Below are 72089 nucleotides of genomic sequence, written 5' to 3' on the forward strand. Positions count from 1 at the left end.
GCACAAACCCGCGTCCCCTGCATCGGCAGGTGGACTCTCAACCACTGCGCCACCAGGGAAGCCCCTGAGCTGTGTTTTTAAAATGCAGTGAAATTCAGTTATGCTTTTACTATTTCTATATGTAAAATATCTGAGGATGAGTTCTTTTAATCCCTTGAGTGTTAGAAACATTGAGAGAGCTGTAGTTTTTAACAGCTAAATGTCCTGGATTTTTGAGCAAAATCCATTGTCCCTGGGAGTATACTTGGTACTTTTGGTACTTAACCAGAGTATGTATCCTAAATTTGGGTTCATAAATTTGGCCCTTGAATTTGTGACCCCAATTTATGATGAAATGGCCAGGAAGGCAATTCTAGAATTCCAGTCTTTGTGAGATATTTAAAACCCTTGCAGTAACCTTTCCAGTTAGCAGGTATAACCATAGAGTAGAGAAGTGTGGCTTCACTAGGCTCAGACAGCTTGTGGTGAATGTGGTAAGGATTCTTAACATCAGCCTGCTCCCTTCCCACCTCCCCTCCCCTCCCCCTTTTTTGAAATTTTAGACTTTTTTTTTGTTTTGTTTTGGTTGATATGTCTCCACATCTTTTCCTTACAACTTTATTTTATTGAGAAGAAATTAACATAAAATTAGCCATTTTAAAGGGAATGTTCAGTGGCATTTGGTGCATTCACAGTGTTGTAAAACCACCAACCCTATCTAGTTCCAAAACTTTAATCATCCCAAAATGAAACCCTGTACCCATTGAGCAGCTACTCTCCATTTCCTCTTCCTCCTGGTCCCTGGCAACCACCAGTCTGCTTTCCATTTCTGTAGATTTACCTATTCTGGACATTTCATATAAGTGGAATCATATAACATGTGGCCTTTTGTGTTCGGTGACTTTCACTTAGTATAATTTTTTTTTTACATCTTTATTGGAGTATAATTGCTTTACAATGGTGTGTTAGTTTCTGCTTTATAACAAAGTGAATCAGTTATACATATGTTCCCATATCTCTTCCCTCTTACGTCTCCCTCCCTCCCACGCTCCCTATCCCACCCCTCCAGGCAGTCACAAAGCACCGAGCTGATCTCCCTGTGCTATGCGGCTACTTCCCACTAGCTATCTACCTTACGTTTGGTAGTGTATATATGTCCATGCCTCTCTCTTGCTTTGTCACAGCTTACCCTTCCCCCTCCCCATATCCTCAAGTCCATTCTCTAGTACGTCTGTGTCTTTATTCCTGTCTTACCCCTAGGTTCTTCATGACATTATTTTTCTTAAATTCCATATATATGTGTTAGCATACGGTATTTGTCTTTCTCTTTCTGACTTACTTCACTCTGTATGACAGACTCTAGGTCCATCCACCTCATTACAAATAGCTCAATTTCTTTTTATGGCTGAGTAATATTCCATTGTATATATGTGCCACATCTTCTTTATCCATTCATCCGATGATGGACACTTAGGTTGCTTCCATGTCCTGGCTATTGTAAATAGAGCTGCAATGAACATTTTGGTACATGACTCTTCTTGAATTATGGTTTTCTCAGGGTATATGTCCAGTAGTGGGATTGCTGGGTCATATGGTAGTTCTATTTGTAGTTTTTTAAGGAACCTACATACTGTTCTCCACAGTGGCTGTATCAATTTACATTCCCACCAACAGTGCAAGAGGGTTCCCTTTTCTCCACACCCTCTCCAGCATTTATTGTTTCTAGATTTTTTGATGATGGCCATTCTGACTGTTGTGAGATGATATCTCATTGTAGTTTTGATTTGCATTTCTCTAATGATTAATGAAGTTGAACATTGTTTCATGTGTTTGTTGGCAGTCTGTATATCTTCTTTGGAGAAATGTCTATTTAGGTCTTCTGCCCATTTTTGGATTGGGTTGTTTGTTTTTTTGATATTGAGCTGCAAGCTCATACATTCTTAATGTATTTTGGCCAGCAGGCTTTGAACAGCTATGGTAGGTGCCTTTCTTACCACTCTGCTGCTCACCTTTTGACCTTTAGTTCATTAGACAAAAGAGCATTTTAAAAAATGAGGACTGACTTTATTTGAAGCTACAAATGCAGCCATTGAAACAGACCCAAGCAGTGACATCAGGACATAGTAGCTGCCAGATAGCATGTGCACATTCTCTCTCTCCTTCATTCTCACCTCCCTCCCTCTCTTCCTCTTTCTCTGTTTTCTGCCTTTTTGAGGGAGGATGTTCAATTAGACTTCTTTCTAAAGTCATACGATAATACACTTGTTATCCATAGACTATCTCGAGAAGGATACTCTATCCATTGGTAATAGAAATTGCTTCTGGAGAGGAGAGCCAGGTAGCATTTGGGAAAGGAGAGGGAAGGAGCCTTACTTTGCACTGTACCTTTTGTAACTTTTGAATTCCAAACTGGATTGGTATTACTTTTTAACAAAAACAAAGCCATATGTAAGATCAGCGTTGGTCATTATTGTGAACCTTTACAAACTAACTTTAAAACTTATGCTGCTGCCTGTGATGAACTTCAGTATGTAAGGGCAGAAATGAGTGAGTAGGTGAAGGCAGCCAAATTTGGGTATATGTGATATTTGGGCAGAAGTGCCTGCCATTCTGTTTACTAAAGTTCAGTTAACATAACATTTATGGACTACAGGTGCAGCATAAGAGACATTTACTTGCCTTGAAATATTTCCCTTGGGCATTTTGTATAAATCTGAGTCCTTCCACTGGCCTAAATTCCTGGATAAAGCCTTGGTATGAGAATGACTAGTGAGTGATCTTCGTCATACGTTTCTGTCCCATGGAAGCAGTTTTTAGCCAAGCAGTGTTTGAGGCCAGCTGGCAGGTGAGGTTCCAATTTGCTATTTGTGATTCCTTGACTTTGGTGTTCTCAATGGGCCGTATCCTTTCTCTATCAGTTGAGTTTTGGCAAGTGCAGGGGCACAAATATGATTGGAAACCATGAGCTTCCCTCTGGCCACGTTGGTGGTTCGTGTCTCTTAAAGGGACCAAGAGGATGCCTAGAGGCTTCAAACCCCCCCCGCCCCCCGCCGAGGAGTCAGATCTCTACACTGCTTTAGGTGTTTGAGGATAGACTTTGGAAGTGAACTTCCAGGGAATCCCTCAATCTAATCAGAATTGGCTGGTGGCCCTGAGGCCATGTACCAATTAGACTTGCACTGTCCAATAAGGGAACCAATAGCCCCATGTGGCTATTTAAATTGAAATAAATCAAAATGAAAAACTGAGTTCCTCAATCATACTAGTGACAATAGCCACGTGGGGCTAGTGCCTCCTATATCAGACTGAGCAGATATAGACCATTTCTATCATCGTAGAACATCGTATCAGACAGTGCTAACTAAATCATTCAGGCATGGCAGCACTGTATGCAGCTATGTGACCTAAGGGGAAGGCCTTGGTGCTTTCCAGGCCTGTCTAATCCTACTGGTCCTTTGAGGATTGCCTCAATTCTAGTTCCTTCAGGAAACTTATCCTTACCACTCCAGCTCACAGCGATGACTCCCTTCTTTGAACCCCTACGGCACCTGAAATGTGTGATGACACGTTGTTTTATTGGTGTTACACTTTTGCTTCTAAGTTAGTCTCATCTTCCCAGCAAGGCTGCAGGGCCCTCAAGAGCAGAACTTAAACCCCACACTGCCTGTTAGATGCATCTATATGTGAGGCACAGCTTCTCTTTTCATCCCAAAATGCTTATCAAAAGCATTTATCAAGCCTTCCTTTTCTCCAGCTGCCTTTTTTTTTCTTTGCTCTTGTTTTCAGTATGTATAAAAATCAGCATGTAGGACACAACGTCATGCTTCAAAAACCATTTATTTTTTGAGGAAGGTCAACATGCTAATTGATATCAGGTGTAGCAGCGTCAGCTTGTGTCTTGGTGAGGGGGTTAGGGTGAGGAAGATTTGGGAACATTGGCATTAGATCTTGAAAACACTTTGGAGAGAGCTGATGATACCTTCCTCATCATTTCAGACCCCTGTTTGGAAGTACTGGGCTTATCAGAGTCTGTGAACAAACCAAAAGAGAAATGTGGTCAGCTATCAGCCTTTCCAATTGAGGCTGTCAGGCAAGGGGAGTGATAATTTTGGATTCAGAAAGAAGTATTTATATAATAGCTTTTGGTTTTTAAAGTGCTTTCACAAAGAGTATTTTTCTCCTTCTGACAACCCTGGGAAGGAAGCAGGAGAAATTCAGTGAGGTCAGATGCCTCATCTAAGGTCATGTGGGTAGAAAGTGGCCAGATTTGCCCTAGGGCCAAGGCTTTCTGATGTGCAGGCCAGCTCTTCACTCCCTGCACCCTGATGCTTCTTGAGCCAGCTCAGCAGTGCCTTGCCTCCCTCGTGCTAGCAGATAACTATCCAAAAAAGCCTGCTGAGCTAATTCCACATGAAAAGGTAACTTTCAACTCTCAACAGTACTGGTGTCCATTTCAAAATATCCAGGCAGAAGCAGCAGTGCATTTAAAAAGGCTATCGTTTCTCACTCACTTTGGGTAAATTTTCAGTTGACTAACCCCAAGTGATCTGTTTGTTGTGTGAGCTATAAAGGACTTATGTGGCCAATAAGAGTCTCCATTTAGACCAATTTTTCTGCACCACTTGTTTTATGCAACGGGCTCTTATTTAAAGTATATCATAGTTTATGTTAATGAAATGATTGTTGTATCTGTAAGGACAGAAATGAGCAGTTATCTATGTTGCGGATGCATCATGACAGGATGTCATGAAAAGACACAGGGCAATAAAGCACATACCTTCTTATTTCTAGTAAAAGACAAAGTTCTCCTATACCTCTTGCAGTTCCCTAGTTTTTATCTTCTCTAGCAGTATAACCTTAGGAACTTCAAGGATCTATGATTAAAACTAAGGTAGCAGATAGCAAATTTACCCCCAAATAAGGGGGAAAATAGTTCAGGTTTTCAGATTAATAATGCAGTACTGGAATGTGCTGGTAGTTTAAACAAAATAAGAACAATGAAGAAATTAATAAGGAAAAAGCCAAAATCTGCAGAGGGAAAGATAAAGGCTTGAATGGAGAGATCTCTGAAAAAGCAAGACAAAGACAGTTACAGGATTGAGATATGTACCGCAAAGCCACATTCTGAAAATGTTGAGGGGAAAAATGAAGCTTTGTTTTTGCAATTTGTGGGTCTTGTTAAAAATGCAGATGCCTGGACACGATTTCCCTGAGAATACTGACTGTGCAGGTCTGGAGAAGGGCCAGGATTCTGCAAATAAGCATCCTGGATGATGCTGGTGCAAGCAGTCTCTGAATGACACTTTGAGACACTGCCCCTAGTTTGCAGTCACTAATAGATTCTGCATATTGTTCAAGATGGGCACTGGCTAGAATAACAGCACACACAAAGTTCATCCCTAGGGGCACAATGAACCCTTTGGCTAACAAGTCATATTCCTTTCAAAGCAAAGCTGCTGAAAAGAGAAATCAAGTAGTAGGTGTGGCATTCTCAATGTATTGGAAGTAGGAGTTACATATGTCAAAATGGAGCAAGGTTGGTGAGACCAGCTCTCCTTCAAGACACCCTGATGCTGCTTAGATCAGCTTGTGGGCAGCACAGTGGTCACTCTGAAGAGACCTGGTTGGTACTGGTCACTGAAGAGAGAGACATGTCTGGGGTGTTTATGGCAAAAGTGGATGGGCCGTGATGCATGCCAAGTGCTATAGAATGACACTTCATACCATGAACTGATTTAGATTCCCAATAAAACCCTATCTGTAAAAAATACACCATAAGCTATAATGGGCATGTGTTGGTCCAGAAGTCCCCCCTTTTTTGTCGGTTTTCATAAACAGGCATCATTGTAATTTCTAATAAATTATCCTCTATGGGGCTTTTACTACTTTGAGCATCTTAGCACAAGGTGGCCATTTCTGCATTTCTTCCTCCAAAAGCCCTTATCAGAGCAAAAGTATGTTATTTGAATTTATAACTGCTTCCCAGTGAGTTCCTGTAATATGCCGAACGCAGGGGTTGGGAGGAGGTGTCCCTGTCAAACTAAAGGCACAGAAGAATGATTTTACTCTTTGATTGGACATGCTAGTTAGAAACCTAGATGGGATCTTTTCTACTTGCCACTGAACTCTGCAGGCTGTCCTTGGTCACTGCTCAATTCTGAGATGCAATTCTGAGATGTAGTTTATCACCTTCTATCAATGCGAAAGTGCCCTGGCCAGCCTATATTCTTCAAAAGATGGCACTTCATGTACAACATATTTATCATTTTATAATAAAGCTCTCAATTATGTCATTTTGAATACAGGAGTTTTGATCAGATCTTTATGATTTCTTTCCTTCTGCTAACTTTGGGTTTTTTTGTTCTTCTTTCTCTAATTGCTTTAGGTGTAAGGTTAGATTGTTTATTTGAGATGTTTCTTGTTTCTTGAGGTAGGATTGTAGTGCTATAAACTTCCCTCTTAGAACTGCTTTTGTTGCATCCCATAGGTTTTTGGGTCATCGTGTTTTCATTGTCATTTGTTTCTAGGTATTTTCTGATTTCGTCTTTGATTTCTTCAGTGATCTCTTGGTTATTTAGTAGTGTATTGTTTAGCTTCCATGTATTTGTATTTTTTACAGATTTTTTCCTGTAATTGATACCTAGTCTCACAGCGTTATGGTCGGAAAAGATGCTTGACACGGTTTCAAATTTCTTAAATTTACCAAGGGTTGATTTGTGACCCAAGATATGATCTATCCTGGAGAATGTTCCATGAGCACTTGAGAAGAAAGTGTATTCTGTTGTTTTTGGATAGAATGTCCTATAAATATCAATTAAGTCCATCTTGTTTAATGTATCATTTAAAGCTTGTGTTTCCTTATTTATTTTCATTTTGGATGATCTGTCCATTGGTGAAAGTGGGGTGTTAAAGTCCCCTACTATGATTGTGTTACTGTTGATTTCCCCTTTTATGGCTGTTAGCATTTGCCTTATGTATTGAGGTGCTCCTATGTTGGGTTCATAAATATTTCCAATTGTTATATCTTCTTCTTGGATTGATCCCTTGATCGTTATGTAGTGCCCTTCTTTGTCTCTTCTAATAGTCTTTATTTTAAAGTCTATTTTGTCTGATATGAGAATTGCTACTCCAGCTTTCTTTTGATTTCCACTTGCATGGAATATCTTTTTCCATCCCCTCACTTTCAGTCTGTATGTGTCCCTAGGTCTGAAGTAGGTCTCTTGTAGACAGCATATATATGGGTGTTGTTTTTGTATCCTTTCAGCCAGTCTATGTCTTTTGGTGGGAGCATTTAATCCATTCACGTTTAAGGTAATTATTGATATGTATGTTCCTCTTACTATTTTCTTAATTGTTTTGGATTTCTTATTGTAAGTCTTTTCCTTCTCTTGTGTTTCCTGCCTAGAGGAGTTCCTTTAGCATTTGTTGTAAAGCTGGTTTGGTGGTGCTGAATTCTCTTAGCTTTTGCTTGTCTGTAAAGGTTTTAATTTCTCCGTCGAATCTGAATGAGATCCTTGCTGGGAAGAGTAATCTTGCTTGTAGGTTTTTCCATTTTATCACTTTAAATACAAACATACACTGTTAAAGAGATGATTAAATCCTAGTAGCATGGGCTGTAGTCCACATATAGATGTGATAAACCCTTATTTCCTAGATATTTCCCACAGGAGCCTGGTAATTGTAAACTCATAATTATAGTCACACCACATACTTTCCACCAAAATTATTAATGAAATATTATTAGTGTTTCAGAAAAAGCAAACTAGTTGGCTCATGTTAACTAGTTATCTGACCCAGTACTCCCCCAATGTAGATCAACCTACCGGAAGGCTCAGTATTAACTTTAGGTTTGACAGGAAAATTCATCAATTCAATGAACAAAGTCTCTTTTTTAAATACTATCTAATTTGAATGAAAAAATAATCAATCCAACCTTCTGTTATTTTGGCAGTTGGATCTGAGGGATGCTCGTCATCACCACTAAAAGAAAAAGGTAAAAAACATTTCATTTTCTTTGTATTTTATACTTGTTAAAGGAATACTAGTTAAAGAACAACCTGTCAAAGTCATTATTCATATAGATGCAAACCTGGAATGGTATGTCTCTGAGTTCTCAAGTAAAAATGATAAAATGATTATTGTGAAATAATGAAAAATGATTGCTACATTGACTTTATTTGGTTTTATATGTTTGCCCTTTTCTTATGCAATGATACAAATAATTGAGATTTGCCTGCATTACTAATTATTTATGTTAAAACAATCGTGATGGGAGATAGGGCCAGTGGTAGGCCAGGAGCGATGTCCTAAAATGGCATCAGGTCAAAAAGAAAACTTAATTTCATAGTGCCAGGTGGAAAAGAATATAGTTAGAACAAGGTTGATTTTTCTCCTATGCCCTATTTCTCCCATGATACAAAGTGCTACTGTTCCCAGTTTGTGAATATTCTTATAAACACAAGAACGATTTTAGACACGTTTTGGCTATTCTAGAAAAAGTATTAATCAGACTTCAAGTCTGCAGTGTACTTTGTTCCGCCCTGTCCCTATAGGTACTGCATAGTCCAGCCTTTCTCTTGTAGTCTTCTCCAACCTGGATGGTCTTATCTAAATCTTATCCATCTTTTAAGGCCCAACTCAAACTCCACTGCTTTTGAGAATTCTTCCCTGAATGCTCCAACTTACACCGCCCCCTCCATTCTTGGGATTCTTCTGACAGTGCCACCCGGTTGAGCATTTAGGGACATATGGGAACTAAATATGAACTCCTTTAGGTGGGCCATTAGAGTGGGGACTATTGACTCAGGGCCTGTCTCCCAGGTTCAAGAACCTAACACATTAGTTAAAGACTTAATCTAACCATACTGTAGATCACTATACTAGAAAGTAGGTCCCAGGAGAAGTGGAGACCAGATAAATAGGAATGGGAGAGAAGATGGGAAGGGAAGGCCCAGGAAGTAACCACAGAGGGGAGTTAGGGGAAGGAGTGAGGGGAGGTTGAAGGGCTAAACACTGGCTTCCTCACAGGTTTACTTGAGTGGCCCATTCTTCGATCAGCATAATCTTCATTTCAGATTTCTATTTCCTTAGTCAACTAGTATTGCTTTAACTGACTGTACCGAGAAAATGAAGGCAGATCCTCTTCATTATATGAGGATGAACTCATAATTCTATGTATGAAGTAATGTGTCGGTTTGGTGCTAGATTTCATTTCTATTCCCTGGAAAAGTACAAGTCAGGTAAAACACAAAGGAGAGTTTACAACAAATCAAATAAAATATACTGTAACATATACTGCCAGCATTTCTGACCAAGCACACTTTGTTTGGTCCTGAAATTTCACATGGCTTCCCAGTAAATAAATAGATCCCAATAAATAGATTAGAGTCTGTGTTAAGGCTATTGACCTGATGAGCTCCTGAACTGGCCAGAATTGTATCCCTGTGTTTTATTTTCTCTGGTTCAGTGCAGCTTCTGGGTTAAGTGGGAATCACTGCAAATGGATAATCCAGGGAATTGTCTTACCAGGAAATTCTAAAGCATATGTAATCTCCATACACATGATAAGATACAATTTTGGGGGTAGGGCCAACCCAAGAGGTCAGTGAGGCCCAGACCATCACTAGAAGGATACAGAACCAGGGACAAGAGCTGTGTGTCAAAGTGATAGTGGAGTTTATGGGCTGATTACAGGAGGAACATTCAACATATTCAACTAACTTGCTATGTTTCAACAAGCCGGGTAAGTAATTTTTAAGAAAATAGTTGGTTAAGTAACTTGCCCAAAGGTCACATAGCTACTAAGTGGCAAAGTCAGAATTCAAACCCAGATAGGCTGAATTTGCATGAATCTTTTTACTCCCCTCCAAGCCCATCTTCTGGTCCTGCCCACTGGCATGGAGTTTGTATGCACAAAACTTCCAATGAATATTTATAGTTAAGAGTACAAAAAAAGAATGCAATCTATCATTTTAAATAATTAGCTTGTATTTCTCCTAACTGGTTTCCATTTTCTGTTTTTCTTGTCCTTCTAACTAGCCTAGGATTCTTTCCATGATCTGTTTTTCTTCAACTGAAGCTCCTGGCTTCATCTGTTAATCATTTCCCTTTTGTTGTAAATATCGTCAGAGGTGGGAGAGACTGCCTAGATCTAGTTTGTGCCCTTGTCTTCCTACCCAGTGTATATTACTTGTACTAAGTTTGTGAAACTCTCTACCCTTTCTATAGAAACCCAGTCACTGATACTTAAAGTTCTCACACTTACGCTCAGTTGTGTCTTTTTCTCCCAAGAGGAAGAGTTTGTGTCAGTCGAGAATTTTGAGGTAGTTACATCAACTTTAGAAACAGTTCTTATTTGTGTCTGTTTAGATTCTGTCTTTTGAGCTGGTGATGCTTCAGTAATTGTAGTTACACTGGACTTTGGCTGACAACATTTTCCTAGTGACAAAAATTTTTTCAGATTGCTTTTGCTCATCAGTGGCTTGGGAAAAGCCCCTGTGCTGGCAGTGGGCTTCACGTCTTCTTTTATTTGATTTTCAGGTGGGCCTTCTGGAAATTCTTCTTTTACAACCTCTTGTAAAACAACTTCATCTTCATCAGAAGTAAAGCTCTCTTCTGCTTTCTTTTGTAAAACTTCTTGATTAATATCATGAGTTATCAACCGAATGATAAGATCTTTTTTGCTTTGGACATCTTTTAAAAGCTCCACTTTGGTGATGTCAGGCTTTATTAAACTCTGAAATGAATTCCTACTAGCAGTCTGGAATTAAAGAGACAGTGAATATTAAAAACAATCGCCTCCGTCTTTTTTGCTGTGGTTCTATTGTAATAAGGCAACTTTCACATGGTATCTAGTTTCAATTTAGTAAAATTATTTATCTTCAAGTGCTTTTACTTATATATTAGTGATATATTTAAAAGAAGAAATAAATGAAGATCACAAGCAATATTTGCTCATTTCTATAATTTGTTTTGCATTCAAGATTATCACTCCAGTTCAAAGAAGAAACCCTAAGGTTCTTTCTCTTGCTTCAAATTTTACCTTTTACTCGCCAAGAGGTGCAAAATGCACAAATACTTTAATTACACTGTTTTCATCACTTGTCTTGAAAGTTTTTTAACAGATTTAGACATGATTAAATGTTTTTCTAAACTTCTTAGTAGGGAACTAATAGACGAACTAAATACAGAAATTTTCATGAAAAAAGACAAAGTATTGGCTGACTTGGATTTTTTAAAATGATGAGTAATAGCCAAAATTGTGAAGGACTTTGAATGTTCACTCCTCACCCCTCCACACCCTAATCCTTTGAATGTATTTTCTAAAGGAAGCTTCAAAGAGCAAATCTTCATTCTCCTCACCTCCCTAGTCAAGTGTCACTTTCCATTTTGCAATGTTAAAGACAGATCAAGGAAGAGACAGTTTTAATTAAACAAATGACTTCTCCCATTTCTGTAGCCTTTTGATGATGCCACAGAACTTTTAAGTTAATTTGAGTTATCAATCTTAGATCTCTTTGCAACACTGCAAACCAGATTTTCAGATAAATGCTGCCTTAAAGGAATATCTTTTGTGCAATACAAAATTAAAGAACTTCTGTAAGAAATGGAAACACAATCAATTTTGGTTATTTGTGCTGGTGGAAGGAAAGTGGTTCAAAAAATCAAAAATCATTCTATATGGCTTTGGAATGTAACACTGTATGAGCCTTTAATAGGCATGTGTCTGGTGTATTGGGAAGTTTTGGTACCTCCAAATAGCAAATGAAACCCTGCTTGTGGATTTCTGACTGAGCAATAGCCCGGGAGTTGTCTGGGTTCCCTAAACTGATCTGTTCTTTCTGCAACCCTCATCCTCATGCTGGGGATGGATGGCACTGCTATCCAGATAGCATCAAAACATGGCTGAAACTTGCTGCACCATCTACGTCTAGTTTCCTTAAGACAGCTTTTGCTTCCCTTAAGATTAGCAGGGGTAGTTGTTTTGGATTAGCTATTCTCTTCCAAGTTCCTCTAGGCTATAAAGAGATAGTTAAAGTACTGATAAAGGATGTAAGAGAAGAAAGCAGGTTGCCAAGAAGAAGAACTGATAGATATTTCTGCACATGGTTAAGAAGTAATGACTTGGGAGTAATGTTCTACAGTTTAGACAAACAGGTTTTGTGCCCACGGAGTTACTTACATATAAATGAAGACTACTAAGTAAATGCTAATATAACTTTGAGAACCCAGAGAGAAAAGGACATTTTAGAGCTAGAAAAGACCTTCATCTAGTCCAAGAAACTAAGGACCAAGGCGATTCCATCAGTGTCTATGAAAGTCTCAGTATTTGAGACAAAACAAGTATCCATCAATGTATTCACCAGCTCTTAGACTTAGTTCAGTGAGTTGGAAAATAATGGTAATGAAAACATACTCCTAGGCCTAGGCTTCAGGCAGGCTGGTCCCATAGAACTTTGCTCCGTTTGCAAAGTTTTTACCTAGGGGCTTTGGCGTTAAATGAGAATATTGGGCTGGATCGGTGTAACTCCATCTCCTGGCAACATCATCCCTAAGATCAGTAAACAGAACTAACTACTTTTTCAATAGATGAGTTGTACCAGGGACAGCATTTCTGCATTTCAGGTCCCCGTTATTGAAGTACATTTGGAGCCCAAATATGGGACTGCAGAGAAACTAGTTCATAAAAATAGCAGCATGAAGACAACTGGGTCTAGGACAAGGGTAGAAGAGGAAAGAAACCGAGTACATCCTGAGGATGTAAGAATATGGAGAACTGGGAAGGTGTTATGTAACAAAAGTGAAATAAGGAGAAACGAACTCTAAAGAGCTTGCAGTCTAATGTTTGTTGATGAATGTTGCTAAATAAAAACAATACTACTGTGGAACCTTAAATTAAGTTTGAGGATTTCAATCTCTAATAGAGGCTAGTTTAGCTGATATTCTAACTGGTCCTTCTAGATCCATATAGTACTATGATAATGTATATCCATTAAAAAGAACTGTGGTGATTGTAAAAACTGCATTTCCTCTGAGTTGCCAAATGAGGACTACAATTCCAATCAGTCTTGTTTGCTGTTAAGGGTATTTCTCTGTACTCCCGTTCTTCAGAAAATGGCAGTTCAGTTTGACTGGCTAATGGAAACTAGCCTGCCACCTTTACACTGAGCCACATTGCTGATGGGGTTAGTCCCAGGAAAGCAGAGGATTGTATTGGAGGAATCGGAGTCCTCGGTTCTACTGGGATGCACAAGAGAAAATTGACCATATTTTACAAATGCATTCCTGTAGACCTACCTGAGGAAGGAAATCACAGAAGGACAGCCAGGTCTCACTGACTGCTCATTTCTTTTCACTAGTGCCTTTTGCACTTACCTCTAACAGCTTTATGTTCAGTCGTCCCGCCTGATCCAAAGAGATGCATTTGTCTTTCTCTTTCTTGTATCAGGTGTATCAGTTGAGTAACTCTTCCCACTTATTGACCCTCTTCTCAGTGTTTCAATGCTGTGTCCAGTTCTAGCTAAACACTCCACCTGCAGCTTCTTAAGCAATTGAGTTTTTATAGAAATGACCCCTAAGTGTTCTGTACCAATGTCTGGATCAATATTGATGGGTTGTTTCCCACGGTGAAGAATTATCCTAACTGAAAGCTCCTCTTGCCTTAAACCTTGATGTAACCCTTTTTTGCTGTAGCTCAGGTTCCATTTTGACAGCATGCTCATGTGCCTTTTCAACAATTTGACCAATGTCCAAAGAGATTAGCATGTGAATCTTCTGGGCTAATTGTTTCTAATGGACAATTGGAAACTTTCCTGATTATTAAAGAAGCCACCTCTTTAGGAAAGATGTGGTTTGTACCTTTCATGTCATGATAAAGTTCTTCATGTGTTCCAGATTGTTGTAGTACATGATTATAAACAGAATCGGCCATCTAAGAAATAATTTCTATACTTTCTGGATTTAAAAATTTTTCTTCAGGATTAGCAGCTACAATACTAATGTTTTTTCTGGAAATTTCAGTTGTCACGGATTTTGTCAATTGAGATGCAATTTTATTTAACTCAGGCTTTGATAAGTTTTTAGCATCTTTGCTTGAGGCACTTGGCAACTTTACTAGTTTAGCCAAGAACAAGGCAAGTGTTTCCTCTAAAAACCTGGCATCTAATACAGCCTCTTTTTTGGATGAAGGTTTTTTCTTTGACTTAAGATCATCAGTAATCTTAACCATCTTTTCCATAATTTTGACAGCTTCCAGAGCTAACTCTGAACTTGATGTTTCTTCCTCTACTTGAGGATGAAATTCTGAATTGGAAATTTCCTTCACCATTAAAAATACTATTATATCAGAGAGGACATTGTTCTTACCTGTTAAATCTTTATATACTGAAATATGGGAGCCAGAGTGCTTTAAAACAGTGTTATAAACAGAATTAACTACTTTTTCAATAGTCGCACTGTCTGCTAAAGATACAGTGGATGATTCTTTGACTTGTGGTACTGCTGTAATCTGACTTTTAGAGATATATTCTTGGAATGAATTTAAGATTTTTGAGCTTATTTTTTTGCATTTCAGCATTTAGAGAATTGTTTTGTTCCTTATCCGCTTTTGGAAACTTAAATAGAAGCTTTGACAAAAAATTTATAGCAATTTCTTCTATTATGTTAAAAGGCAGTTTGTAAGCCTGTGATGGCTGAGGCTGGGGAATTTCAGTGGTTTGGATAACATCTTTAAGGATATTTTCAACAACACTGTCAACTTCTTTACAGTGGCGTTAGTTCTCCAGAAAAATAGTTCTGTAGGTGATTTCTGGTCACTTCTTGTACAACTAAATTAACTATGCCTTCTGAAAGGATTTTGCAACCACTGCTGACACACTTTTGTATGCTCTCTTGAGATCCAAATTGTTGCAAAAGATTATTATAAATAGTCTTAACCACTAATTGAATAATTTCATCATCATTAGGATGTAAAGATTCTACATAATGTATAATCATATCTTCATTTTTGGAGATCTCTGTTATAACTATACTTGCTAATTTCATTTGAAGGAAGTCCAATTCTGTGTACAAATTATCCTCAGATATTTCTGTTTTAGCATTGGCTACTGTTGAGAAAATTTTTGAAAGAAGAGAAGAAATTATCCTTTCTAAAAATTCATAAAGCAGCATTATGGTATATAGCGATGATGTCTAACATTCTTTGCAGGCTGTCTGGGCCACCTTATGGACATTTTTCATAACCTCCTTAGATTCTAGAGGCAAACATACTGAATCTGGAGTCTCATCATAAAGTAGCAAGTTTAGCTGATACTGAAAAGTTTCTTCTATTACTGCATTAGCTAGCCTTCTTGCTAATTTTTCAACATTACTCTTTATGTCCTCGCAAATAGAGTCTTGAGATCTATATTCCTGCAAAATATTGCATATAGAGGAGTGAACAATCTTATTGACCAAAATTTTATTGATTGATGGTATTTTAGCTATAAAAGATGCCTGATCTGAAGAAGGTATTTTAGTTGCAGGTGCCGTGTTATGCATGGGTGGTATATTATCCATAATTATCTTTTTCTTGGGAGGTCTTTTTTCCACAGACAGTTCTTTTTGCCTGAGAGGTACTTTATGAACTGATGAAATGTTATCTTCAGATGGTAGGAACCTACTTCCTTGATCTGGCTTTAATACTTTAATTTGAGCATCTGAAAACTCCTTTAACAGGGAATCAATCAGTTTCATAGCCGTGTCATAGAGCTCAGCTTGATTTACACCTCTGCTTACATTTTGACATGCATCATCTGTATCCGATGAGGAAGAAAAAATCAATTTGTTAACTATTTCAGAGATAACATCTTCTAAAAAGTTAGCAGGGAAAATCCCGGGTTTATATTCTGGTGGGTTCTGAGGATTGTCCCGTTTACTAGGTGTACTTTTAATCTCTTTATCTTTACTTTTCTCATTCTCTTCCTCTTTTGCAGGAGCATTCTGTTTAGCTGAATTCATTGAAGCAGGTTTTGCAAAATCCTTGCCATCCGCTTGAGTTACATATGCTGCTTTATCACCTACAGGATTTGGGGATTTTGAGTCATCCACTGGTCCTTGGAAAGAAGATATTTCTAAAACATTTCTGTAAATGATTCCAGTGACATTTTGGGCATGTTTAGAATGCAAGATCTGTTTGTCATCTGTAACTGCGTAAGCTGGAGAATCTCTTCTCTTCTTTTGGATCTTTCTGTATCTCACCTTGGATTTCAGAGATGGTAATTCAAAAGGTTTGTCCCCTTTTCCTAATGAACTTTCTTTTTTCTTGTCACTCTTCTTTTTATCATCTATTTTAAAATCTGGTTCCAGGACAACCTTGTTTTTTGTATCATCGATAGCTGGTGAAAGATTTTGGTATACCTCATCACCTCACCCTTTCTCATCTTTTCTAGCCAAACGGTCTTTCTTCTTGATTTCATTCTTTGTAAGTTCTGTACCCAAATCTGGCCCCTGAGTATCTTTACTTTTCACACTGGTTGTTGTTGAAGTGAGTTTCGATACCTTCTCATTATCTTTTCCAATTGAACTTTCCTTTTTCTTTTCATCCTCTTTCTTTTTCTTTGGCACACCTCCACCTCACCCTGATGCTAGGGTAGTTACTTCGCTCTTCATAATGCTATGTATATTGGTACATACTGGCTTATGGATGCTGCCTGTTTTCATTGATGTCTTCTCCTTTTTGAAGTTCTCTTTTCTGTTAAGTGCTCTTCCATCTATTTCCGAAGTGTCCATTTTGTCTTTCAGGTCTGAGGTTAGAGGAATAAGTGTAGATAATTGTTCTAGTGAAGAAACTGGGCTCTCCTTCAAGCTTCTCTTTATCTTTGTAAAGGTTTTATATGGTAGTTGTTGAACTCTTTGGATGATGCTATCCACATCTAGAAATGAAAAGAAGGTGGAAGACCAGCTTCCCGAAAAAAGTGGTTGAATCTGGAAAGCAGAGATTGCCTTCTTGGCCAAAACAGCAATCATCTCTATAACAATGTTACTTCTATCATGTTTCTGAACATTTTTAGATCCATATATGTCTATGACCTCATCATACACAGAATCAGATACTTTATCCACTTGTCTCTTTATCTATCGGTGGAAATGAAAACATTTTTTCAGCATTCGCTAGAACTTTAATTTCACTTTTCCTAAATTCCCCTATCAGGGCATTTGCAAATTTTATAGCTAGACCCATGATATCTCTTTCTGATATCTCTTTGTCCTTAGGATTTTCAGCAATTCTTGGTAGAGTATAAAATTTGCGAACAAGGTCAATTACAACATCTTCCAAAAATGCAGCAGAGTATACAGAAACCTGTGGGAAGGACTGTATTTTTTCTTTCATGGGATTCAAGAGTTCAGTGACATGGTCATTTTGGGGTAAGTCACTGGGAAATGATTCTTCCTCACATAAAAATAGCTGCAGATGGTGGTCCACAATTACCTCCATAATGAAACCAGCTATTCTCCTGAGGAATGAGCCTCCTCTTTTGCATGTATCTTTCTGTACTTCATCTTCAAACTTAATTTTTTAAATAATATTGTTACATATGGAGTCAACGAAGTTATTGATTACCCCTAATTGCCAACTCTCCACATGCTCCTCTGCCTTGGCAAGTCTAATCTCATGTTCAGAAATTTCTGTTATGATATCATCAGTTAGTTTTGAAGCACTGTTCACAAACTCATAATCTGGTGGCACCTCTTCCTCATTTGGTTCTGTTTCAGTCTCAGATGAAGGGAACATATGTGCTAGAAGCTTGTAAATCATATCTTCTAAAAGGGAACGAGGCAATACAGTGATGCATGATGGCAAGTCATGGCTATCATCGTTGATGGTGTCAAGTACATTTCTGATGATGTTCTCCTCTTGGAGGGAGGAATAGGAAGAAGTTGCTAATTCTCCTGTAACTAATGACTCCACCTGATAATCATAAAATTCTCCTAACAGCAAATAATACATTTTTCCCCCAAATTGACAGCATCATTTTGTATAGCTCTATAAACTTGAACCAGAGATCGATAATCATCTAATATTTTTTCATAAATAATGTTGATAGTTTTTTAACCATTTCTTTATATCCTTCTGAAAAATACAGATTTCATCCAAGTGATCTGCAACTAAAATTTGTGATCTGGTGAACTCCAGCACAATTGATTTTACTAATCTTGTAACAATATCAGTAACATTGGCTTTTGCTTTACATGGGTTTTCGGCAGCCAGGACATTATGTGAGAATACATGAAGGATTTTGCATAAAAGCTCAGAAATTACTTCCTCCAAAAAGATGGCTGAATTAACAATGAAAGATAATTCTCTTTGTTTAGGATCTATTGCTCTCTGTTGATAAGTTTGATCCACTGTACCTGAAGGAAGAGTTTTATCTCCAGATAAGAATGACTCAAGATGGGGGCTTCCCTGGTGGCGCAGTGGTTGAGAGTCCGCCTGCCGATGTGGGGGACACGGGTTCGTGTCCCGGTCCGGGAAGATCCCACATGCTGCGGAGCAGCTGGGCCCGTGAGCCATGGCCACTGGGCCTGTGCGTCCGGAGCCTGTGCTCCGCAACGGGAGAGGCCACAGCAGTGAGAGGCCCGCGTACCGCAAGAAAAAAGAATGACTCAAGATGATGGTTAAATATCTCCCTTATATAACTTGCTATTTTTGTAACAGTATATTACTTATGCCTTTTTTATCTTTTGAAAGAGACTGGTATAGATTTGAATTAGAAATGTCATTATAAATGGCATCAACCATAGCCTGGATATCTTTTCTGAAATCACATTTTGTTTTTCACTTCCATCTTTAATAATGCATGTTGCATGTTTAGAAATTATTGACATGATCTCATCAATCATTCTCACAACTGTGTTGCTGAAGTGTGACTGCGAAAGGCATGGGTCTTCTGCACTGCAGTTCAATGGACATATCTGAGATAAAACCCGAGTGACTATATTTTCCAAATGTGTATATGATAATATGGTGGTATATATTGTACAAGTCTGTCTTCGGAGTCTTGATTTACTGATCGCATAATGAACTCTCTTTATCAAAACATCAGCATTGAGTTTTGAGTATGATTTAAAAGGCAGCTTTGCTATGAAATGTGGAGGAATTCGGAAATCAAAAACTTCAGCCAGGATAATTTTAGTTACCCTCTCCGCCAGTGTCTTGGTGTCACCGAGAAGGTCTTTATTAGGTTCCAGTTCACATTCTTGTAAAACTTTGCTATATGCCGTGTCAATAATTTTTATCACTATGTCTCTATCTACTAGGGGCAAGCACAATTGTTCCTTAGCATTTTCTAGGATGCTAACTTGAACTTTTGAGAATTCTTCCATTATCAAATATATGAGTTTTCCAGCTGTTTCCAACAGTTCTTTTTCTGAATCTCTTAGTGATTTTGTTTGCACAATACCTAATACCCTGTGGAATATTTTGCTTAAAACCCCAGAGATCACATCTTCCAAAAAGGCTGAGGAGTAAACACTGGCAAAAAAACATTGCCTTCTTCTCATACTATCAAAGTATGCATATGATGAGGGAAATGACAACTTTCCATACACAAATGGATGAAGATGTTGTTGACAGATATTTTTAATGATAAAACCTGCTATTCTATCAATAAGAACATTGTCACTGCTTGTGTTATCGTGCTCAACTGCTTCTTGAGACCCAGAGTTTTGCAAGATATTTCTGAATGTGGAATCAACGAGACGCTGAGCATCATCCTTTGAATAAACAGATTCGGTTTCATCTTCATCTTTTGAAAATCGAATTTCACGTTGGGAAATTTTCATCCTAACATCACTGATTAACTTTGAAGAGATTTCGCTGTGATTAATTCCTGATCTATCTTGGAGTTTCACTGTATAGAACCATGTTAGATGAAGAAGGAAAGATTCTAGATAATAATACTCTGATTATGTCTTCTAAAAATGTGTATGGCAGCAAGGTGTTATATGGAGATAAATGCTGGCTTGGCTGGGTAGGTTCAGTGATGCCACTAAAGATGTTCTGAATAATGTTTTCTGCTGTTAAAGTAGCATAGGAAGAAGCCGACAAATCCCCAGAAAACAGTGGATGAAAAGATAATCAGAAATATCTGCTATGATTAAATTGGTAATGTTTTCCACAAAAATATCACTGTCTTTGAGTTCTTTATTATCAACCTCAGGGGCCAGCCCATGCTGTTTCAGAACATTTTCATAAACTGGATTGACAAGTTCATCCACAGTGTCTGTATCTACAGTGGGGAATGGCTGCTCTTGGTCATCATGAAGAATGCAGATTTTAGCTTTGTTAAAATGGTTGTTTATTGAGTTTACTATTTTTTGGGTCACTTTATCCAAATCACACTCAGTGTTATATTTTGGATCGAAGAGCTTTGCAAATAGTCTGGCAACAATTTCTTCTACAAATGCATTAGGATAAAAGTCCATACCTAGTGGGGTTTCCCTGGTGGCGCAGTGGTTGAGAATCTGCCTGCCAATGCAGGGGACATGGGTTCGAGCCCTGGTCTGGGAGGATCCCACATGCCGTGGAGCACCTAGGCCCGTGAGCCACAACTACTGAGCCTGCGTGTCTGGAGCCTGTGCTCCGCAACAAGAGAGGCCGCGATAGTGAGAGGCCTGCACACCGCGATGAAGAGTGGCCCCCTCTTGCCGCAACTAGAGAAAGCCCTCGCACAGAAACCAAGACCCAACACAGACAAAAATAAATAAATAAATAAATAAATATTAAAGGCAAAGAAGAAAGGGGAAACTGTAGATAGAGTAAGGATCAATTTTAAAAAAAATTAAAAAAAAAAAGTCCATACCTAGTGATGATGGCTTCTGGGGTCTGTGTGACCCTGTGACTTCACTGAGAACCTCTTTAACCATATTTGGTATTTCATCCAATAGAGTCGTTGAATGAGGTAAGCCCTCTTCACACAAAAAGGGTTGAAGATGATTTTCAATAATCTCTTGAATAATAAGACTGGCCATTCGGTCAACCATTATTAGGCTTTGGCTTTCTATACTTTTCTGTATTGATGCAATCAAGCCAGACATCTGCAAAATATTATTATAAACAGACTCCAGCATATTTTGAAGGGTTTTTTCTGTATATAGATATTGACAATCGTATTTAGTGAGCCAAATCTTATGCTTTGAAATGGCTAACAAAACCTTATTTATTATATAGGTGGCCATCTCATTAAAATCCAAAGTCATTAAGTATTTCTTTCCCAAGCATGAAGCCTCGCTGGGTGGAGGAATGAGCTGAGATAATAGTCTTCTGATGACATCTTCTAAAAATGCGTGTGTTAGGATGGTAGTATAGCCTGTTGAATGTTAGGATGGTAGTATAGCCTGTTGAATGTTGACCTTGGTAATTAAGTTCACTCAGGTTGTTTTGAAGTTTCTGTAGTATATTTTCAGCTTTGAGAGGGTAATATGAATTAGGCATGAGCTTTCCAACAAAGCACAGTGGGAGTTGGTAGTCTATACTCTCTTTCAATATGCCATTAGTTATCTGTTCTGCTACTGACGTGGCAGCATGTGCCAGATGATTGCCACAGGTAACTTGAAATGCATAGTCCCACAATACATCATTATAAACAGAGTCAACAATCTTACTAACAGTTTCTTTATAGATTGGTGGAAAACATATCCTTTCTTCAACATCCTGTAAAACAGTGACTTGAGCATTATTAAACTCATTCACCACAGAGTTGACATCTAATATGTTCATCTCGTTGAGCTGGGCTTCAGTGATATTTACATTTTTGCCCTGCACCGAGGTGGTGAGATTAAGAAAAATGTCTGCAATTATTTCCTCCAGAAACGTGGCAGAGTACACTCCTGTGTTCATGCCTCCTGGATATCACATGTTAAGAAAGGCTGTTGCATTCAATTCCTTTTTACCTGATCTTCGAAGAGGAGGTAGAGAAGGGAATTTTCCTGAAAATTGCTTACGGAATGGTGTTTGCATTTTGGAATGAATCACCCTACGATTATTCAATGGTCCTGTCAGAGGCTTGCTGTCATAACTCATGAATCTCACAGAGTCTTTACCCTGTCCTGATTCTTTTAATTCTGGCCTTTTTGCTTTTGGGAAACTAGGAGGTCTCTCTCTTGTCCTATATGCTAAATGCTTGTTTCTAAGTGGTAGACTTCTGGGAGGTTGCTGTATACTGCATGACAATTTTTCCATTAAGGATTTTACCAAGCTATGGGAAATAATACTAAGCATAGATTCTTGATCTATTTCTGCCAGATTTTCCAAAAGGTCTGATATGTCATATCCTTCAACTGGTAAGCCATAGTCCATTGTTCCCCTGCAATAATCCTCTACATTTTGAAGTATGTTGAACAGTTGACATTCTGTTGATATTTCATCAGAAAGAGGACCATCTGTAAGGAAGTTGTTGGTTGTGCATTCTTCCAAGAGTATTCTAATAAGTTTCTCACACACAACATTCAGAAGAAAAGCTGATTTGGGGGAGAGCCCTAGGTTATTTCTAGGAATTCTATGACATTGCTGGTTATTTGAAGATAGGAACATTTCTCTTGCTATTTTACCAGAATCTGTATCACAATTTGGGCATTCATCTGGCAAAAACAAATTGAAAACAATATTGAAAATTTTGTTGACTACTTCTTTGAATTCATGAGTTCTTAGGCTGCCAACCAGAATGTCTAACTTACATGCTAGAGAATTTAGTTTATTTTTCTGTGCTAGTTGATTAATTTGGTGAGTAGGAGCTGATTTCCAACCTCTGGCACCTATCTGTCTTTTCATAGTTTTGGTTTTGTTGCAAATGGGAAAACTATGGCTTTTAGGTGTGGACGGTGATTTGTTTCTTCCTTTGCTGTCAAGGTGATGATTTATTCCTATTTCTTTGGACAGAACATGGGTTACTCCTATTAAGAGATCCTGAAAGAGATCGCTGAAGTCAGCCACAGCTGGTTTTGGGCAATAAATATATTTTGCTTTTACAGAAACCACTTGTGTAACGTCTGCCTTTAAAATGTCACTATTTAAAAGGCTTCGAATAATGATTTCAGAAATGCTTAAAGCAAGTCCTCTGATAGAACTTGACCGACTCTCAAACACTTGGGAATGAACTAAAATAACCTTGCTAAAAGTTGCATCTTGGTTTTCCAGTGATTTCTGTATTGTTCCACCATCTTTGGTGCAATCAGAAATGCTTGAAATTATATAGGAAATAACCAATTCAGTGAGATGTTCACAAAGTTAATTAAGTGAAGAATCACTGTTTATGCTTCTTAGAGGCTGTTTTGATTTGTATTTTTTGCTTAACAGCATGGAAATAATAGACACTTTTTCATCAAGAGGACCTTGAAACAGAAAACATTGGTATTATTAACATGCATTAAGGAAAAATGTTGACCATTCAAAATACTGGCAATATTTTACATATGAATTTCACTTTGGGTATACCTCACTCAAGAAATAGGAAAAACTAGTCAAGAAAGGAACTGGGTTTTCTTCAAATCTCTGTTTCCCACCTGTGGAATCTTTACTTCTGCTGGGCAGCCCATTTAGAATTCAAATCTCTAATTGCTGGTTTCTTCCTTGGCTAGCTATGTTGCTTTAAGAAGCTGAAATCCTGGGGCAGAGAAATGATTTCTAGCTTTTAGTGTTACAAGGCCCTAGAGTGATTCCAGTGATATCTAGAGGTCTCATATAATTCTTGAAAACATTTTTGGCTCTTCAGCTAATTATCCCATTTGGGACTAAATAGTATATAATAAATAGAACAGAATGAAACTGCTGATGTTTGACATATAAAAATGGCTATTTCATATGGTTCAACCCAATATATGCATGTAAGCATTCATAGAAAGGGAGTGCAGATATCATACTCGTAAGCATGGGTTTAGAGTATTATACCTAAAAAGGATTTAGGTCAGAACACTGGAACATGAACAGGACAAGAAGTTTAACGCCACTGTTCTTATAAACTATCATCAATAATTGTAAAGACTTTAACTGTATACCTCAAAAAGAAGTTGGATCATTAGTCAATTAACTATGCATGAGGTCTGACTATAATGTAAGAAGTCTTTTTTTAAAGAACTTTAAAAAAACCCTCTTGGAACTTCTGTTTGGGAATTGCCTTTAGAGCAGTTGTATGTCCCAAGCAAAACATCATTTCATAGCCATACCTCATGCCCAACCAAAATATCCCACCTTAAATTATGCCCATTTAATCTCATCTGTAGATAGGGAAAACTGAAAAACACTCCTCCATATAAAAATTATGTAAATGGGTAACATTTTTTCTTTTATCATACTGACCAGTTGAAAACACACAAGTAAATAAACAGCCACCCCAAATCTAAGGCTATTTTCAGAGAAGCAGTGAATGTAGCTTCTTGCGTGTGAGGTTTAAAAATAAAACTCTTAAAATTATCAATGACTTTTTTTTCCCTAAAATGATGCCAACTCTTTATAAGTCAGTCCTCACTCACCTCTGGTTTCGAAGTTCTTGAAATGTGTGACCACAGATATAGTAACATCTTGCTACTAGATGGATTTCATGTGGTCCCAGTTCCTAATCTGCAAAAGCAATGACCTCAGCCTCTTCGAGAGTTGCTATTTTCTCTAACTTTGGGTACTTATTTTTCCACTTTTCCAGTAAAGTGTAATCTTCTCCACTTGCCACAAAGCTTTTGTTTTCTTCTTCAATTTCATAGCTGTTTCTTTTCCCCCATATTTTAAGCAAGCTTTTCGCATCCTTTTGTTCTTCACACATTACAGAGAAAGGCCTTTCCTTTGATACAAAAAATGGCTTCATAGTTTTCATACTTTCGTTAGTGTGTGGGGTTTGACTTGAAAGGCCATAACTCAACAGCATGGTATTGACAATATTTTCTTCAGCTAAACATATTTTGAGTGGAGAAATGGTTGTCTGTATTTGGTTTGGATTAACAACTGGTTTGGGGGGATCATAGTGAAGCATTCTTTGATTTTTACCTTCTCCCATTTCTCTGAAGGACATGGGGTGCTCTAGTGCTGCTTGTGCAGAGTCACTAGATTTCTGAGATGGCTTTTGTAAGACAGTGCCTTCGAGGAGAGAGCAGTATCCTTTCACAGCTTGATCAAAATGGCTGAAGACTTGAGCTTCACTTCTAGAAGATGATGGTTTAAGGTCAGATTCGAGCCCTTCCATTGGCTCTGTGGTTTTAGTTGAATTTCCTGCAGAGTATCTGACATCTGAAGGTATATTTGAGGAAGTCTTGTCCTTTATTTTCATATCTTTCTCTGAATAAGGCAAGGCAGGGATTTGTGGAGGATCATCCCGGAAGCTAATTCCCTTTGACTTTGAAGTGGACATTCCCATTCCAGTTGCAAATCTGGACCAATTAGCAGTGCAGGCATTTTTAGCTCCTTGGAGCAGATTTTCCTTTGGGTGGCTTTGGCTCATCAGCTCATAGAAATAAGTGCACTGGTCCATCAGTGTGCTGATGATCTGACTTGCTACAATGTTTTCTTCAAACATGCTAATTGAAGATGGTTCCTCATGGCATTTTTCTTTGTCTAGTTTGTTCTTAATTATACTAAGCATGTCATTGACAGTATTAACAGTATAAGTAAGCAATTCTGAGTGGAATGAGTAAAGCTGTTGAAGGGTATTCTGTATGTTTTCCTGGGAAATCGTACTACTTGATTTAGATTCATCAGGAAATTTATTCAGTGTTTGTAACTTGGGCAATATTATTTTCATTAATGGTTTCCTTTGCACAGCAAAAAAGTTTTCAATAGGTGTTCTCACAGTTTCGGAAAAAGCATATGTAGAGACATGTTTAAACTGTAGGTCTACAAATGACTCTAAGGTGTTCAGAACCCCTTCCAAGATCTCTTGAGCAATTTATCTCTTGAGCAAATATAACTTTGTGTTATAACATGGTACATAATTGAGATTGTTTGTTCTCAAGGAACTACGTTTACTTGTAGCAGCAGTTTCTTTCTTGCTTTCTAGGGTTTCTTTACTATCTGTTGTGAACATCTGAGTCAAGAAGCACAACTCTAATTTTTCGAATAGTTTTTCAACAATTTCCTGGCCAAATGTATTAATTTGTGTTTGGGAATCCTCAACTCTAGAAGCAGCTCTTTTAAAATTATGGTGCCTGCTTTCACAAGGCTCAAGAACTGACAAACTTAAAAGTGAAACAGATTGTTCTAATTCTTTTGCTTTCATTGAAATTTCATTCAAAGCAGCCTCAGCTATCGTCGATAGCTTATATTTTTCGTTATCCACGTCACTTGGTTCTGTTTGCCATTTATCAAACATTTGTTTAAAAATATTTTCTTTAGGAAAGATTTTTTTCTAGTTGTGAAGAAACATTCTCCGAAGAGAAATGGGCTTCTGGATTTGCAAAAGAGATTGTACTAAAATATCCCTGTGAAAGTTTGAGATCATCTGAGTATGAGCCTTTTATTGGATGGGCCAAATTATTCTTTGTAGCGTATAATCCTTGCAAAACTGCATCAACTATTTCACTTGCTATCTCAATTTGATCAGAAGGTAAAGTATTTACATTTACCATTGCTCTATTTTGCCTCACCTCTTGAAATTCATTCACAGTTGTTTCCAGAATATTACTTACTATATCCCTGGAATACACTTTTACCTCCACAGTGGGGAGTTTTGCTCTCACTGAGAGATTTTTGGCATCCCCTGTGGATAGCAGGCCTGGTAGCCCCATGGAAGTCTTGAACTGGTTGCCTCTTAGAGTCTTCTCTCTAAGACCTAACTTGGTTTTGCTTTTGGCTTTAGCTCCACCAGGTCCTAGCTGTGGCTTTGTTCCAAATTTAGCCAAAGAGGTAACTTTTGATTTTGTTTTAAAATTTGTTTTAAAACTTGCCTTAGGGCTGCCCTTGGGGCTAGCTTTAGAACTGCATGGCCTCAGATATCGAATTTCATCAGATTGACCTTTAAGGGATGAACTCTCTTCTAGATTCAGCAAAGCAAAATCTGTGTTCTTTTTGAGAACCTTTTGGACCAATTGTTCACCCAGTCGCAATGGAGAAAATTGCAATACAATGTTTTCCAATGAAGTGACACTTCCAATACCTGTGTAAGGATAAACTTGCGGTATCACAGGTTCAGGGGGAACACTTCTTTTTTCTGCTTGTTTCAATTCTCTAAAGCACGATGGATTCATCATCAGTTCTTCATTGCCAGATGCTTCCAATTCTCCCCTGGTCTCACTGTTTTCATATAAAGATGTCATAATTATTGAGAACATTTTTCTGAAAACACTTTCAACTATGTCATTTGCGACACTGTTTATATGTGACTGGAAAGCTTTTTTGTGTGCTGATGTTTTAATTTTAGAATCAGATGTAAAGTGGGGGAGTTCATTAAATGGAGGCCAATGGTCTGTATCTTCCATTACCCTTTGATATAGCTTCTTTAAAATATCCTTAACTACACTTAACAAAGAAGTTATTTTTTTCCTGTCCATATTCTCCATTTCTAAATATTTCTTCCAAAGTCCTTCTTTGGTTTTCTCCTTCTGATATAATTTGGTTTTGATCTGAGCATTTTGAAAAGAGAGGCAGTTCAGTGTTGTCTTCCATTTTTCTTTGACCAGGCAATATTTCATTTTGTACAGTTAGTTGTGTAAAAAGACCAGGGTCCTGCTTTGAGTAAAAGCTACTTGCCTTTAAAGATATTTTATCATGTAAACTCTTTAAGATGTTGTTGACAGTTTCACTTGCAATGATGTTTTCTTGGAATGAAGTATTGTTTTGATATGTATACATCTTTTGGATTTCTAGGTATATGTCATTTTTTATGTGTCAAAATGGTACTGGCGGGCTTCCCTGGTGGCGCAGTGGTTGGGAGTCCGCCTGCCGATGCAGGGGACGCGGGTTCGTGCCCCGGTCCGGGAGGATCCCGCATGCCGCGGAGCGGCTGGGCCCGTGAGCCATGGCCGCTGAGCCTGCGCCTCTGGAGCCTGTGCTCTGCAATGGGAGAGGCCACAACAGTGAGAGGCCCGCGTAATGCAAAAAAAAAAAAAAAAAAAAAATGGTACTGGCGATTATGTCAGCATATTCCTTAAGACTAGCTTGTGATACATGAATTGCAGGTCCCATGTTTTTCTCTGAAATTAGCAAATATGTAATTTGTGACTTGTTGACTGAGAACGGTTTTAGCTGTTGATATTTTCAGGATATTCATATCTAATGGCATTTGGTTTGATTCAAGAAACACGCTGTCATCTTGTTTACAGTTTGTAAATTCTGATCCAACATATGGTTTTTCTCTAGTCTCCGTATGAGGAATAAGTAGCAAATCTATTCTTTCTGTGGCAAAAGATTTTAATCTATTCAAAATAGTTTTAGTAATGAAATGAGCATTTTCCTCACATGGCTCAGGAGCAGATTTCTTGGCATCTTGTTTCTTTCTTTCTTTTTTTAAAAAATTTTTATTTTATTATTATTTTTTGGCTGTGTTGGGTCTTCACTGCTGCACGCGGTCTTTCTCTAGTTGTGGCGAGCAGGGGCTGCTCTTCCGTGCGGTGCGCGGGCTTCTCATTGCAGTGGCTTCTCTTGTTGCGGAGCACGGGCTTTAGGTGCCCGGGCTTCGGTAGTTGTGGCACGCAGGCTCTAGAGCGCAAGCTCAGTAGTTGTGGCACATTGGCTTAGTTCCTCTGCGGCATGTGGGATCTTCCCCGACCAGGGCTCGAACCCATGTCCCCTGCATTGGCAGGCGGATTCTTAACCACTGCGCCACCAGGGAAGTCCGGCATCTTGTTTCTTAAGTACAGCTGTCTGATTATCATCAGAATAAGCTGATTTCAGCTGTACATCTCTTTCATTTCTTGCAAATGGAAATCTCTCCCTTTTCCTTTCATTCATTGAGTCTATAACAGGAGATTGTTGACCTCTGCTATGGGAAATGCGTCAGAAAATATCAGAGGCAGTCTTGGAGAAATAGAATCCTTTGCATTTACTGCAAGCATGATAGCAGAAGTGAGATTTTGAAGAACAATATCCACCATACATTGGAAATCATAGCAACATACTCCTTAGGAACTAAAAGCCTAAGAATAGCCTTATTTGCATACTCGGGATCCCTTTCAGAGTTTGTTTCTAAATGTCTCCCACTTACATTACACTTAAGAGTGGATACAGCAAATGGGAGATTATTCTCATCTATTGTTTCCTCACAGATGTCAATTAAGATACCTTCAATGGTATCTAGTATTTGACATTGAAGTTTTTCCCGATAATCACTTTTATTGAACAGCTTTTCAACAATATCTTCTGGCCGACCTGGATCAGTCTCTCTGTCAAATATATTCTTTTCATATTTGCCTTTAGTAGACACAATATCTAACATTGTGTTAACAACCTGACTTGGAATACTTTCAGAAGCCACAACATTATGAGTTAAGAATGGAGTTTTTATTTCTTTATCTAACTTACGTTTGATTCCTTGTAAAATTTGTGTAGCCACTTCTGTTGCATATATATTTAATTTAGAGGCACTCAGTTGACATATTGAGGTGGTCTTTCCTGATTTATTATGATCCACTGAGCAACAAGAAAATTGGTCATCAGAATATGAATCTTTGGTTGATAAGCATGGTTGGCTTGAAGCAGTCTCATCCTGCTGTAAAGGTAAAGCCATTGGAACTGTGAAATTGATAAGAGGACAAAGAGGGCTTTTACTTTGGTACTAGCAAATGTTTCTAAATTTGTTAATACTGACTGTATATATCTTCAACTACATTTATTTTGTTCAGTTTACCAATATTGAGTGTGGACTGAAGTGTACATGGATTTCTGTCCAGTATGGTAGAATAAACAGGGGACTTTCCTCCACTGGTATGTTCAGTAAAAGAGATATTTGCTGGAAAGGTGATAGTATTATACCTATTTTAATTTTCATTTCTATCTGTCATAGCAGCAGAATAAAGTTTTTGAAATATGGTTCTAACAATATTATCTGCAACAATGGTTACATCCGCTTCAGACACTAAAGGGCCCATTGTTTTATCCAGGGGTTGAACAGATGTTTGAGCAAGTGGCTCATCACCAGCATGAGGAATGTCACATAAATGGGACTGGGGAAGAGGAAGCACATTTGGTTGATCAATTAAATCATTCTGAAAAATTTCATTCAAAATATTTCTTATAATGGGCACGACTGGGGACTTTTGTAGCTCTTTGAATTCTACTTCAAATTTTTTTAATGTTCTTTCGAGTTCCTGTTGCTTAAGAGAATCTGATTTAGTTTCTTCTTCTGTTGGTCTTTCCTCTTCAGCACTTTCTTTCTGTTTCTGCAGGGTCTTCTAGATATGACTCTGGGTCAGCTCCTCCAGGAAGAAAATTTCCATAGGTTGGCCTGTATCTATAATTTTCAATGCCTCTCTCTTCTGGTTCAGTTTCATTAAAGATATCTGGAGAAATTGCATCCAAAATGAAATTGACTAAGTTCTTAAGTGTTTGTTTCTCTTGTAGTGGCTTGCTTATACATGTTTCCAAATCTGGCAAGCTCACGTTTATTTCAGTTTGAATAGCTTTCAAAATAGTACTTGACACTTTCTTTGCATGCATGTATAAAGTCGACTGCAATCGTTTTTCACGTGTGTTAGCACAAATGTTGGTATTTTCACTTTCCCAGTATGTCCTGCTGTTCTTTTTATTTCCACTGATTATAGCGTCCAGAGTTTCTAAATTTCCATTGGCAAACCCTTCCAATTTAGCAAAAACCATTTTAAGGATATCTGAAGCCATGATTTTCAGTTTATTTAGATGCTTTTCTTTTGTGGTTCCTGTTTTGGGGGCAGTAGTTTTTCCCTTTTTGTTAGTCACCTCTTGGCTACCTGGCCAGGTCACATTGGGCACCATGCTGAAGATTATGTCAGAGGCTCTGCTCATTTCCTCAAGAAGCAAAGCAAATGACAGGCTGTCAGTGTCAATATACTCTGAGATAGCTTTAAATTCTGAATTTTTGAAAATGCAATCTATCTCAACACCACATAATTTTGAAACAATACCTTGTAGAATTGTATGAGAAATTAGCTTAAGATTGGACTGCAATGTACTGGTTGTTCTCAACTTCTCATTGATCCTCTCTGTATTTTGCTCATCAGGTAGGGGAGACTGTGGATGGTCTCCTATGAGCTTGCATAACATGTCATATAAGGTATCTCCAATTCTATCTAACACTTGCAATCTAGTACATTGGTGAACTTCCTCCTGCATGTGCTGGCAATGAGAAGGCAAAAGTTTTTGTTGATCAATGCCACCAGTTCCATATGAGATTTTAGACCTTAGTTTATCTGAAGGGAGTAAAATATTGCTTTTATCTGTGTTTCCACTTAACACCTCACAAATGCAAGTTGCTAATGAACTTGTCATAATGTCATTACTTAGCTTTGTGACAACAGAGTCTAATTCATTTTCAGTGTCAGTGAAAAATCCTCTACCTCTAAAATTCTTGGGAGGGCTACCCCTGCTAAGATTTAGATTTTTCTTATTGTATTGTAGTCCTTCCTGGATAGCATCCAAAACAATTTTTATCACTTTAATTGTGTAAACACTAAGGTGAGATCGAGACAAAGATTTCTTGTCAGGCGCAGGCTTTGAATGGGCAGCATGGCTTTCTGGTTTGAAGCGGTTTTGTAATTTTGGACAAACAAATGAGTTCAACTTCTTAAAAATCGTGTTAATGATCTTATCATTAATGTGATCTACAGGTTCAGATGTCGAGCCACTTGCTCCAGATTCTAACCAGGTATGTTTTGTAGAGTCTACACCAAGTGCAGATAAAAATTTCTTCTGTTTACTGTCAAACCATGTTGCTAATGGCTCTTTATTTGGTATGTCAGTATTATCTAGAGAAGTTTGATGTACTGATGAAGAATGTCCGATAATGTGACTAGAAGCCATGTGAAGTATTTTTAACACAGCATCTATAATATCTTGAGCTACCGTATGGATTTCTGACACAGAGAACATCTGGTCCATCCATTCTTGATGTGACAGATCTTGTGGTTTTCCTGAGGTAAGAAGTGAAGCCTCTCTACCATTTTTATAGTCTAAGTGTTCAGAGAGCCCAGAAGATATATCTTTGAGCATCTGTGCTAAAATACTTCTAACTATATTTTCTAAAGCTTTTTGTATTTGATACGTTTCATCTTGGCTGAAAAGTAAAATGTCTTTATTCACACCAGGCTTGTCCTTAAAAAGGTCCTTATTATTAAAAGTTGGAAGGTCAGTATTTAATCCCTGATCGTGAAATACTACTTTGTCTTGATAAGCAGGCTTTGTAGGTAAGTTCATATTGCTTTTGTGTTTAAAACCAGCATTTTCCTTTGTTAACCAGTGATCAGGAACCTGTTCTTGTAATTTTGCTTTTTCATCTTTGATAGATGAAATCAATACATTTTCTACAATTTTGTCTATTTCTTCATTTTTGTCTTCAGAGTAAAGGACCATACCAGGAACATTAATAGGTGGAAATAGGCACACATACCTAGGAGCATTAGTTACTCTAGTGCTGGTGAGTCTGTTGTCGTCTTCAGTGCCAGAAGGACTGCTCATTCTGGAGTGTCTACTCTTTTGGACATCTGTTTTCACTGGTGTCTGATGTAGCTGAGCCAAGATATCATCAAGTAGCTGAAGGATGATCACTGTTTCTTCAGTTGCAATGAGCCTTTCATTATTAAGTCCAATTTGTATATAGCCTAGTATAGTGCTGATTGCTTCCTCTATATAACCAACCAGAGAGGACTGGGAAAAAATATTTGACACTGAATTTTGTATTTCTTCCTTGCCAATCAAATTGGCAGCATCAGGTTCAACACTGGATTTCCTTTTGCTGGCTCTTTGAAGGAATGTATATGTTCGATTTTCCCTGTGTTGCTGATAAGCCAGTTCAGTTGTGATTTCAAGATGAAAAAGTTCACTTTGCTTAGAAAATGCAAGAGCCGTCAGCTTTTCTAAAATCGCATGAACCATATTCTCTGCAATATCATTCATGTTTTCCAAAGCATAGGGCAGTGAAGCTTTTGAAGTTTTTTCTTTTGGAGAAATGAAATGTTCTCCACTGACTAAGTTTGATTTAAAGTGAACGGATACATTTTCTTGTGAAAATTCCTCGGTACATTTTTTCTCAACTGCAGACTGTAGCTTCTCAAGCACATTTTCCATAATTTCAGCAGCTGCTGAGGAAATATCAACACTGGAGAGCAAGTCTCCTTTGTCAGTGTCAGTTTGGTCAACCAAAGCTTCGGCCGTAACAAAGGAAAGGGTGGGGATGGTCTGGGTTAATTCAGACACCATTTCATGAAAAATGTTTTCTAAAATCAACTCAGTTTCCTTTTTTAGGTGATATTTAAAGTTAAGTAAAACATCATTTAACTCCTGCATCTCATTTACAGCTTTTGCTTTTTCATCAGGAGACAGTGGGCGTTCTAAGCCATCTGTTTCAGTGGTAGCATCTTTACATTTCCTTGTGCCTGTTTCAATCAGTGCAACAAGGTGACTATTGGATTTACAGGTTTTAAGCTTGGGGGGTTCAGATTTCTCATTATATTTAGGTTCGGGGGTTTTAGGTTTCTTTTCTGAGTGTTCTTTCCTATGATATATTCTTTCTACATCTGTTCTTTCTTTATGGGCAGAAGACGATTTTGACGGTGCCACTGGTTGCCCTATTGACTTGTCAGCTGCCTCTGCACAGGGCTCTGCCTGAACCATCTATCTTACTTGTTTCATATAGAAATGTTTCACGGCATGTGCTACAGCAATTCTCACTATCAGAAGAGAGGGTAGAGTCATCAGGCATTGGGTATATAGTATTTCGTGACCTTTCTTCATATTTTGTGATGGCTGGATATAATATACTAGTCACTGCAGCCACAACGCAGGTCATTATATTTTGAATTATACTGTTCAATTCTTCAGAAGTTATCTGGAAAGGAGGTGAGCGGGGATACAAGGGAAATCACATATGAATTTACTCTATTTTAGGGACAGGGACTAACCTTTAATTCCTTTTATCAAACAATGCATAGCTACAATCCAGCCACGGTGTATAGAGAGAACATAGGAAATCTATTTAGAACACCAGATTAGTTTCAAGTTGGTTTATTCTCTGTGGCTGTGATCTGTTTTTTGAATAAGATTTTCTTTGATTCAAAATCCCTTGGACCCTATACTTGTGCTCCTAAGTGTATAGTTATACCACCACCTAGATTGTCTAATTGTTGAATATATTGTGTAGTGTTAAATACATTGCACCCTTAAAGCTGTCTGTCCATTTTATCTTTGTTTCAAAAATCTGAACATAGGGCTAGCATATACTTGAGCTCATTGTTGGTGAAATTTAAATGTTAATAAAATAGTACACCCATTAAAATAAAATAAAGCAGAAAAAAACCCCCAAATCCCTTGGAACTATAAAAGTTTATTGCTGAGGATAAATGGCTTCCTGGTTAAAAAAAAAAACAGCCAAGTGGGTGTCTAGGCTCGTAGAAAACAAATGCCCTGGCAAGAAGTAAGACTGTGTTTATGACCCAAGCAATATTTCTTAAAAATACAAACCAGGTTACCTCTAACAAACTATTTCATGAAACAAATTTGCAGTTCAAACATTTATGTGCCTTTGTGGATATAGCCTCCTTTTACTTAGGCATCCATTTAGCTAGGAGATGAGGGTAAAAAATGTAGCCCCATAGTGGAGGGATCAGCCTGTGGGTTCTGTGGCTGGCCTATTGCTGCCTTCCTCTGTCAATTGACTGTGTTTATATATGCAAACGACTACAGCTAGTTGTTAAAGTTTAATCAATGGGCAACGGTTAGCACTGATGATTTAAGGGAAATGAACAGGCTTAGGTCCAACGAAAGATTATCAGTGCAAACTCTCTTGGATTGGGAGGCAGAGGACAGCTCAAGAAATAAAGAAACACATTAATTTCGGAAGGAAAGAAGGTTGAGCCAGAACTCGTACTCAAAGGGCCAGAAGGCCAAGCAGTGGAGGGAAGTTGGGGCTCTTTTAGTATGAGCTAAAGCAGAAACCCAGGGACCAGACTTGAATGGCCATTTCCTCATGGTTAATTATGCTCACTATTACAGCTTAGACTGGACCAGGGGCAGATGCAAAGTGCACCTGCCAAACTCTATAACTGTTTATGTATGTGTACTTATTGCAGATATATTTTGGGATCATAAAAATCCTTTTGCCTATAATAAAACAGTATTCTTTTTAAAGTTGTTATCCTCAAGACAGCCAGACCAGGAGTGTGAACCTTCCACAGGAACTCTACTTTTCAAGGCTGTGGCTACAAGTCAGTGGCAGCAAAGGCTGGATGCCTGGCATTTTAGCTGTGCATTGTTTGATATCCTGGCATTTGGGCACCCGATTCCCTATAATGTTGTTGTTGCCTCAGAATTATCTCCAAAGGTAGCCCCAGATTGTTCAGGTTTAGGCCAACAATCAAAGTTAACACCTTGCCGTATGTAGCATATTCTCTCCTGACCCATTAGAGAAGGTTTGAGGGACGCTTCAAGGAAAAGCTGTTTTATTCGAGTCCATTTCCCAAATCTCCTAATGCATTTTTTATTGTGATAAAATACACATAACATAAAATTTACCATTTTAAAGTGTATAGTTCAGCAGCATTAGGTACATTGACAATGTTGCACAAACATCACTACTATCTAGCTCTCGTAATGTATTTTTTTCACCTATTGTGCAGACCAGAAAATGGCTACTGAGTTTGAAAAACATAGTTTGAAATGACAGCATATGGTTGAAAAAGACTTGTTTTACTTATGTAAAATGTCCTAAATCAAACACTTCTAAGAATAATGTTTAAACATTAATAAGTAAGTTACTCACCTTCTTGGTCTAAATTGATCTAAATCCGTTCCAATACATATGAGCTAAGAATTTCAATATATATTATTTTCTTATCACCAGAGATAATGTACAGCAGACCTACATTACTACTCTTAGGGTAGCTGAGAAGAAGCATGTCCAACTTTGACATATAAAATTGGAACATTCATCAAGTTTTTAATGAAGCGAAATGCGATAAGTAGAATCTGATTATTCAGCTCATTTTCACTATATTATTAAACCAAGAAATATCGTTTTGGTGCCAGTATGTCTCAGCCTTTGTGTTTGTTGCACATTCTATGAATTGATCAGGTGTATGTTTGAAAGAGTGTGTGAGTGTGCTACTCCCCTGAACCCCTTTCTTGTTCATGATTCCTCTGTCTAGCCCCAGAGTTGGGGCTTATCAAATTTACCCTCTTCTCTGCCAGGCCCAAGTTGCAGCTCTCTTGTGACCAGGTCCCTTCTTTTGATGGAGTAGCTATCGTAAGACTCTTCTTACTCCCAGGAGAATTAAGAGACAGATCTAGGCACCCTGGCTCACCTGCCTGAGGGGCAGGATGCTCAGCCCTGAGCCAGATCTGCAGGGGTCTGCAAAGGTATTTCCCTTAATGTCTTCCCATTATGAAGTGGGTTTGTGGTATTTGATGCTTTCCCTGTGATGATTAAACCTCCTAAGCCTCCCCCAATCTACCCTCCTGAGCCCCCTGGGCAAAAGGCCAATAACAGTAACTTTGTACCCCCCTTAACAATAACTCTTTTAACAATAATTTTGGACCTCTGCAAAACTCAAGATTAACTGAGAGTGAAAGGCAAGGAAGAGAAAACGGCCAAGAGGGAAACTGACTAATATCAGCAGATGATTTTGCTGGTTGTCTGATTCACAGATTTTTCTCTAATAACATATTAGAAAATATAGTTAATTGCTTTATCAGTGAGTTTCATCGTACATACTTTTTCTTGACAGTGATTTTGATGGTAGTCTTGTTGCCTGAAAAAGTAAAAAGAGATTGATTTTATTTCTTATGGTTAATAATTTATGTAACTTTCCTCCAAATTCCTAATCATTGAATCAGATTACCCGCTTTGTGCTTGGGAGTTTTTTTTCCTCCCCAGCAATTCACAGAGAAGAATAAGCTTTTTTTTTTTTATCTAACCCTCCTATTTAGCCTCTTATTTAGAAATTGGCCCCTGGGTATAGGACATGCTCTATTAATTACTCAGAGGAGTAGAATAATTGCTGCATAAAGAGTAGAATAATAGGTGCTGAGTAAACTAACACCTATCTGATATTACCACTGTTGATCCACCTTAGCCATGTTTGTTCTGTAGTGAGTTGAGAAGAGCATGGATGGGGTTGGCGAGAGAGGGGATGGGCTAGTCCTTTCTGCCTGTCCTGCTTGATCAGAGCTTTCTGATAATTCACTTTCTACCCACCTCCTCACAATTCCTAATCTCCTCTCCTTGCCCCACAGTAGGAAAAGATCAATGGATGATCCACTGACAATGATAGATTAAAATAACGGGTTTCAGATCATATGCAATATCAAATTAGATGGAGCCCTTTTCTAGGTATCACAATATTCTATTCTGTGTTCTAATCAGAATTATTTGTTATGACCTACTACATGGAACCAAAATTATATTTTACTAAATTGTAGCAAGAGAACAACAAAATCATGTAAATTATAGAATAATAACAAAAAGTTTTAAAAAATCAAGGCCTAAGACTAATTATGATTTACTTTCATAATTTCATTTTTACTTTTTTTCTGCCTCCATGGATCCCTTGCCTCTCTTCTTCTTGACCTTCTTAAAGGAAACATGGTGCTTCTATTTTCATTTTTACTTGTCCTGCCTTTATGTTATCAAATTTACTTTTTCCTCCAAGGCCTAACAATTTAATTTTGAGACATACAGTCAGACTGTGAAATTACAACCTAAATCCTAGCAGGAAAAGGTCTCAGTTAGGGTTAGGCATCAATAGCCCATCCACAGACTAATACCTTTTTGCAATATAGAACCTAGAACATGAATGCTCACATCAGTGACATAATTCCTATCCTTTGGCTTCATTCATTTTTCTAAGACCCAGTTTCTTAGGCCAACTCCAGCACAATTTCTTTTTTGTAGATCCTCGGCAATCCAATGCACCCAGATTCTTTTTTTCTGCTCTCCCTATCTTATACCACAGGCAGCAAGTGGAGTCCTGTGTATGTTTCTACTTCTCCCCACAGACTTTCTGTCCCAAAGGCATGCATTTAGATAAAAGGAAATAGCACAGAACTAAGAACAAAACTAACCATATAGATCAGAAAAGCCTTATATAAGACCACTAGAAACTAGTTGTAATATTGGATACAAATCTGCAATTTGCAATGAATTATCAGTTTCTCTTTGGAGTCAATTGAGCAGAAACATGCAAATGAACTCACTGTTATGTTGGAAAGTTCCACAACAATTCTAGGAGTGCTATAATATTCCATCCACTTTTCCCTAGTCTTAGGTGGTTTTCCCTAATAGGCTGATGCTACTAAAGCGTCTAAGGTTTAGGTCATTTGTACTGCCAACTCTCTACTTCTTAAATAAAGAGGGCAGTGATATTAATGATAATTAGTTTAGAAGCCCCAAAGATAAGGCACAGTTTTTCACCATTTAACTTGCTATGTCATAAAGCTATAAATATAACCTTTCTCTTCCTAACCTTCTCCTCCATACAACCTCACTTTAGTCCAAAAGATAACTGGCCAACCGCCCCTTGAAGATTAATGTGACAAGACTGAATTTTAGTCTGTCTGCCTAATCCTTCTGAATATCTAAGTTTTAATGTAACTGGTGGTCCTCTACTGGTACCTCAGGCCCACAGCTTTGGAGTGATGTCTCATACCTCCTGATCATACATACATGTAGTCCATTCTATTGCCAAATCCATTTACTCATTCCAGTGGTTGAATGGGATTTAAAAGCAGCACCTCTGTATCCTAACATCAGTGGTCCAATCTGATAAGCCAAAAACTGGGTAGTTCCATGGGTGGCCCTCCCTTTGCCTAACATTTTATCCACTGTCCTGCCCTCAATTCACTCTCTGGTATTGCTCATGTCTCCCTGTCTTTTCTCCTCGTGCTTTGTGAAGCACAAATGAGGTCAGGGGCAGTGCTTTATTCATCTTGGTATCTGTCTAATAACCAGCACTATACTTTGAACATAGTAGGTTCTCAAGAAAGTTTGGTAAATAAATTTCCATTTAACATATTTTAGCTCTATGTGTACAAATGAAGGCCACTGTGCAGGCTACAAATCATTAATGGACTTCTGCAGAGAAGAAGTGTCTGTCTTCAATTTGTCGTATATGATGCTATCAGGGGTGTTCAGCAAAGTTACTGATTTGATAATATTACATCTCTCCTCAAAACCATAGACTGTCACTCAATGAGTGAAATACAAACTTCTGAGCACAGTCTTCAGGGCAACAGACTCACTGTCTTCTTTACTCTGTTTCTCCTCTCATCTTCTATCCCAATCATCAGAACATACTCAGTATCTAAATGCAAAGCTTAATAATTACAACTGTTTACCACATCGCTATCTTATCACATTTGCTTCCTCCTGTCCTGACTTCTTTGGTTCCTAATTCTATTTTATTAAGCTTACTGTGTATGTCCTTTACGTTAGCATTAGAAAAAACAGAGAACCAGGGAGTTGGAGGAAGAGAAGAGAGAGGAGGTAAATGGTGGAACAGACATGATGCGTCCACAGTTGAGTCTTGGGAAGCAAAGAGCTGCATCAGAACAAGAGGACTAAGCCAAAGGCCTTGAACCTGGGTTCTTTTCTGTAAGGTAAAGGAATGTGACGTGGGTGCAATGGGCAGAGCCATACCAGATGTGTTGTAGCTAGGTTTTCTTGTGCTGTGTCCTGGAATTGTCCTAGGTATAGCTAAAGGTATTTTAACCCTGTGTATTTGAAAGGAATGGGAGAGAAGCTCCAGGTCATATACAGAGTTCTTCATCTTAGCTGATTTTTAATAAAAGGGTATCCAGAGCATTTGCTATTGAAAAGACTCAAGTGATTCTGTAGTCTAGGGTGGGAGTTGGTCAGGAGGAAGAGGGAGGCAGGAATTAACACTGTATAAAACTACACATAATCATTATTCTCTCACTTTTATTTCTTGAAACTACCTTGATACTGAGCTAGTCAGTTTCCTTCCTTCAGCATCCTTGTATCCCATGAGCCCTCAGCAAATTAGACAAGCTGACTGCTATCACTCCTACCCCCAAATCCTTTTCTAAAAACCTTGGTCTGAACATCAACACCATTTACCACCACACACTACTTCACTTTACCCAACCATTTGCATCAGAGTTTGGGATTTATAAAAACTATCCTGAACCTCATTTGGTTTGTTGAGTGTTTAAAAGATGATGGTGTTGGGTATGTGTGTTCCATCAGGAGTTATTTTATGTGCATGAACTATTATTCAAGTTTGAGGGGAATAGGACATCAGCAGAATGGATGGCCACCAAGGTTTGAGGGGTGAAAGGCTCCCAGGCCAAAGAAAAGTTCTCCACTGGCCTTTATTTTGCATCATGAGAGACTGATTACTTCGGATTACAGTGCAAATATCCTTAGGGGGGTAACAGATTAAGTCATTAATGCTATATATATAACAGATAAGGGGGGTAACAGATTAAGTCATTAATACTATATATATAAAACACATCATTGTAAAGCAATTATACACCAATAAAGATGTTAAAAATAAATAAATAAATATATAGTAAACTAATTTATCATCATTAGAAAACCAGTAACCTCAAAAGGCAAAAGTAATGCAGCATTTTTGAGTGGGGACAGGGGAAAAGAATAGATCCAGATCCCAGAAGTAGTGCTCCCTGAAAGGGGAGTGAAAGTACTGTCTATCGGGGGGCACAGGACTAAAGGGAGAACAAAGAGAGAAGGAGGTGGAAGAGCGCGAACAGCTAGCTTTACCTACTTTACAGTTTTAGCTTAGTCCTGAGAGGTTGCAAAAGGGGAGAGTTTTACTACAGACAAGTAAAACTACAAGAATGGAGGATTCAAACAGCACTCCTGTGTAATTATTTAAACATTAATTTAAAGCAACACATTACTTTATTAAGTTTTCTTAGATATTTACTTAATTGATGAGTCATGAGAAAAGAAGATTCCGGGAGCTGCAGGTGAATTTTCAGAGAGAAAAAGAAAATTACTATTTATTGGTATCCTTCATGGGCTACTTGTAACATGGTAATTAACATATCTTAATAGGTCTTTTATTCCCTGCTGTCAACGCTCTGTTTAAACCCTCCAGGGACTACCAGTCAGGCATCAAATACACCTTAAGGTCTGGGATGATTGCCTTCCTCACCAGCCTCATCTCTGGTCACCATTCTACATATATTCTATGCTCCAGAGATACTGAACAACACTCAGTTCCCTTTGCCTCTGCCCTCACTATTTCCCTTGTAACTCTAGTGTCCCTCTTAAATTTCTCATTTTTAGGACTCATTCAGCTTGTGTCACCTCCTTCAGAGAGCCTTCCTTGATATCTGCCTAGATAGACGCATTCTCTGTCAATGCTCCTGAAGCACCCTATACATCCTTCTGTTATAGGACTTACTATGCTGTATTGTGAGTACTAGATTACAGTGCCTGGCATATACTAAGCACTCAAGAACATTTATTTGTTGAATTAATTCTTCTTTTTTTTTGGCTGCGCCACGTGGCATGCAGGATCTTAGTTCTCCAACCAGGGATCAAACTCGCACCCCCTGCAGTGGAAGCGCAGAGTCTTAACCACTGGACCTCCAGGGAAGTCCCTTGAATTAATTCTTTAACACACACGTTGGCTCAATGTTTGTTCATTAGTCTGCCTGTCATTAATCTCTTCCCACTCAAATACTGTCTAACATGCTTTGTATGCCATCTAGCAGAGTTCCATAAGTGGATTTTAGTAACTATTTCTGGATAATGATACTAAAGCAAGTCTTCATGTAGAATACATCCATAGGAATACTGGGATGGTGTATGTCAGTTGTGCACAATCATGACTAAACAGTCTTAAACAAACAGAATACTTTGAATAATAGAAAGTATTAGAAAGTATTGGTAGTATTACCAATTAAAGCCAGTTCAAAGTCAAGGTGAATATCTATTTATTTTTCTCCCAATAAATGTAAAGTGTATTGTGAATAACCAGTAAATTCCAACGATCTGCATAGAAGTTTTACTTAAATTTTATGTACCTTCTTGAGTTTCTTTGTGTATGAGTATGTTTTTGAGTGTGTACAGTTTTGGAAAGGAAGGAGCTGGAATTAATAGTGAACAAACCTGAAAAAAAGTGTGAAGATAATACTGTTGTGGTGTTTTTGAAATATATCTACAAATTCTTTCATAATACTCCCTCCTGTGGTGGAGGTTAATTCTTTTCTCCTAAGTGTGGGTTGGACTTAGTGACTTGCTTCTAATGAATATGTAGTGGAAGTGATGGTGTATAACTTCTGAGACTAGGTTGTAAAATATAGTGTGGCTTCAGCCCCTTTCTCTTGGATTGCTCACTCTGGGGGAAGCCAGATGCCATATCATGAGGATGCTCAAGAGATGTATGGAGATGCCCACATGGTGAGGAACTGAGACTTCCTGCCAACAGTCATGTGAGTGAGAAACCTTAGAAGTGAATCTTCCAGTCGCAGTCAAGCCTTTAGGATGACTGCAGCAGCCCTGGATGACATCTTGACCATAACCTCATGAGAGACCCTGAATCAGAACCATCCAGCTAAGTTGCTTCTGTATTCCTAACCACAGAAACTGTGAGATGATTTTTTTAAGCTGCCAGGTTTTAGGGTTTTTTTTTGGTTATTCAGCAATAGATAAATAATGGCGCGGTTAAAAGAATAAGGAACTCTTCTATGGTTTCTAGCAACATGGTGCATTAAATATCCTAAAGAGCCTAACTGTGTAAAACCTATTAGAAATGCAATGGGAATTTGATAAAAATACAATTATAGTGTAGAACTTCCATACACCTCTTTGATGGCTGGATACATCTAGCAGGCAGTAAGAAAAGAGTCTAGTAGACAAAAAAATCAGTAAAGACATATAATAATTGAATAATATAATCAATAAATATAATTTAAAATTCATTTAGAGCCTTACATCCTTTAAATAAAGAATTATACATTTTTTTGTATGTCCATGGAACACTTTCAAATATCAGTCACATATTTGGCCACAAAGAAAACGTTAACAACTTCAATGTGTTAAAGATCTACAGGCTACATTCTCTGAACCTAACTTTAAAAATGTGGCCAAAAATATTAATTTCGTGATAATTAAGAAACATACTTATGGATAACTCTTAGGTCAAAGAGGGAATAAAAAGGAGAAAGTATAATCTACCTTAAAAAGAACACTTTATACCAAACCTATGGGAACAGCTTTTATTATTTCCCATAGGTTTTGATATAAGGTGTTCTTTTCACTGCTTCTCCCATGCATCCCAGACCAATATCTACAACTGCCCCCTTGACTATTCCACTTAGATGTCCCACTTGGATGCCCTCAGGCATCTCAAACTCAACATATTCAAAGCTGAACTTATTTTTTCTCTTCCAAACTTGTTCATCTTAATGTATTGCCTGTCAACTGAATGGCATCACTATTCACTATCCATTAAGTTGCTCAGACTAGAAATCTGGAATTGTCTTCAATTCATTCTTCCCCCATATTCAATCAGTAACCAAATCTCATCCATTTGACCCTCTTAGTCTGAGTCCAATCTGTGCCCAGCTCTTCATCCTCACTGCCACTGACTTTGTTCAGGACTCATTTCTAGCCTTCACTATTGTAATAGCCTCTTAATTGTAATAAGGGGCAGTATGGTATTGCAGTTAGGATTGGTTGAGCAAGATAGACCTAGGTTAAAACCCTGGCTTTGCCACATATTATGTGAAATCTTGGGCATGATAATTTACCACTCTGAGACTTAGTTTACTTATGTGTAAAATGTTAGATAAAAATACTTTTATTGTTGGGAGGGTTAAATGAGAGAATATAGTTTAGTATGGTTCCTGGTACATAGTAAGTGTTCAATATGCTAACTGTTATTTTTATTGTCTCATTTCCTCCAGTCTCTTCACGTCTACTTCCACTTTCCTTTTTTATAAAAGGCAAATTCTTTTTTTTCTTTCTTTTTTTTGGTCATTTTTTGAAGTCTAGTTAATTTACAATGTTGTGTTACAGGTGTACAGGAAAGTGATTCAGATTCTTTTCCAGATTCTTTTCCATTATAGGTTATTACAAGATATTGAATATAGTTCCCTGTGCTATATAGTAGGTCCTTGTATTTTATTTATTTTATATATAATAGTGTGTACCTGTTAATCCCAAACTCCTAATTTATCCCCCCCCACTCTCCCCTTTGGTAACCGTATGTTTGTTTTCTATGTCTGTGAGCAGAAAAGGCAAAGTCTGACCATATTATGCTCCTGCGAATATTCTTCAATAGTTGCCCTTCGATAACAGGATAAAAGGTAGATTTCCTGGCACAGCTTACCAGAATCTTAATGCTCTAACCCTTATCTACCAGTCAAGCTTCATCTGTAATTCTCTAACTTGAACTTTTAGTTAAAGCAATTCTGAAAAAAAACTATTTCCACAAACCCACTATGCTCTAATGTGTATATCTTGGTAGATGTATTCCCTTCTCCTGGAAGGTTCTCTTTCCATTTGTCTGCTTAGAAAATTCTTTCTCATCCTTCATGTCTCAGCTCAATTGTGGCACCTTCTGTAAAAGCTTCCTTGGCTTCCCTATGGAGAGTGGACTTTGTTTATATACCTCCTTTATTGGGCTTATTATATTGTGATTGTGATTACTGGCATGACTGTTCTACACTAAACTGTAAAATCCAGGATAGGGACCATGGCTTCTCTACTTCATGTGTTCAATAATTAGCATAGTGCATGGCATGTAGCAAAAGCTCAATAAATGTTAGTTGAATGAATGCATTAATGGATTGCAGGATTTCCTTAATAGTTATTGTTAATGTTTACCTGACTCATAGTTTAAGCTTGATTTCTTGGCCTTTTCCCCATTCACATCAGCATATGTCACCTATACATGCCACAAGAAAAAACAAAGAAAATCCTCAAATGAGTTTTCAAAGAATTTGAACATCATCTATTTCTCACAGAAATTTAATAAAGTGATTTAAAAAGTCCATTTATAATATACACGTGTTTCATTTGGTTTACATTACGTACATTACTTACAGAATTCAAAGGCTTATACAATTCATTAATCTACTAAAATTAACTAACTGAGGAATGCACTGATCAGCATGGAAGGTAATCAGTTGAATAGCTAAAAAGAGTATGTGTGGTTTTTAAAGAAAGTTAACTATAGGGAAAATGTTTTGAGAGAGCTGGAAAGCACAGAGCAGGTTTTCTGCACACAAGGGATGTGACTCTTTGATTTGGCCAAGAGCTCTACCTGCTTAGGTAATTATACAGGAAGGTAAATCCAACAGAGTAGACTTTATTTGTTTTCTAGGCCTGAGAGCTGAACACAAGCCACCAGAAGTACATTTCCTGACACTGATGGGATGGGTGAAATAAGCTGGAAAATAGCATTGGATTCTATTGTAATAAAAGTGGTCATGCTATTTCTCAAAATAAATTAGGTATTTGTGACCATTTGATTTATGCATATTGTCCAATGTATTTTAAAGCCTTCTTTAAAAACAGATGGTCTAAATTCGTTTATTGGGTTTTTTTGATAACATATGTAGTACTAAGTTTGCCGTCCATGCTACACTCAGAGAATACTTTTTTTTTGACTGTATAGTGAGGCTAGTGAAAAAAGTTATTAATTCCTGATGTGCAACTACTAAACTATCTTAAAGTAGTTAAGATTCTTTAATTAGATACTAAGCATACAGATTATGGATGTTAGCACAGTAGCACAGTGCCCTAGACACAGCAGGTGTTTTATAAATATGTGTTTATATAGAGAAGCATATTGTGGCTAACATGCTACATTTGAAGAGATATGTAATCGGGTCTGTCACTTTCTATGCATTTAACACAGAATATGGAAAAATATGTTAACTTTTTAGAACAGGTGAGCCAGTTAATGCAGTGCTAACGGAGCCAAGGAGGTACATTTGATTCTTATAATGAATGACAAATTGGCAACGCACAGAGGTAATATATGTTGTGACCAGGTACCCTGAATGTCTGTGGCCAACTTCCTGCAATCAGATGAGTGATCACTGGTCACAAAGGGGATAGGGCGAGGCAGTATGGCTGTCTCTGCACAACCCATCAGCACTAGAAGAGAAATGATTCACAAAAGCCCAATATATTGATTCTTCTGCAGGGCATAGGTATGGACCTTGAAGCTCTTGAAGCTCATCATTTAGGAAGACTGTAACCTAAGGGCTAAGTGGGAACACTCAAGTTGTTTCTGGTAAATCTCTATTAAGAATTGAGACAAATATTCAAATTTTGGATCTATTTAACACATTTAAACTCTCAGGCTCACCATTTTTCTTTTGTTAGCTTACAGCTTGTTACTGATATTCCCTACACTTACAGCATGGCAACGTTAACATAACTGATAACCATGAGTGCTGGAAGTCTGAAGTAGCACAGGATTATTCCTTTGGGTTCACATTTCAATTTTTATAAAATCTTACTATAGGGTGGTTAATTTCAGGGAATAAGGCTGTTCTGAATTGTCATTTAATACATGAAACTGTGTTATGCCAATCTTGATCATAATTTCATATGTCATTTGTTCTGTCTGTATCTGGAACAAAAGAAATATTACTTGCCTCTTGTTTTGAAGTATCTTGTAGAGAGTGTCTATAGACATTTGCTGTTTTTGCAGAAACACCTGGAGTTTGAAGTGAAGTACTTGTAATTTCTGGGGGAAAGAAGAGGTACCTTTAAATAAGAAAAAATGATATAGTTCTCCTTGTTGGGCTGCCATAATGTCTAGAATTACCATAGTCAACGATGTATTTATTTATGGAAGTTAAGGCAGTATCTCTAAGTATAAAAAGCTTTTTTTGAAGTCCCCTGCTTACCAGCTTCCAGTGGCCCACCACTGCCATCAGGGACAAGCCTGAACTCCCTAACTTCTGGCCCTAAATTACTTTGCCAGCTAAATCTCCCACCACTCCCCTGCCCTAGAATGAACTGTTTTGCACTTCATTCAGTAGGCAAGGGGGAACCACCGAGGACTTTTTGGTCGAGGAATTATATGTCCAAAGCTGTATTTCAGGAAGATTACATTCACAGCAAAATGTAGGATAGATTAAGAGGAAGAAGAGATTGGAGGCAAATTATTGCAGTACTTAAGGGCATGGGTGGCACGAATGGAAAGGAAGGGAAGATTATGAGAGAATTTAAGGTGGTGAATTGGACAGAAGGTGGCAACTTTTGGATGTAGGATATGAGCAGTAGGAAAGAGTCAAAGACGACTCAGGTCTTGTGCCTGAATAAAATTAAGAGAATCAGAGAACGGGTTTGGGGGTGACTAGAAGATGATGAATTTGGTTTTACACATATTGGATCTGAGGTGCTTGTGGGCTGCCCAGGTGGAGATGTCCTAGTGCTCTTGGTGAGTGTGCAGGATATGCGTGGGAATCTTTTGCAGAGACTAACAAAGACTTAGCTAACCTCTAGTCCAGTCCTGGGAGGTGGGAAACAGGATGTATTTTTATGTCTGGGGAGAAAAATGGCATTAGAGGGTAGAGACCTTCATGGGGAGAATTCTCTGTACTAGGACTCCCTAATGGCAGTATGTTGGGAATTTATATAGGCAGCCACAGCAGAGGGTCTAACTTCCCCACGCTTTCTTTGCCAATTCCAAAGGGCCTGTTCACCCAGCAATCACTCAAAAATGTGTGATACTAATATTTACAATCATGAATAATTTTTATATCTTCCTTTATCAAATTAATCATAGATTTTATAATCAGGGTAAAAAGCATAACTTGGAAAACTGTATGATAAAACTAACTGGAAGATATCAGAGCAATTGCAAATATTGTTCATTTTCTTACCTCCATCATTTAAAGGATATGATGTCTTAATTGTTTCTCTATCTTTCTGTATGGTTTAACATTCAAGACAAAAAATTAATTAGTACTCAGCCTTCTAAAAGAGACTTTTGCTGACTCTAGAGCAATCAAATTAATACAGTATTTCCCCTTTCCCCTCATCCCCTACTTCTCTCCTAAGCTCTGGTCTCAATGCTAATATCTATTATTAACCTCTTACTGGATATCTTTTACAGGTACCTAAACTTAACTAGTTTAAAATGAAGCTTATCGTGTACTCAGGTACTCCCATCTTTCCAAACTTGCTACTTCTCTGTCTTCCATATTCTGATTAAAGGCCTAACAATCCATCCAGTGCTCCATTCCAGAAAGCTTAGAATTGTTCCGTTTATTTCAGATAAGGCTAGTTTAATCCAATCTGTTGCTTATTGAGTACACGGCTTGTAACTGAAATAAGGTACATAATTCCCGACCTCAAGAAGTTTATCATCCAGTAGAAAGGACAGGCATATATGATGGAGTATAATGAGTTCTGAGATAGAGGTAAGCCTCAGCACTATGGGAGCACAGAAAACCCATACACAAAAATTAAATCATCATCATCATCATCATCATCATCATCATCATCATCATCATCATCATTGTCGTCTCCCTTTCTCTGGTTCTACTCATCTGTTGAGTCACCAAATCCTGACATAGTCTGATTCTGAAATATCTTAAGTCTGTGGCCTCTTGTTTACCCTCATTGTCACTGCTTTAGTTTGGGCCTTTATCACTTTTATCTGGACTATCCCAATAGACTCAAAACTATCTTGCTTCTAATCTCTTTTCTCTATGTATCTATATCACACACTGCAACCAGATTATCTTTTTAAACCCAAATCATTCTTATTTCACACCCCTACTCAAAAACCTGCATCGGCTCCCTACTACTGAGAGAATAAATTCATACCTCAGCAAGGTATACTAAGTTCTGTCTTCAACCTACCTTTTTAGTCTGCTTTCCTCCTGTGCCATGGTTTTGCTGGCTTGAACTTTCATGCCTTCACTTAACACTTTAAGCCTGTCTGTAATACGGCCTCACCATATCCTCACATCTACTCATCTGGAAACTTCCCACTCATGTTTCAAGACCTAATTCAATTAAGCCCTCCTTTTATAAAGCATTTTTAGATTTCTCTTTGCAGGACTATTCTCTAAATCTTATGTGCTTCTACATTTTGTACAAATCAAAACTCTTCACTCCTTTGAGTGTAAGGACTTCTGTTTATGTGTGTCTGATCCCTGGAAGATGAGTCCTCAAGAGCAGTGATGATGTCTTTTCCATCTTTGTATCCTATGTCACCTACTTTCCCCCTTTTTCCTTCCTTCTAGCTTAGCACAGGACCTGGCCCACAGCAGGTTCTCAATCAATGTTAGCTATCATCATCATCATCATCATCATCGAATATTTGTTAGTTTCTGCTCAACTACATGGTACATTTAGCATGAAGCTGACTCAGAACCTTCTCTACCAAGGAGAGGGTCCAGACCTGTGTAGAACCCCATTATTTCTAACCAATCAGTACCATGCCAGTGAAGGGGCTATCCCATAGACAGGAAAGTTAACCAGATAAATAAATGATCAATACAAAGCACCCGAGACATACAGCTTTCTACCTTTTGTTCTGTTGTGTTACTCTGTACATCATGAGGAGAAGATAACGAGGGTGATGTTTTTTCAGGAATATTTACAGAACTATACAAATGGTGAGATGGTCCTATAGCAAATGAAAGAGAAATCATTTAATTTTTAAACTTTATTGAATTATAATTGAAGTACAATAAACTGAACATATTTAAAATGTACCATTTGTTCAGTTTTGACATGTATATAAACCTATGAAACCATCACCACAATCAAGATAAACATTTACATCACCCCCAAAAGCTTCCTTGTGCCCCCTTATAGTTCATCCCTCTCTCTACTCCTGTCCCCCAGGAAATCACTGATCTGTTTCACTATAAATTAGTTTGCATTTTCTAGAGTTTGCTATAAATGGAATCAAACCGGATGAACTAATCATTTTTTGGGGGGGGGTGATCTGGCTTCCTTCATTCAGCATAATTATTTTGAGATTCATCAATATTGTTGCCTGTATTAATAGTTTTTTCCTTTTTGTTACTGAGTAGTATCCCATGGTATGGATGCAGTACAGTTTATCCATTTGCCTGCCGAAGGACATTTGGGTTGTTTCCAGTTTTTTGGCTATTATGAATAACGTTGCTATGGACATTGATGTACAAGTCTTTATGTGGACATATATTTTCATTTCTTGTGGGCACATACCTAGGAGTGGAATGACTGAATCATGTGGTAGATGTAAGTTTAACTCAGGCTGCCAAAATGTTTTCCATAGTGGTTGTACCATTTTACATTCCCACCTGCAATGTCAGAGAGTTCTAGTTGCTTCACGTCCTTGCAAATACTTGGTATGGTCAGTTACTTAAATTCTAGACATTTTACAGGGTGTATAATGTTATCTCACTGTGGTTTGGTTTATATTTCCCTAATGACTAATAATGTTAAACAGCTTTTTGTGTGCTTATTTGCCATCTGTACGTCTTCAGTAAAATGGTTGTTCATGCCTTTTGCCCAAGTTTATTCGGTTGTCACATTACATATATTGCATGTTTTTCTATATTTTACACTTTTTACAGTGATCATGCCTTCTACATGTAGGTCTGGAGACCATCTTTTGCTGTGCTCACTTTTGGGGCTTGACAGATGCGAAACAGCCATTATGCAACAGGGCTATTTTTTAAATTGTATATATTTTTTTTCATTTTTGACTCTCTAAGTACAAGACCTCTACCCTAGTCTTCCATAGGCATCCACCTGCCTGGGGGTGGAACTAGGGGAGGGGAGGTTAGAATTTTTAACAGGAGGAATGCCACGATAAACACCCAGGTAATATTCAGCACCTGTCATCCCAAAATACGATGACACAACCAAGACAGTATGACCTGCAAGCCATGCAATTATCTCAAGAATTTCCCTAAATTTTATCTTCTTTTTTGTGTAGCAAGAGCCTGGAATACTTAGAAAATTCTCCTTTAGTGTACTGGAGATACCCTAAGCCCACCAATAACAGTTATCTGAGCTCAGAAAGAAGGGATATGACTTAAGAAAAGTTAGGGGGAAAAAAGTCCACTCCTTTAGCAGCCCAGAGATGGTGGGAAAATGGAAAGGTGGTGGGAGAGGCTGGAGAGCAAAGATGGGTCTTCACATTTGGGCCTTGGTGCTTCATAACTGAGGTTAATATGGAGAGAAAAGAAGAGCTATTGCTCTACTCTGTTTTGGACTCTAGAAAGAGATTTTTTCGGCTACCCCCGCCCCTGCCACCTCCTCCTCACCTGGGGCATGACCCAGAAACGTTGCAATACAGTGTGGTCAGGCAGAGCAAGGCTCTCTCTGAAGTTTTGCTTTAACTATCTTACAACTGACATAAAATTGTAAGACAGTTAAAGTATACATTGTGGTGATTTGATATATATGTATACTGTGAAAGGATTTCCCCCATTTAGTTAATTAGCACATCCATCACCTCACATATTTACATTTGTTGTTGTTGTTGAAAACATTTAAGTTCTACTCTCTTAGCAAATTTTAATTATACAAAACAATGTTTTCAACTATAGTTGCCATGTTATACACCGGCTCCTCAGAGCTTATTCATCTTATAGCTGAAAATTTGTACCCTTTTACCAACCTCTCCCTATTTCCCCTTGAGGTTTTGCTTTCTTAAGCCACTCTTGGTTCCCATGTGGTATACACATGGCCCAGAAAGGGCTGAGAATCTAGCTGGGAAGCTTGCCATGGGGAGTCACTAGGCTGGGGGTAAGAGGTCTCCATCCCGAGTGTTAGTGGAGCAGCCAGCCAGAGCTGAGGTGGAATGGGAAAGCCAGAGGATTCTACTAAGCCCAGCGAGACTAGACCATGAGTCATGGCAGTGATGGCCAAATCAGCTGTGAATGACAACAGGCCAAGGACTATCTCAGTGGAGATAAGGGCATCTCTCTGAAGACCAGAGAAGGCAGAGGACAAAAAAGTCATCCAAGCCCCCTTACTTTATTCCACCTCCACGAGGTCATGGAAGCCAGTGTTTCCCAAAATTTAATGTGCATATAATACACTGGGGATCTTATGAAAATGCAGATTCTGACTCAGTAGGTCTGGGGTGGGGCCTGAGAATCTGCATTTCTAATAAGCGCCCTGGTGATGCCCATACTGCTAACACTTAAAGGAGTAAGAACATAAGCCACACCTGTTGCCCCAGACAACATCTTTGGGAAAGCAGCAGAAAAGTGGGGAGGCTCTCTGAAGGTCTGAGCCATTTTGGGGACTCCATAAAGGCAGAATCTAGAGGAGTATGTTAGAAAAATCAATGACTGAGCCAGAAAACAAAAGGAAGGAAGGCACTTAGATCCAGCAAATAGTGCTAGCCCTACATGTGCTAAAGAAGCCAACTCAAGAAGTAGGTTGAAATGTTAAAATGGCAACAGCTACTACTCAGTTGGGCAGTTCTAAAAGGAACAGGGGAATAAGAGTGGTGACACTGGGGCTTCCCTGGTGGTGCAGTGGTTGAGAGTCTGCCTGCCGATGCAGGGGACACAGGTTTGTGCCCCAGTCCGGGAAGATCCCACATGCCGCGGAGCGGCTGGGCCCGTGAGCCATGGCCGCTGAGCCTGCGCGTCCGGGGCCTGTGCTCCGCAACGGGAGAGGCCACAACAGTGAGAGGCCTGCGTACCGCCAAAAAAAAAGAGTGGTGACACTGATTGCACACTCCACTGCTGCAGAAAAATATGTGGCAGAATGAAATACTTCTGCTGCTAGTAAAGTGACAAGTTACTTCAGGCCTGAAAAGTCCAAAGCCTAAGGAAGGGCAGGGTTTTGAGAGAAAGCACTGGTCCAGGTCTTGATCCTCACGAGGTCTTTAGGGCCATAGGCTTCAGAAACATCAGTAGCAAGCACCTCCAGTGAGCAATTTGCAAGGATGATGCTCCAGGTGAAACCAATGAGCTTCCCTAGGAGGCAGAACTGCTGAGCAAGGTATGGGAGCTGTGGTGGCAGCAGTCGGTGAAGCACAGCGTAAAAAAATGCTTTGGGATCTTTTTGGGAATGGAAAAGTACAGAAATGAGATCAGGAGCAGGGGCTGTGTGTGGAGGGGACAGGGCTCTGCACTGGGCTTGCAGAGTTGTCAGCTGCAAAACGTGGGCTGTCCTGTTCAGAGGCGTGTGGAGACAGTGACTCCAACTGAGTAATTAGGACCGCAAGAGCGGCTGTAGCATTGTTGGTAAGCATTACTCAAAATCCATCATTTATAACAGAGGACAGAGGATTTATCCATCTTATAAGCAGAAGCAATCAGTACCAAATCCAGTATTTACACAAATTACTATTTTAGTATTTCTAATCATAATATTACAATTACGTTTTTGTCCTTGGTGTAATTTCTGGTGACCGGCAGTGATACTCATTTCCTTGATCTTTGGATAAGAAGCTTAAAAAAACACAATATTTATTTTTAATAGTGCTGATGACAAAGTTATTCAAGATAGATTTTATTTATCCTTTCATGCCCAACAGGAGGGAGCCATAGCCTAATCTGTATATGGGGTTGTGGGGAGGAATTAGAGAGGATAGGTAGTGGGTCTCAATGGGAGGCAGTTTTGTATCCCAGGGGATAATGGAATTTGGACATGTCTGGAGACATTTTTTAAAAATATATATATATATTTTTTACATCTTTATTGGAGTATAATTGCTTTACAATGGTGTGTTAGTTTCTGCTTTATAACAAAGTGAATCAGTTATACATATACATATGTTCCCATATCTCTTCCCTCTTGCATCTCCCTCCCTCCCACCCTCCCTATCCCACCCCTCCAGGCGGTCACAAAGCACCAAGCTGATCTTCCTGTGCTATGTAGCTGCTTCCCACTAGCTATCTACTTTACGCTTGGTAGTGTATATATGTCCATGCCACTCTCTCGCTTTGTCACAGCTTACCCTTCCCCCTCCCCATATCCTCAAGCTCGTTCTCTAGTAGGTCTGTGTCTTTATTCCTGTCTTACCCCTAGGTTCTTCATGACATTTTTTTTCTTAAATTCCATATAGATGTGTTAGCATACAGTATTTGTCTTTCTCTTTCTGACTTACTTCACTCTGTGTGACAGACTCTAGGTCTATCCACCTCATTACAAATAACTCAATTTCATTTTGGTGCTCAGGCTCTTCGTTGTGGTGTGTGAGCTTCTCTCTCGTTGTGGTGTGTGGGTTTTCTCTCTCTGATTGTGGTGCGTGGACTCCAGAGTGCATGGGCTCTGTAGTTGTGGTGCATAATTTTTATGTTTAAAAATTTAATATCAACTTGCCACTGGAAATGCAAAACAAATACTTCAAATATGATGGTACATTTGAAGGGAGCCCTCATTCCTGTCTTGAGATTTCTAAAGTCACAAAGAGTATAAGGCTAGGAAGGTAATAAGGGTAAGTTTCCTTTTGTTGTCCAGCATGAAGAATGTATTTTAATAACTAGATCTAATTTAACTCATTTCCTACTTTCTGGAGACTGGTCGCATTTCAGACCAGCCCTTGAAGTCCAGGTTCAGACCAGACTCGCTCTCTCCATCAATAGATATCCTTGTGAGTTTAGGCCACTTCTGAAAATTCACACTTTAAAATATCAAAATTGGCAAAAGCCTGTCCTCAAAATAGCCCAAATTATTGGTCAAAGCTCACTCTACCTTCTGGTGAGCTTCTTCTTTGACTTTTCTATGTTGTTCCTCAACTCTTGCTTCTCTTTTTACTTCTTCTCCAATCTTTGTTAGAAGTAACATTTCCTTTTTTTTTTTTTTTTTTTTTTGCGGTACGTGGGCCTCTCACTGTTGTGGCCTCTCCCGTTGCGGAGCACAGGCTCCGGACGCGCAGGCTCAGCGGCCATGGCTCACGGGCCCAGCCGCTCCGCGGCATGTGGGATCCTCCTGGACCAGGGCACGAACCCGTGTCCCCTGCGTCGGCAGGCGGACTCTCAACCACTGCGCCACCAGGGAAGCCCAGAAGTAACATTTCTTTTGTTTTCCATTCCTAAGGAGCACAATGTCATGGTAGTCAGCAGGGGTTCTCTTTCATAATCTTTTTTTGTTTTGTTTTGTCTTTGTCAGTAGGTGAATTAGGTCAAATCAAGGGCCTTACAGAAATTTGGACAACCATAATGAAACTCTTACATTGGCTTTAGAATGGGCTTATCTTACTGCTTTTTTATTCAGAATATATTGGTGGATGCAACAGAATGGCAAAAGGAAGGAAATTATTTTCTTACTGGAAACAATTCAAACATAAGCCCGGCTCCAAAGATGGATCTAAAAAGATGCTGGCAAGGGGACTTTCTCTTATGGATTTGGGGGGTTATCATATGTGATCTGTTGACCTTAAATGTATTTTGACAGAGAACCTAAACAAGTAGCCTTGTCTGAATGTTGAGGAGTGAGAGTACAGGCATGGTTATTTTTCACTAGAGTTAAATTCTAAAACTTTAAGAGGAGATGAAGTGTGACTGTACTGTGATGGATATATAATGTGTGGTATCAGTCTCACTGTATTAACTAAAAACTTGTCTGTTATAACAGTGATATAAGATTAATAGCAGTTTATTATTTTAAAAAATTATAAACAGTGGTTTACTTTTTAGACCTGAAATAACTTCAGGTAATATGGTGGGACTGTTAAAAATGTTTATAAATAAAACAATCATGCACAATTTTCCCATCAACATTTAAAATTTGGTGTTTCTCACCTCTTCAATTTATCTACGGAGACTAAGTTTTCTTAGAATGTGGTCCCAATGTCCTCTTTCTTCTTCCTTTATCTGGAGTATGTTCTGCTTTTCTGCCATGTGTTCAAGCTTGTTTAATTCCCTACTAATCATATCTAAATATCTAAGTAAAAGTGTAAATATAAGTGAAGATAAATTGGGTGTTTCCCTTATGATGGTATTATCTATTCTGACATTCCCAAACCACCTTCTGGGTTGCTTTTTATTTCTTGAACTACAGGAAACGTAGAGATTTTCAGGGACTTTTAAGCTAGTCAGATCCACCAACTCACCATGATGTACTAATTTTATCAGACTCTGTTGTTGTGGCTGGGACAATGGCAAAATATAGAACTGAGTGATTAAAAGCATTTTACACGGGGATTAGTCATAACTCAGGAGTTCTGGGAACATGAGTTTCCAAAGACAGCTGAAATCAACTTAAGCACTGACTTCAAAAAACAAGTAGATTTGAATTTCCTTTAAAAAATAAGTGGGTACTGGCCTCTCTGTAATTCCCAAGTTCTTGAACAACCTCTCATGTATAGATAGGTCTGTAGACTACTAGTCTGCCACTCTGGTGAATCAGTATATATTATGGCATGTCATGACATGAATCCATGAAATATAAGAGCCAGGTGATGGAGAACTGGCCCCCATCCCTGATAAAGGAGAAAGAGGAGGAACTATATATAATTCATCGCTTTGCCTCCTGGGGCATGGGCTTGGCCGCTGAATGGTAACATTGAATGTGTGTGGGTAATAGCTGAATGAACATACACAGTTGGTTGGGGAATAACACCTGTTTATATTATCATCAGATGAAGTTACAGCAACTCTCTCTTTTTGATCTTGCAGTAATTTCCTTAAACTTAAGTTTGAAATGTGCTAATGACACCTTCTTTCCTCTGTTACTATGGACTTGGGTTTCCCAAGGTCAGGGATCTGTACTTTGGAATTGTTCTTCAAATATCAGTTTGTCTTACCTCTTGGGCTCCCTAGTGACTCCAGTTTCTCAGGTAGAAACTCTCCTCCCTAGCCATGGTACCAAGGTTCCCAATCCCTGTTACCTCTTAATCTCCTTTCCTTTTTCTCCACATTGAAGACTACAGGAGATTAAATAGTGTCTAATACTTTTTTCATTCTGCTTTCAATTATTTCTAGTACTTTTACAACTTTCTGGGGTCCACAATATGTCCGCAAAAAGATGCATTAACTTTGGTCATACCTCTGCTTTATTAACAGCTCTTGGTCTGGAGTTGTTTGTATACTTTCCTATAACAGCCAGTCTTGGAACTGTGTATTGTCATAATTGTCACAGGCTCTCTTGGTTTCATACAACTTATTTACTTGTTTTTCAATCATTTTCTGAGAGAGAAAAAAGAATTAAAAGTTTTTATATTGGCCAGAAATAACCCTGTCCTTTGATATGTCTTCTTATGTTTAGGGCTTGGTAAACTTCCTATAGTTTACAAATGGTTAATTAACCTGCATTTAAGTCTAGTGTGGCTCCACTCCAGATAAGTGAAAATTTCTCTGTAAGTGAAAGGCAGAGGTCTCATTTTTATCTCACAGATATTTAGAGATATTTTTTGATTTGTTACCTTAATACTTCTAGGTCAGGATATCATAAGAAAATATTCTGTATAAGACCAAACCTTTTTTCTACAACCTACATAAAAACTTTCTTACAGGCCTCAAATAAAACAAATTTAAGTGTTTAACTTACTTGTTCTCTTATATAGTTTCTTTCAAAGTCTAGTTTTAAACTGGTGAGATACTGCCTGTACTTATTCAATTCCTTCAAGGTACATACAACCTATAAAAACAAAAACCAAAAACCAAATATATAAATAGAAAGTTGTAACAATCATGAAACTTCCCAGAGAAGAGAGTCATAAGAACATTCATTTTAGTAACAGTTTTGGGATCAAGGGTAGTGATAGCATATTTTGGTAATAATTTGGAAGGCAATATCTCTCTATAGTGGTTTATCACCAGGAAATTTCTACCTAAATAATATTATTTCAATAATATGGTTCACATCATAATCAAGAATTTACTATGCTTAATGAATTTGTTATTAAAACACCAGTATAGGGCTTCCCTGGTGGCGCAGTGGTTGAGCGTCCGCCTGCCGATGCAGGGACACGGGTTCGTGCCCCGGTCCGGGAAGATCCCACATGCCGCGGAGCAGCTGGGCCCGTGAGCCATGGCCGCTGAGCCTGCGTGTCCGGAGCCTGTGCTCCACAACGGGAGAGGCCACAGCAGTGAGAGGCCCGCGTACCGTAAAAAAACAAAACAAAACAAACAAACAAAAAAAACCCCAGTATAATAATGATGTTAACTTTCAGAAGAATTTATTCTATCAAGCTGTATTCTGCTAGGTTTCCATTTTGTCTCTAGTCTTCTCAAAGGGTATAGGAAATATTCCTTGACAGGTATACAGTGCCATTATTACTTTTAGAGCCAGAGGAAAGGCACTAATAATACAGCTGAGAGAAAATACATAAATAAATAAATGTGTATGTATATGTCTTTACATATTCAAATCATTTGGTGCTTATCTTTTGCTTTTATCAAAGAAAAAAGATCAAGTGGGAACAATTTTATTTAGAAACAGCCGCCTGATTTCTCTTTACTCAAATACTGAGTAATTCATTGAGTTTTCTGTTAGGTATTCTTTATTGCTCAATTAAAAGTTGACACAGGCTCCCAGTGAAGTACAGAAGCAAGCATCTATCAAGTCCATATGTTTTTGCTGGTTAACAGGAAGCAGGATTCAACCCACCTTATTATTGCTGGTGACATAGCCGCCTTTCTTTAATCTCCTCAGGATATCCTTTCGCCTATAGTATATTTTTAAATGTGGATCATGCAGGCTTTTATAGCTTGTTTCCAAAAGTTGACAATAAGAATCAGTCAGGTTAAAGTCATAAGAAGGTTGATAAAGCTGCAAACACACAGATTCAAAAGTACGACGTGTAAAATGAATGAAAGCACACTTTTAAACTTCAGTTTGTTGAAGTGATTAGGCTGTTTGTTGAAAATAAAACATGCAAGAAGAATCTGAAGTGAGGGAATACTCCCTCCTTCAGAGGGAATCTGAAGTGAGGCTGATTTGGGTAAATCTAATGCCTTTCTCTTCCTCTCTATCAGAGCTGACTTTAGGCTGGAGGTGGCAGCCTCAGCCTCAATCCCATTCCTGGACACTGAGATATGGCCCTAAATGTTCCTGTAAGGTAGGTAGGATACTCAATATGAGCAGAGGAGCAGACAGGAAGGGGCATGATGGGTTCTAGCTTTGTTTTTCCATTGAAAAGCTTCTTTTGTAAGTTTCTGACTACTTGATTGATGCCAGCCTCTTGTCTCTCCCAAGGGACCTATATAAGGAAGCTGGATTCCCTGACTACCAATGTCTTCTTAAAAAGGCAAAGAAAGACATCCGTCTGGGCAATGATTTAATTTACAGTGAAACTAAACAGGAAGCCCATATCTTTCCTAGAAGAGAAACAATCAGCAGTGATGGCAATTGAAACAGTGCTGCAGTTAGTGGGTTGATTATTGCTTCTTTTAGATGTTGACTTTTGTTGGTGATGGCATGTGTTGACCAAACCTTGGCTACTGACCTATCAGGAAAGAACAAATCCATTCATTAAGGCCAGGGTAAGCTTTCTATTGTCAATCAAAATAATTGGTTTCCCTGAACAGAAGAATTTATTATGTCATCACTACCTGCCGGTGGGAGATCATAGGGCAGACTTTTAAAAGTAGGCAAATTGTTCTTTTCACTTAACGTGGTATCTTTTCCTGAAAGCAAAGTGTCAAGGTTAATTGGCAAAGTATTTACTATTTACTTTATGGTAAAACCAATTTAAGGAGTTTGTGAACAGGTGCTACTCAAGTATAGTATACTAATAAGCAAATTAATTTATAGATAAATTACTTGAGAATAAGTTTACTATCAAATGTTGAAGGACTATAGCCAGTACTTTATAATAACTATAAATGGAGTATAACCTTTAAAAACTGTGGATCACTATGTTGTACACCTGTAACATATAATATTGTACAGAAACTATACTTCAATTAAAAATGTTGAAGTAATAGGATCAGTTGTCAGGTTTGGATTAATGAATAGCTAGACAGGTACATTACATTGTTATATTTTAATCTTATTGAAAAGAAGACAGTAGAATACTATAATTTCCCTTACACTTGCATTCAAAATAATACGAAAGACCTTTAAATTACATTTCTGTAGCACTCTGCTAAAGTGGTTTGCAGTTCAGGAAGCAGCAAGGTCAGGTGAAGGAGCATGGCCTAAGAAATCAGGAGACTGTGGTTCTGGTCTAAATTCTGCCACCATCTACCTGTCATAGCTTCACCTTAAAAGGTGGTCATGAGGGTAAAGTTAAGTTGAAAAAAAAAACAACTAAATGTGTAAATATAAAGTCTTACTTCCTTGAGGAGATCTTGCCAAAAGACAAAGAAGGATCCCACTAAGTTAGTCTTTACAGGAGTTGAATATAGTACCTGACCATGATTAAATGCATATGTTTTGGGCTTCCCTGGTGGTGCAGTGGTTAAGAATCTGCCTGCCAATGCAGGGGACACGGGTTTGATTCCTGGTCCGGGAAGATCCCACATGCCACGGAGCAACTAAGCCTGTGCGCCACAACTACTGAGCCTACGCTCTAGAGCCTGCGAACCACAACTACTGAGCCCACGAGCCACAACTACTGAAGCCTGCATGCCTAGAGCCCGTGCTCCACACAAGAGAAGCCACTGCAATGAGAAGCCCGCGCGGCACAAAGAAGAGTAGCCCCCACTCGCCGCAACTAGAGAAAGCCGGCGCGCAACAACGAAGACCAACTCAGCCAAAAATAAATAAATAAAATGAATTATATGTAAAAAAATAAATGCATACGTTTTGGGGGAATCAGTATAATATAGAGCAAATCAGTATAATTAAGTATGGAAAAAAATCAGGAAATAAGAAGTAGCTAACAAGTGAATAACAGAATAACACAATATAAATATGGCAAATAAAAGATATTTGAGAGGGCTTCCCTCGTGACGCAGTGGTTGAGAATCTGCCTGCCAATGCAGGGGACACGAGTTTGAGCCCTGGTCTGGGAAGATCCCACATGCCACAGAGCAGCTAGGCCCGTGAGCCACAATTACTGAGCCTGCGCTTCTGGAGCCTGTGCTCCGCAACAAGAGAGGCCGTGACAGTGAGAGGCCCGCGCACTGCGATGAAGAGTGGCCCCCGCTTGCCACAACTAGAGAAAGCCCTCGCACAGAAACGAAGACCCAACACAGCCAAAAATAAATAAATAAATATTAAAAAAAAAGATATTTGAGGAAGAAACCAACAGAGAGGGCTACAGTTACAAAGTAAAAAGGAGTGTTATTGCTAGTAGTGAAATAGGCTTTGAGTATGTTTTAGGAATGCTAATTCATGGGAGTGGGTAGAACATATTGGGTTTGAAAATAGAAATTATATTGTTTTCCAGCAATAAAACTTTAAAAAATCATATATATTAGACAAATGTCTGAAATACCAAGGAGCCCTGTACTCATCCTTGATGACACCCTAGAGAGTGGAAGGGTAAGGATGTCATAAATATTCCTGTAGAACCTTTTGCTGTTGTGATCAAAGCACACACTCAACCAGAGAGTTCTCAACCTCCTTCAGGCTTGGCCTAAAGCTAAGGACAGTGTGCGGAGTGTTAGGCAGAGGACTTAAAATGTGTAAAAATGTGAGTGCAGCACTCTGAACCAGTAATAGTACTTTCAGTGCTGAGTGAGATAGTGCAGGCCAAGGGCAATGTAAATTCTAAGGAAGAATGAGACAATTGGGGGTTGGGACACTGGCGAAAGGCTTCATATAGTAGCTCTTGAAAGATGGCTCAAATTGAAGGTCAGGAAGGGGAGGAGTGCATGCCAGGTTTCAGGAGCCAGAAGAACAAAGGCACAGAAGTAGGAATTAGCATGGTACGTGTGGGTAGGCAGAAAAGACCCCGACCTTTCAGGCTCTGGGTTGGAGATAAAGCTGAATTGGGTGGCTGAGGTATATCATGGGGGCTTCTATCATTAAAGTGAGGTTCAGACACTGAACACTTCAACTCATTTTAACTTCACTTGGTGTGTGAAATTGAAGTTGACTCAAAGCAGAATCATAGCAGTGTTTCAAGTTTAATAGCAAGCTGAAAACAGTCAAGAAAATCACTTCAGCACTATTAAAAGTTAGTTTACCTTTTCACTTAAATTTGTAGGCAGCTTGACCCCAAGAGGAAGATTCAATAGATGAGCAGCTCCCACCTCTGGAATGGGTTTTTTTTGAGAGCTCTGTCAGATATAATTAGAAAGTTTCTTTTTTTCTAGAACTATTCTTTTAGTTTAGACCAATCTACTTAAACTTCAATAGGCTAATACCTCCAAATAAACCAAAGAATCACACACTCAGGGTTGAAAGAACCCGTCCTGCTGACAACCTGGAAGGCCTCCCAGTTTACCCTGGTCACCAACCCTATCTCTGAGCACCGTTCAGAGCTAATCCAGGCCAGAGGCAGCTCTAGGCACTAACTGCCGGGGGCCTGGGAGCCGGAAGCCAAGCGTCAAAGACCCATCCCCACCTCTGCTGAGATCTCCCCCTCTTCCATCTGCCCGCCCTCCTTCCCTTCCGAGACCAGCCCCGGATCCCGGAGGAGGACCGACTGGCCGCCACTCACGGAGTCGCACTGCCCCCTGTCGGCAGTTAGGCTGCTGGCAGCTGCCTTAGCGGCGGCGGCTTGGGCAGTGTTATAGCAGTTGCTGAGGTACATACAGATCCATGGCCATACGTCAGCCCCCAGGGGGCTGGGGGCTGGGGCGCAGCAAGCAGTCTTCCTTTCTTCTCTTCACGCACACCTTTCCCGCTCCACGCCCACATCCAGTCTGGGCAGCCAAGACAGTGGTCGCCCGGGTAAATACATTGAGAGCCGAGGCTGCACTTGGTTTGTTGGGAATTTGTACTTTGTCTCCCTGTTCTTTCATGCATCTTTTTATTGTGCTAAAAGTGCATAACATAAAATTTACCATCTTAACCATTTTTAAGTGTACAGTTCAGTAGTATTACATATATTCAAATTGTTATGCAACAGATCTCCAGAACTTATTCATTTTGCAAAACTGAAACGCTATACCCATTAAACAGTTCTCCTTTCCTCCCTTCCCCCCAGCCACTGGTAGCCACCATTCTGCTTTCTGTTTCTATGAATTGGAATACTTCAGATACCTTATATAAGTGATATAAGTGGAATCAAGGAGTATTTGTCTTTTGTGATTGGCTTGTTTCACTTAGTATAATGACTTCAAGGTTCATATGTGTGGTAGCATGTGGTATGGTTTCTTCCCTTTTAAAGGGTGAATAATATTCTGTTATATGTATATATCACATTTTCTTTATCCATTCAACCATTAATGGACACTTAGGTTGCTTCTACCTCTTGGCTATTATGAATAGTACTGCTATGAACATGGGTGTGCAAATGTCTCTTTGAGACCCTACTTCAAAACTTTTTGGATATATACCTAGAAGTGGGATTGCTGGATGATATGGTAATTGTATTTTTAACTTCTTGAGGATCTCTACTGTTTTCCATGGTGGTTATGCCATTTTACAATCCCATCAACAGTACACAAGGGTTTCAATTTCTCCACATCATTGCCAACACTTATTTTCTTCCTTCCTTCCTTCCTTCCTTTCTTCCTTCCTCTAGCTCTCCTAATGGGTGTGAGGTGATATCTTATTGTACTTTAGATTTGCATTTCTCTGATGATTAGTGATGTCAAGCATCTTTTCATGTGCCTTTTGGACATTTCTTGTCTCCATATTTTTGGTCTACTTCTTTGTTATATCTTGGTCATTTAGTAACAATACCTATCACTTATTGAGAACTTATTAATTTTAGATTCTGTGCTAAACCTTGCCTCGTTTAATCCTCACAACAACCCCACCTATATTTACTCCATCTCTGTAGATGAAGACTGTTCACAATGACAATGGATAATTTGTGATGGGGCTGAGATTTGAATCCAAGTTAGCTGACTCCAAAAGCTATATTCTTAATCAATACACTGTACTCTTATATGTGTTCTTGTTTTAATTCCACATATATGATTACAACTCCTGCATTTAAAACTCTAGCCTGGTTATATACACTACTGCCAGCCAAACATTTCTACACGGATGTCTGACAAGCAACTGAAATTGACATACTCAACACTCAACTCAACCTCTCCTCAGTGAAACAGAACCAAAAAAGGCCTAATTATTCCTTCTGTATTTCCTCTGTCAGTGACTCGTACTAGTTCTACTGAAGCCAGAAACCGGAGAATGCTCCTAGATGCCTCTCTTTCCCCACGACCTTGACATTCAATCCATCCTTAAGTCCTGCTGTGTTTACCTCCTAAATATTTCCTCTATTTTTCCTCTCCTTGCCACTTCTTCTACCACTGCTCCAATTAAGCCACTCATCACTTCTTGTCCACACCATTATCACAACCTCCTAATATCTCTCACCTTTCACTCGCTAATCCATCTTTCATCCTGCCACCAACGTGATCTTTCTAAACTGCTAACAGATCATGTCTCTCCCCTGCTTAAAACCCCTAATGATCCTAAGGAAGAAAGAATGAAAACAAAGCATAAAACGTTTTTTGTGACTTGGTCCCTGTCTACCTCTCCAAGACACTACTGCAATACCATCTCTCAAACTTGACCCAACAGTAAGATAGAACTGCACACAACCTGCTGGTTCGTGACTCTGTGCCTTTGCTCATGCTGTCCCCTCTGCCTTGCATGACTATGCCCCTTCTTTGCCTGGCTAATTCTGGGGCCTCAATTGGAATGGCTGGGGTAATTGGGCTCTCTCTCCGTGAGTTTTTCATGCTCTAGGAGCTAAGGCCATGCTTCTTCACATGGTGGTCTTAGGGTTCCCAGCAGCAAGAAAGGGCAAGCCCCGAAGTGCAACTACTTTCAAGATTTGGCTTGCATCACCTTGACCAAAGCAAGTCACACAGACAAGCCCAGTCAATATAGCGGAGGATTAACCAAGGGCATGGATACAGAGAGGTGTCATTTATCTTTGGTGATTAATATGACAGTATAGCACTGGCTTCCTCTGGTCCCTGTGATTCCTGTTCCTCCTATAGGCAAAATATACTTACCTCTCCCAAGACCCCAAAAGTTTCATCCAATTATAGCATCAGCTCAAAGTTCAGGATTTTGTCATCTACAGTCTTACCCAGAGGTAGCTTCTTGTTATTCCAGAGATTTACGAACTGTAAAGCAATTTGCATTAGTTATCTATTGCCATGTGACAAGTTACCCCTATATTTAGTGGCTTAAAACAATACAAAATCATTTATTACCTCCTTGGCTTCTGTTTCAGACAGGGCATCAGATAGTATAGTTTGTCTCTGTTCCATGATGTCTGGGGCTTCACTTGGAAGGCCCTTTCAGCTGAAGGTGAAGGCTGGCAGCACCTTAAGACTTTGTTCACTCACATGTGTGGCTTGTAGCTGTTGGCTAGGAGCCTGTCTGGGGTTGTCAACCAGAACACACACACTAACCTCTTTGTATTGACTGGGCTTCCTCACAACATAGCACTGCATTGCAAGGGCAAGGGGAGAGAGAGAGCTAGAGCAAGAGCACGTGAGAGAGGGTGCCAGGCGAAAGCTCTGTTGCCTTTCATGACCTAGCCTCAGAAGTCATGCAGCATCACTTTCATGACATTTTATTGGTTGAGGCAGTTACAAAAGTCCACCCAAGTTCAAGGGAAAAGAACATGGATACCACCATCTTGATGGAGAGCTGTCAATGTCACATTGTGAGAACAGCATGTGGGATAGTCTATATATTGATGTGACCATCTTTGGAAAAATACAATCTGCCACACAAGTTATCTGTACCACCCTCTAACCAACAGTGGTGATACAAGGAAAAGATAACTACAGTAAATAAACACTCCCATTTGAAAATAGAGGTACAAAGGAGTCACTGGCCCATAGCAACTATGGAATCTACCTGGGTACATGTTGCCAGGTCCCCCTTTTCTTGGAGCAGAGATATCCTTGACTAGATCCTGATTATATTCCCTGGGAGTGGCTTTCTAGTTCACTGTTATCCATAGCTCTTATTCTCATCCTCTGGGCTCTTGACTTGGCCCCATGGGTCATACTTTTATATAAGAAATGGCCTGTGTTTACAACTTAGTGGCTTTCTCAGCCTTCCCCCTCCCTGCCCACAGAAAGCTGGGGGCCTAGTCGGAATTTGCAAATTGAGCAATCTAGGCTCTCTTAGATCTATTTGAAGGTATTTTGCTAGTTCAGCTCTCTTAAAAATGTGAGTTCATATGAATCTGACTCCACTGAACAGAAGTTATACCCACAACACTTTTTGAGACGGGCTTCTCTCTACTTTGGGTAGCATGTTAAGGGCTGTGGGACAATGCCCTTTTTCTTTTTAAATTGAAGTATAGTTGAGTTACAATATTATCTTAGTTTCAGGTGTACAGCATAGTGATTCAATATTTTTATAGATTATACTCCATTTAAAATCATTATAAAATATTGGCTATATTCCTTGTGCTGTACAATATATTCCTGTAGATTATTTATTTTATACATAATAGTTTGTACTTCTTAATCCCCTACCTCTATCTTGTCCCTCTCCTCTTCCCTCTTCCCACTGGTAACTACTAGCTTGTTCTCTATATCTGTAAGTCTGTTTCTGTTTTGTTATATTATTCATTTGTTTTATTTTTTAGATTCCACATATAAGTGATAACATACAATATTTGTCTTTCTTTGTTTGACTTAAGATTCACTAAGAATAATACCCTCTGGGTCCATCCATGCTGTTGTAAATGGCAAAATTTCATTCTATTTTTATGGCCGAATAATATTCCATTATTATTTATAATAATATAAATAATAATATTCCAAGATGCTTCCATAAAGAAGCATCTTCTTTATCCATTCGTCTGTTGGATGGACACTTAGATTGCTTCCATATCTTTACTATTGAATCAATAAATATTGCTGCTATAAACATTGAGGTGCATGTATCTTTTTGAATTAGTGTTTTTGTTGGATATGTGCCCATGATTGGAATTGCTGGATCATATGGTATTTCTATTTTCAGTTTTTTTAGGAACCTCCATACTGTTTTCCATAGTGGCTGCATCAATTTACATTCCTACCAACAATGTACTATGGTTCCCTTTTCTTCACATCCTTGTTAACATTTGTTATTTGTAGTCTTTTTGATAATAACCATTCTGACAGGTGTGAGGTGGTATCTAATTGAGGTTTTGACTTGCATTTCTCTGATGATTAGCCATGTTGAGCATCTTTTCATCTGCCTGTTGGCCATCTGTATGTCTTCTTTGGAAAAATGTCTATTCAGTTCTTCTGCCCATTTTTAATTGGGTTGTTTGTTTTTTTGATGTTGATTTGTATGAGCTGTTTATATATTTTGAATATTAACCCCTTATTAGTCATATCATTTGTAAATATTTTCTCCCATTCAGTAGGTTGTCTTTTTGTTTTGTTGATGGTTTCCTTTGCTGTGCAAAAGCTTTTAAGTTTAATTAGGTCCCATTTGTTTATTTTTGCTTTTGTTTCTTTTCCCTTAGGAGACAGATCCAAAAATATATTGCTATGATTTATGTCAAAGAGTGTTCTGCCTACATACAATGCCTTTTTTCTATTTGAAAGTGTCTCTTAGGCACCAGCTTATATCTTTCTGGTGTCTTCACAAAGGTTCTTACAGTTACACTCTTAATCTTTGCTGGCTTGGAAAACTCAAAATGTGAAACAGTTTCATTTTCTGACCCAGAAAATCTTTGCTTTTCGATATTTCCTCTAAAATTCTTTTTGTAAATTCTGTTAAGCTCACCTCTGTCTTTCTGTACATTATGATGTGCAGCTAAATGTCAAATGACACTCTCAACATTCTTCATGACTAGACATTCTCCTTAACTAGATACACAAGTTCATTAGGTACATTTTTTTCCATCTTCCACATTACTGCAGGTGACAGTTTTTTTTTTTTTTTTTTTGCGGTACGCGGGCCTCTCACTGTTGTGGCCTCTCCCGTTGCGGAGCACAGGCTCTGGACGCTCAGGCTCAGCGGCCATGGCTCACGGGTGCAGCCGCTCTGTGGCATGTGGGATCTTCCTGGACCGGGGCACAAACCTGTGTCCCCTGCATCGGCAGGCGGACTCTCAACCACTGTGCCACCAGGGAAGCCCTGCAGGTGACAGTTTTGCCAATTGTTTTGTTACTATATGACATGAGATGTCATTTTCCAACCTTCTATTACAGTTTCCTCATCACTTTTAGAGCTTCTACTTTTTTCACCCATTTCCCAGCCATTTTCTTTGCTGCTTTTCTAGCCTCTACCCACCACTCGGTCCCAAAGTTAATGCACCTGTTTTAGTTTTTTTCTTTTCTTTTCTTTCCTTTTTTTTTTTTTTTTTACAATAGTACGTTACTTTTAAGTACCAATTTCAGTGGTCTAAGATGGCTTTACTCATGTATGTGGGACGTTGGCTACTAAGGTTGGAATAGCTGGAATGTCTGGGCCCCCTCTCTCCACATGCTCTTTTATCCTCCTTCAGTATTCAGCCAGGGAAGTGGCAGAGCCACTACATGTTTTGTGAAATAACATTAGACTTTACACAACTTTGGAAGGGTTAGTTGGAGAGTCAGAAGATGTGAGAAACCGTCACTAAGCAACCATGCTGAAGTGCTAGCATGGGTGGACAAATAGGAGTTTTCAGGGACATCTGAGAAGCTAAGCATGTTTAGTCAGTGAAGTGAGACAGTGGTGGGGGAATTGGTGGAGAGGAGGAAAGCTGGAGCCTCTGGGTTATTACTCTTTTTGTGGCTTCACAGCTAAGAATATGTTGGTGGTCCTGGTGGAACTTATTAAATAAGTCAAGATGGAATCCTAAAATCATGTGCAAGTAACCCACAGAAAGGCAAAAAAATAGAAACGATGTAATAAGAAATGAAAACAGAGCTTCAAAATACATGAAGCAAAACCCGATAGACATGAGAAAAGCAATAGATAGATCCACAGTTATATGTGGGGAGTTCAACACTCCTCTCTCAGTAAGTGATAGAACAAGTAGACAGAAAATCAGTAAAGGACATAGGAGACCTGAACTAAACTGTCAACCAGCATAACCCAAGTGACATTTATACAACACTTCACCCAACAGCCCCCAAACACACATTCTTTTCAAGTGCCCATGGAATATAGGCCAAGACAGACAGACCATATTCTGGGCCATAAAACAAGTCTTGAATTTAAAAGCATTTAAATGATAAAAGTATGGTCTTCGATAATGTTATTGGTTGAATTGTGTTCTCCCAAGACATATGTTGAAGTCATACCTTAGAATGTGACAGAATTTGGAAGTAGGATCATTGCAGATGTAATTAGTTAAGATGAGGTCATCCTGGAGTTGGGTGCCCTTAATCAAATATGGTTGATGTCCTTCTAAGGAGACACAGGAGACATATGAAGGGAGAATACCATGTGACAACAGAGGCAGAGACTGAAGTGTGGCAGCTGCAAACCGAGGAATGTGAAGGATTGCCAGCAACCACCAGGAGCTATGAAGAGGCAAGGAAGGATTTTCCCCTATAGGCTTTAGAGGGAGCGTGGCAATGTTGGCACCTTGATTTCAGGCTTCTAGCCTCCAGAACTGTGATATGACAAGTTTCTGTTGTTTTAAACCACACAAATTTTGGTACATTGTTATGGCAGCCCTAGGAACCTAATACAGACCATAGTGGAAATAAACTAGGAATCAGTAGCAGAAATGAAGATTTCCACTACTGGAAAGGTAGAATAGATATACTTTTCCCCATTCTTCCCACTAAGTATAGCTAAAAACCTTGTACCTTATATATAAAACAAACACAAGAAGACTCTAAATGATCTTCTCTGATAGAGAAGAAGGAAGACCTGCTAAAGACCTGAAACCTGAGGTGAGTTCCCTGGGTTTCCTTTTTGCTTCAAATGTCCCAAACTGAATACTGGAGAAACCAGCAGCCCAGAAATGCCAATGGGTACAAACGAAAAAAGTCTCAAGAAAATCCTACTTTCTTCAGCCAAGACCAGGAAAGGGGCAGCCTAGCAAGACAGAAAACTCTTTGACAATAACTAACACCCAAACACCACAGACAAATCTCTGGTTTCATCCCTACCCACAGCAGCTAAGACTGAGTGGAGCACCTAGCATTCCCCCTTGACAGACTGTAATATATTGTCACAGCCCTCACTGCTGCGGTCATGTCAGAGAAGCTGACTCAGGAGCTGGGACTTTTACCCTCACTGGGCAGTACCAATCTTCTTTCCCTCTTCCCCCTTAACCTCCTCTTCCTCCACCTTAGTGGCAGTGGAGGCCACATAGGAGACGTGGACTTCCACCACCACTTGGCAGTAACAAGGCACTTTTCTCATTTTCTGCTAGAGTGGTGGCATGGGAGGCCTAGTGGACATTCAGGACACTCCCCACCCAACCCTGACATTAATGAGTCAGTGCTCCCTCCTTCATTCACCCCCATTCCCTTGCTAGAGCAGTGTCAGAGGAAGCCTCTGGAAGCAAAAGATATAAACAGGATTCAGATCTTATAGTACTTAAAATGTCCAGGTTTAAATAGAAAATTTCTCATCATACTGAGAACCAGGAAAATCACAACTTGAATATGATGCCAACAGTGAGATGAATCAGATGTTGGAATTATCTGATAAGAATTTTAAAGCATTCATCAAAAAATGCTTCAATAAGCCATTACATATTTTCTTGAAAGAAACAATAAATAGAAAAATCACAGCAAAGAAATAGAAGCTAAAAAAAGGACTAAATGGAAATTATAGGACTGACTGAAAAATATGATAACAGGAAAATTTAAAAACCCACTTGTTGGATGGCCTCAATAACAGAGTGAAAATGACAAAGGATAAAATCAGTGAGTTTAAAGACAGATCAATAGAATTCACCCAATCTGAACCATAGAGACAAAATAGAGTTTAAAAAAATGAACAGATCTCAAAGAACCTGTGGTACTATAACAAAAGATCTAACATTTATGCCATCAGAGGAGGAAGATAGTGTTGCTGATAGAATATTTAAAGAAATATTGGGTGGAGACATCCCAAATTTGGTGAAAGACATAAACCTATGGATTCAAGAAGTGGAGCAATCCCCCCCGCAAAGATAAACCCAAAACACATCATAATTAAATTTATGAAAATTAATTACAAGAAAATTCTTGAACGCAGCCAGAGATAAATGGCACATTACTTATAGGGGAACACCAATGTGCATGACAGAGTATTTATCATCTGAAACCGCGGAGGGCGGGAGGAAGTGGCACAGCGTTTTTCAAGTGCTGAAAGAAATGAATTGTTAACTGTGAATTCTATGGCTAGTGAAAATATCCTTCAGGAATGAAGAAAAAGACATTTTTAGATGAAGTAAGACTAAGAATTTTATGCTAGCAAACTTATCCTTAAAGAATGGCTAAAGGAGTTCTCTAATCAGAAAAGAAATTAGAAGAAGACTTGGAACTTTAGAAAGGAAAGAAGAACATCAAAATGGGTAAAAATAGGGATAAATATAATAGACTATCCTATTTTTCATGAGTTTCTTAAATCATATTTGATGGTTAAAGTAAAAATTATAACACCATCTGATGTGGTGGTTATGTATGTAAAGGAACTATTTAAGACAGTTATATTTAAAAAGTGGGCAGTGTAAAGGGACATAAATGGAAGTAAGGTTCCTATGCTTCACTCAAATTAGGCTTTGGTAAGTTACCTATGTATATTGTAGTTCCTAGAGCAATCATTAAGAAAAGTATACAAAGTGACATATTTAAAAACATTATAAATAAATCAAAATGGACTCCTAAAAATGTTCAAGTAACCCACAAGAAGGCAATTGAAGACAGAGTAATGAGAAACAGAGGAAACAAACAGAAAACAAATAATAAAATAGCAGACTTAAACCCTAACATAGCAATGATTACCTTAAATATAAATGATCTAAACATAGTAATTAGGGAAAAAACAGTCTCCTCAATAGATGGTGTTGGGAAAACCAGACAGTTACCTACAAAACAATGAAACTGGACCACTTGCTTAAATCATTATACAAAAATGAACTCAAAATGGATTAAAGACTTAAATGTAAGACCTGAAACC

General features: G+C 38.7%; 3 protein-coding genes across 3 annotated transcripts; all 3 read right to left on the bottom strand.

Moving 5' to 3' along the window:
- Positions 1-13909: 13909 nt before the first annotated feature.
- Positions 13910-17498, bottom strand: LOC309817612 (fibrous sheath-interacting protein 2-like; the record flags this gene model as incomplete). The annotated part of the gene is given in 5 exon segments (XM_082646888.1): positions 13910-14542; positions 14544-14745; positions 14747-15083; positions 15639-16352; positions 17447-17498. Coding segments are annotated over 5 exon segments (1938 nt in total).
- A 35-nt stretch (positions 17499-17533) lies between these two features.
- On the bottom strand, positions 17534-21856 carry LOC309817613 (fibrous sheath-interacting protein 2-like; the record flags this gene model as incomplete). The annotated part of the gene is given in 11 exon segments (XM_082646889.1): positions 17534-17979; positions 17982-18062; positions 18065-18106; positions 18109-18403; positions 18621-18673; positions 18676-18772; positions 18778-19879; positions 19881-20088; positions 20091-20414; positions 20820-21337; positions 21339-21856. Coding segments are annotated over 11 exon segments (3684 nt in total).
- Positions 21857-23918: 2062 nt separating this feature from the next.
- LOC309817614 (fibrous sheath-interacting protein 2-like) lies at positions 23919-47005 on the bottom strand (the record flags this gene model as incomplete). Its single annotated transcript, XM_082646890.1, is given in 17 exon segments — positions 23919-23926; positions 24484-24530; positions 24532-24566; positions 24570-25883; positions 25887-26339; positions 26341-27465; positions 27467-27818; positions 27820-27844; positions 28057-28114; positions 28116-28432; positions 29132-29686; positions 29689-29742; positions 29745-29907; positions 29911-30298; positions 30300-33734; positions 33736-33947; positions 46979-47005. Coding segments are annotated over 17 exon segments (8568 nt in total).
- Positions 47006-72089: the final 25084 nt, after the last annotated feature.

The sequence above is a fragment of the Grampus griseus genome (genome assembly GCF_964374135.1).
Source record: "Grampus griseus genome assembly, chromosome: X".
NCBI lineage: Eukaryota > Metazoa > Chordata > Mammalia > Artiodactyla > Delphinidae > Grampus > Grampus griseus.